We start from the raw sequence: 72,089 nt of genomic DNA on the forward strand, positions 1-72,089 counted from the left end.
TTAAGTTAATTAATATTAAATTCAGGAAACATAGACTGAAGTCTGTAACTGCCTTTATTGTGGTATTAAATTGTACCTAATATACTTTTTAACCAAAAGGAGAGTCTCATTCCTGTATTTACAATGCTGGTTTTTAGCCTATTGATTTGAAAAAATATCTTTGCTTCTCTTTTCAACAGGAAGTATGAGATCACTGACAATGCTTTAGCGTGTAAGTCTTCGTAGAGCACTATTCTTTGTAGCAGTTATACACTGTACATATTGCATAGTGTAAATTATTTATATTTCAGAGGAAAGAGTTAGCTAGGTGATTTACGTACTAGTGGTAAAATCATTGCCCGCAGAACTAGCTCTGCACAGAAAAGAATTGAAGCTCACTTCTGAATATTTATAGATCATTGTAACATTAGGGTAAGAACCCTCATTTTGGAAAAGTAACAGTGAAATTAAAAAAAAATGTTACTTTTGGAGAATTGGCATAAGAAATCCAAGTTTCTAATTCCACCAGCTTGGGATACCATGAGGTCAAAAGCTCCAGTTTCCAGGGCTGGCACTGTGGCGTAGCGGGTAAAACTTCTGCCTACAATGCTGGCATCCCACATGGGTGACGGTTTGAGTCCTGGCTGCTCCATTTCCCATCCAGCTCCCTGCTACAGCCTGGAAAAGCAGTGGAAGATGGCCCAGGTCCTTGGGCCTCTGCTCCCATGTGGGATACCAGGAAGAGGCTCCTGGCTACTGGCTTTGGATCGGTGCAACTCCAGCCATTGCGGCCCATTGGGGAGTGAACCAGCAGATGGAAGACCTTTCTCTCTCTCTGCCTCTCCTTCTCTGTGTAACTTTGACTTTCAACTAAATAAATCTTTAAAAAAAATCTGCAGTTTCCCATGGAGCCAGAGCCAGTTCCTGGTGGTTGGAGGCAGGCAAGCACTGAGTCTGACTTAGGCACGCAACAGTGGTGCCCTTAGCACATACACATAACCCCGTGAAAAAGGTCAATCAGATGTGCATAGTGACTTAGCCTGCAACGCCTGGGATGGCTGACCAACTCAGTTCATCTCTCCTCGTGCAGATCCACAATGTCTCAATTCTTCATCATCCAGTCTTTCGTGCATTAAAAAAAAAAAAATGGCCAATAAAATGTCAGCCAAGAAACACACTGTTCATGCCTTTCAGGTTTCCTTTAAACCTACTGCACTTAGGCCAGAGCAAAATCAATTTTTCATGACTATCTACCCTGGTAGATTGCACCTCAAGCCAGTTCAGGTCCCCAGAGAATTTTTAAAAAGAGATTTATCAAGTAACAAGTAACACCTCAGGAAAAAGAAACAGGGTTTTTAATTGCCTTGTGTGCTCCATAATTGAAGGCAGGCACCTCCTTGAGGCACTGGCTGCCAGGAGGAGTGAGACTCCACTTGGCCCTGCCTAATTAATCCTGTGATACAAACCTTCTGGCTTCAATTTTCACATTTCTGTCTCTTTTTAGAGGTGATAATAAAACTAAAAATTTATGTTGGTTACTGTATGAGGATAACTGTGCCAGCGGAACACAAATAAAACCATATGGGCTAAAGAGACCTTGTCTCCACTTTCCTGGTTTCCCTGTGGGATGAGGCCCAGGGGCGAGCTTTGTGCTAACAAGAAAAGGTAGGGCCAACTCAGCGAGCCGGGTGGAAGTGCAGGTCAACCCCATCTCAGGCGTGTGCTCTGCGAAGATGACTCATTGAAACATATGCCTTTTTTATTGACAAAAAAAAAAAAAAAAAAAGCTCAAAATAGAATCATGCACTTTGGAAGCTCTGTGGCTCGGTGACTACATAGCACACAACTGCACTGGAGCTTTTAATGAGAGACAAATTGGGCAGGTTAGCTTTTAAAGAGGCCGTCGGAGTGACAAGGGCAGGGTCTGTTATCTTAATAGCTTGCAGATCGAGACGTGTGTAATATCTCCTTTGGAACATCATCTGAGACGCCAGCCATGTCCGCATCCTGGGTGGAGCTCTGATGTAGGCTGCATCCCACACGCTGAATTGGCTCCACGGTTGACCCAGGCCAAAATGGTTTTGTTTTAATGGAGAACCTTGATTCGTAGTCTGACAGTATTATTAAGCATCTTGTGGAATAATACTTGTACAAAGAGCAATGTTGGAGATATCCCATCAATTACACATGCTCAGTTCTACAGCAAAACCTCTGTCTACCAAAGCCTATGGATTTGCCCTGTTATAAATTAGGAGACATGGCATTTGTGTTAATTAAAACATATTCTGAGAATACTAAAAGCATGCCATCATAGATAACATTTTGAGCAGGTTTTTTTACATAGTATCTAATAATCTTCCAGCTTGAAATATCAATAGCATGGTATAATCAGAGATCTGAATAAAAAACCCGAAAGGTACATAGTACCACACTATTCATCTATAACGCATACATTTAGAGAAAACAGAAATGGCTAACGACAATTATTTTCTATGTGTTTGAGACTTTCACGAGTTGTACCCCTTTCTTAAACTTTATGCTTTTTAAATCTGTGCTGTTTATTTTGAGTAGCTTCCACTCTTGCTGCTGAATTTTTAAAAATATGGGAGCCATCTGCTGGTCAACAATTAAATTTTTTCTTACAAATAAAATGTTTTTGTGCCTATTACAAAATAAAGTGTGGTTTTATTTTAAAAGTGTAGAAATTTTTCTTCTCCAGAAAGTGTGTCTTTTTAACAATGAGGCGGTCTACTCCCAGAGGCTTGATAGACTCTAGGCTAGATAGACTCTCAACATGAAACTAAGTTACTGTGTTTTCACTGTACACTCCAATCACTCCCTACAAGTACCAACTGGATCTTTTTTCCACACATTCCATGTTTTTCATTCTTTAAATCACACAAGGAGGTGAGGAAAAACGCAAACACGTTCTTAAAAGCTTTATCATGTAGCACATGTGCTTTGATACTTTTGCAAATAAAGCAAGTGATTTTTTTCATAGAATATTCTTCATCAAGGGAAGGTTTTTGGAGCTAGGTTCGGGATTCTAAAAATATACACAGATACGATATAACATTGAAAAAGGAACGATCAAAATGCAAATAGTATAATGGTCCATGTTCTGGCCAGTGATGTGTGAATCATCAAACCCAAACTGACATTAATAGCAATTGTTGAAATTTTACATGCCTTGTCCGTGAAGTTTTAAAATAAACTGTTCGCGCAGCAAACGAGTATACTGGATATGTGTGTGTGCATATGCACACGTGTATATTAGTGTAGTCTGTTGTGAATGTGGCACTATATGGCAATGTCACTCTAATCTCAATCTTGTCATTTGAGTGTTGCTTGTAGTGCCAATGTTGTGAACATTTTGTTGTCATTAAACTCGGATATTTGCTTTTACTGTTGGCTAATATGCAGTGAGTATTTGCTCCATGTCAGGTGCTTGACTAAGAGCTTTTAGAAGTGATTCCATTGAGTCCATGCAAAACATTGCCACTCGGGTACTATTATTGGCCCACGCAACTCATGAGGCATAGGCGGCTCAGAGAACTTATGGAATGTCGATAACAGTGCGTGCCCTTAGCTTGACCTCAGTTCTGACTCCCCCTTCATGACTTTTATCCATCATCCAAATCCAAAATGACAACCAGACACTCTAATGACTTGTAGTCTTACTGCTTTTTCAACAATGTAGCCGTAAGCTCAAAAGTGGCAGGTAAGGCACCAACTTTATATGCCACATCTGTCACTTAGTTGTCAAGTGATGAGGGAAGCAAATGGATAGAAAGAAATCCAATGTCCGTGTGTGTGCTTGCCGCCTGTCTTTGCTCCATCAGACACCCCTTCTTCTTCCTCTTCTGGAACAAGTCCTTATCTTTCCACCCAGGTTCAGCTCTTGCCCTGCTCCAGCTCTGGAGTCCATGGGTGGGATTGCAACCGCAGCACCTGGAGATTAGGCAGGTAGCCCTGGACACAGGGACCTGTCAAGAAAGGAACAGGAGACCCAGGTCAGGGCAAGCAGAAGTATTCCCTGGGACTTTTCACTTTTCGTCTGGAGAGAGGGATGGTGCGAGCTCTTGGCTGCCAAATCTTCTGTGTCAGATCCTTAAGCTGAGATGATACAGGCACAAAGCTGTCCTCTTCCCCAGAGCCCTTTGCCAGAACTGTCCACACACTGCTCAGTGCTTGGGAGAACAGAAGACACTCATGGGAACTGGAGAGGAGCAGAAAGCCCGGAGACTTTGACTTGATCCTGTTGCCTGTTCCGTCCCTACAGCTCAGAGTAGGGCTGCTCCTCCAGAACTTTCTGCTGTGTCTGATCAACCCAAAAGTTCCTCCCAGTAAGTTCATTGCTTGTTCAGCTTGGGTTTTGCTGTTGTTTTGCCTTGAGCTAGTTTGAGTTGGGTTTCTGTCGTTTGCACACAAGAGGCCATTAGATCATACAATCACAAAATACTCGGTTCCTGTATGGCAGAGAACAGAGATAATCAGTGTTAGCCAATAGTGTCTTTCGGGTGTGTTTTAAAATAAACAGTTTCCCTAGGAAAAGAGCCAGTGTGACTGCATATGGCAGGGAAGTGTGACAAAGCACCAGACTGGGTTCAGCAAACACAGGGATAAGCCAGTTTCCAAAAGCTCCACAGTTGTAATCCCCACTGGCGTGCAACTTGTGTTTTTATCTCACCCTTCCATGTGTAAAACTGGACTCGAAATTTGCACACGTAGGAAACACACATGCACACACCCCTTCTTGCTTGTGATATGACTCCATTCAGGCCAGAACTAATTCCTTCTACTATTGTTAATGAAGGTACTAAGATAAAACATAAGGGAGGGCGTATGGTGCAGTGGCTAACTTGTCTGGTTCGAATCCCAGCTACTCTTCTTGTGATAATGCACCCCCTGGGAGGCAGCAGATGCTGGCTCATGTACTTGGATTCCTGCCACTCATAGAATTCGGCTCCTGCCCTACTATAGCTTTTGGGTGCGTTGGAAGGTGGAACCAACACAGGGGCGTGCTCTGTCAATCTCTCTCTCTCTCTCTCTCTCTCTCTCTTCTTCTCTCTTTCTCTCTGCCTCTCAAATTAATTAATTAATTAAACATATGGAAAAGAGGGGGGAAAATGTTTGAATTTTTAGTAGCCTTGTTTGCCTTTCTGGGTATACAGAATGAGCTTTTTGCAATGGCCCTCTCCATCAAAATGACCAGTTGGAAAATGCAAAACTGAAATCTAAGGGCAAGGTCATGGCTGGGGTGTATTAAGTACTCCACTGTGATTTTATTTCTTTCCCAGTGAAGAACCTGAGATACCTGTCTCCCAATACTCCATGGTTTCCTCTGTCTCAGAGTGCAGCCTCCTGACTCATTCAAAAGATGCATGCTGTATTACAAAGTCTCCACTCAGTTCTCTTTGTGTATGCATTCGGACAAAATTGTTACATAAAATATTTAATCTGAGGATTTACTTTAAACTGAGTGAAGCCAAGTTTGAAAGTGACATCCATTATATATGATAAAGAGCATCGCAGTTCCTTAACTTGTGATGTAACTTCCTTAACGTATTGCGACCAGCAGAAAGTCCAGATGCCTGTTTCTCTCTCTCTCTCTACCCACAGGCAGCAATTTAATGAAATGGCATGGAGAGTGGCCTTCACTTGGGGATTTTAGAAGACGTCCTGGTGATTTGAGAGGGCAGCAAGCGTGGGGAAGCATTGGATTAGCTTCTGCACCTTGGCTCCCCATTGTGTCATTTATTTTCTTGAATCATAGCCACATTCATTCGGAAACTTTTGACACAGAAAATAAATACAGGGGCTGGCATTGTGACACAGGTGTTGGAGCTGCCACTTGCAATCCAGGCTTCCCATATCAGGGGGTTGGTTTGAGTCTTGGCTGCTCTGCTTCCCATCCAGCTCCCTGCTAATGCACCTGGGAAGGCAGCAGATGGCTCACATGGATGACCCAGATGGAGTTCCTAACTCCTGACTTTGGGCTGGCCCAGACCTGGCTATTGTGGCCATCTGGGGATTCAACCAGTCAATAGAAGATCTCTTTCTCTGCTCCCCCCTACCGCCGCCATTGGTCTGTCTTTAAATAAATAAATAAATAAATCTGTAAAACAAAAGAAAAACATACAATTTTTTCAATTATTTCATCAAATTCATGTATTCTACTTCTCAAAGATTCAACACAGAACAGTAGTGACTAAAGAAGAGAAGACCAGATTCTGTCTTGATGTTTTTAAAATAGATGCATTAAGAAGAGTAAAATTCTAGGGGTCTCTCTCGCATTAATAATCATGAAAGTTCTTATTCACATAAAGACAGGGAGCAGAATTACATCCACTGGACAGGACTTCCCAGCTAATTTTCCTTGTACTCTCTAAGATTTTCCTTGGAAAACGTCATTGAAGTTTTGTTAAAAGTGAACCCATTTCTTCACCTGCTGTCTGGAAACTGCTTGACTGATTTTCAGCCACATGGGAGGTGGCCAAGTAGCTTCACAGGCTCCATGTTCTGATTTACATCAGAACCTGGTCCACAAATTTGGCTCCATCATTAACTCCACCTGTGCGAATGCCATTGAATAGTTCTGCTGATACTTCACAGATGGGGAACATTGACCTGTCCGTGGTGCCCAGCTTCTTCCCATCACACAAACAGTGGAGGAACAAATCCACATTTGCACCATTTCTTCATTGCTTCTGCACGTGTCAACTGGCATCACATCTTGGCATTCATTGGAGATTTCCAAGTTTTATGCCTCCCGAATGCACTTGCTATCTCTGGCTAATAGGGAAGATGAAAGGTGATAGTGGACGCAAAGCACTCGGCATTCTGTCTCAGGAAAATGCACAGGTCCACTGCACCAACGTGTATTCAATGTCCAATTTCACTCTCTTGAAACGATCATGTTCACTTTAAGGGTGCTCATAAAAAAAATTGCTTGAAGTCATTTAAAAGAGCAGCTCTATGGCTGGGGTTGTGGTACAATAGGTTAAGCTGCCACTTGCCATGCCAGTTCAAGTCACACACTGCTCTGCTTCCCATCCAACTGCTTGCTATTGTACCTGGGAAAGCAGCAGAAGATGACCCAAGTACTTGGCCCCTTAACACCCATGTGTGAGACCCTGATGGAGTTCCAGCCTCCAGGTTCCCATCTTGCCCGGTCTTGGCTGTTGTGGCCATTTGCTAAGTGAAACAGTGAATGGAAGATCTCTCTCTCTCTCTCTCTCTCTCTCTCTCTGCCACTCTGCCTTTTAACTAAATAAAATCTTTTTAAAAAATAAAATAAAATAATGTTTTCTCACATGTTTAAAACTAATGCCACCTACTCCCAAACCTAGTGATTTTTCTTTTAACTTGGAGTAGGTTTCCATTAATTGTGGTTCAGCCTTTCAAAAATGAGTATTCCTAGATTTCTAAGTGGTGGCCTGAAGCTCTCCAAATTTGTTCTTGCCAAAGCAGGTTGAAAAAGGATGCATGAATAATTAGAATAATAGTTTGCTGATCCTTTCATTAGGTCTTCACTCTTTTCCCAGCAAAGCTACAGGAAACCAAAGCCAGAGAACATCTGAACTCTGTCCAAGCTTCAGTTGTATTTTTACATTTTGGGTTAGAATGCATAATATATTAATGCTACACAACTTTTATTGCATTCACTTTAAAATTTATATAAAGTAGATTGCTACATTATGGTAATGTACTAAATTACCTAAAGCAAAGTAATACAATGATTAACTGACTATAAACATTGGTTTATGGTCAGTTTATAAAGTATCACAATGATTAACATTATGCATTTTCATAACAGTAGAAAATTGCAGGATGAAATATCTGTGGATTGACTCAGTGCCATTAGGAATAATAAAACAGTGGTATAACTCAGTCTCAAGTTACATCTTGAGAGTAAACTTTGTTTTAAATCTCCTTTCTAAGTGGTTGAGAAATTCATTAATTTAAAATGCCAAAGCCTTGCCAAACACAACCTAGAGAATGCAAGCATTTATACAAACATACTAAACAAAATCAAACTTGACTAATATGTTTAGAGTATTTTTATCAATATTTTCTTATAGGAGAGCAAGAAAACATCAATTTTATTTATTGTGTTTTCTCAATAAGAAAATAAATAGAAACGATACACTGGAGTTTCAAATCTCACCTCTCAAAAATAGATTTTTTTAAAGATTGATTTTATTTGAAAGGCAGACTTACAGAAAAAGAAAGGGAGAGACAGAGAGAAAGTAAAAGAGAGAGAGAATCTTCCATTCACTGGTTCACTCCCAAGATGACTGCAATGGGCTGGTCTGAGACAGGGTGAAGCCAGGAGCCAAGAACTTCTTCCAGGTCTCTCACATGGGTACAGTGGACCAAGCACTTGGGCCATCTTCTGCTGCTCTCCTAGGCACATCAATGAGCAGAGAGTTGGATGGGAAGTGTAACAGCCAGGACCGGAACTGGAACCCATACAGAATGCTGGTGCTACAGGCAGCAGCTCAACCTGCTACACCACAATGCCAGCCCCATCAAAAATAAATTTGAGGGGCCAACATTTAAGATGCCTTGTATTTAAGATATCCAAACTCCATGTAAGAGTGCCTAGATTCAATACCCAACTCTGCCTCCTGTGTCTAACTTCTTGCTACTGCAAACCCTGGGAAGCAGCCATGATGATTGAAATAGTCAAATTTCTGCCATCCTCATGGGAGACCCAGATTGAGTTTCCACATCTTGGCTTTGGTCCAGCCCAATACTGACCTTGCAGGTATTTGGAGAGTAAATCGACAAATGGGAGCCCTCCTCTACCTCCTTCTCTCTGCTTCTCAGCCTCTCAAATTAATTAATTAAAATATTGTGACATGGATTTCAACTTTAAAATATATGCTCTCAGAGGTAGAGAAGCCTTGTTCTGGTCTACAACACAAGGGAACAGATCGATCCTTTGTGGACAACTCAGAGAAGCAGGAACCTGCAGGAGGAGTCATAGACTCATTGTTTTTGCTGGCAAGGGATCAGAATGTAGGGGAGTCCCTGTGCAAAGGATCGGGACGTCAGTAAGGATGTCTACAGAGAAATCACAGAGCAGACTCGTGCTAGGCAGCACTGCAGTGGGATTGTCTGGACTTTTGAAGTCTTATCTTGCCACACAACTGCTGTCTAATCTCAGGAAATTATCTTCATTTCCTCATCTGTAAAATATCCCTCATTGAATGGATTAAATACAAACTGTACAGTGACTGTGATAATAATCAATAAAACACAAGTAGTCTTATTAACAATGTAATTATAATTGTAATTAGTTGGTTACAACCAGCTGGTTATCACTAAATTCTGATCAGAGGGAATAGTTCCAAAAGAAAAAGGACAATGCTAGGATTGGTAAGGTCAGTTTGGGAAGACTGACTGGTGAAAATCTTAGGATCTTGAGAAATTGTGTTTAAGCCCTGAAGTATACATGTTGATAATTTTGCATTGCATGATCTTAGTCATTCCCCATCAATATTTGCCTTGCTCAGGGACCTCTCTTGGTTGCAAGACACCAGGAATCTTTCCTGAGACTGAACTTTGACCCTAGTTGCTTCTTCTTCAGTGATTAATCCATCAAGTACATCTATCACATAGATGTTCAAGTCCACTTTCTTTCTTTTTTTTTGACAGAGTTAGAGAGTGAGAGAGAGAGACAGAGAGAAAGGTCTTCCTTTTCCATTGGTTCACCCCCCAAATGGCTGCTACGATCAGCACACTGCACAGATCTGAAGCCAGGAGCCAGGTGCCAGGTGCTTCCTCCTGGTCTCCCATGCGAGTGCAGGGCCCAAGCACTTGGGCATCCTCCACTGCCTTCCCAGGCCACAGCAGAGAGCTGGATCCATTTTCCCTAGATTACAGGCAACTTTCATATGGCATTCACATCTTCTGTAATTCTAGCTCCCAATGCACTTGTAGGCTGGCGTTAGAGACTCAACAAAGATGATTTAAATTAACAAATGATGACTGAGGAAAAAAATAAAAGGAGTCTTCAATAAGTTCATGGAAAATGTGTATTATGGAAAAATTATACCTGACTCTCAAAAATGTTTGCAACAAAAGAAAAGTATCAAACTGAATTTTTCTGTGAGCTTTTTGAAGTGCCCTTGTACTTCACATTTTCAAATTAATGCATTTTACTGCTGGTCAATGTGTAATGTTTTCACCACCATTGGTACTCATAAATCCATTAGCTTTCTAACAATCCATGTTAGCTTTCTAACTTTCATTGGCATCCACATATCCATTGACCTGCTCCTTTGAAAAACTTTCCAGCTTTCTGTTATTTAAACAGTTTCATCATGGCTTTTCCATGCTGTTTCTATTATGCAAAATGTAGCCATCAACTGAGCAATACTACACTGTTCAGCATGGATGCTAAAACATGTTCTAAAACATAACAGTCAAACTATTGGTTGTTACCAACAGCAAGAATGTGTCAATGGGCCTCAATGGGTGTGTTACTGACAAAATGTCATCAACTCATTTTGGATACAAAGGAAGAGGAATCTCAATATTCCTTCATAACGATGGGTCTACCGGGACTGGTGTTGCGCTGCCATGGGTTAGCGCTGCTGCTTTCAACACCAGCACCCCATATCAAAGCATCTGTTTCAATCCTGGCAGCTCCACTTCAAATCCAGCTCCCTGCTAATGTGCCTGGGAAGCAGCAGATGATGGCCCAAGGACTTGAGTCCCTGCTACCCATGTAGGAGGTCCAGATGGAATTCCATGCCCCTGGTTTTGGCCTGACCCAGCCATGGTCATTGTGGGTATTTGGAGAATAAACTAACAGATATGAGTCTGTCTGTCTCTCTCTCTCTCTCTCTCTCTCTCCCCCCTTGCCACTGTCTCTGCATTTCAAATAAATGAAAGAAATTTAAAACATTTTTTAAAAGACAGGTTTATTTGGGTCCAAGCAAATGTTGAGGAGTGGACGTTGCCACAGTGGTTAAGTTGCTGCCTGAGACACCTGCATCCCCTATCAGTGTGCCAGCTCCACTTCTGATTCCAACCTCCTGGCAATGCACAACCTAGTGGAACAGCAGGTGGTGGCTCAAGTACTTGAGTCCACCCTCCCCACCCCTTCAGGCTCTTAGCTTTGGCCTGGCCCAGCCGGAGGTCTTGTGAGTGTTTTAGGAGTGAACAAATGATGGGAAACCTCTCTGTGTCTGTCTTCCAAATAAAATGAAAATCTAAAAAAAAAAAAATTGAACTTGAGGATTTTTTTCCCAGAATACACATTTTCCATGCATGTTCTGAAGATCCACTCATGAATGTTCATACATACCCACATATACCATGACTCATACTTGCTAACTGTTATACTTTCTTGAGGTGTTAGGCTACCAGGAACTTTTTCTGAGTCCTTGGTCTCTTACTTGTTCTATTTTAGTACTTTCTATTTTCCTGTACAAAATGTACTACATTGGTAAAAATAAGTTAGTGTCTATTTTTCACTGGATCCAAGCTCTTTAAGAGCAAGGAAACTGTTTCTACTTGTGCTTTTATATCATTAGAATCTAGCACAGTGCCTGACACACACTGGATTCTCAACACTTATGATTCAAAATAACAATGCAGGAATCAGTGGTTTACAATTCCAAATTCTTATCAACTCCTCCTTAGTTTCATATTTTTGTGCAATACCACGTAACATTTAAGCCATTATAATTTTACTACCAAGGTACACAAAAAATACTAAAATCTTTAGGTCTTTTTATTATTATTACTATTACTTACAGTAATAGCAGTCTACAGTATTTGCTGTAGACAGGGCTCTGTCATCAAAGAGTCCTCTGCGGTAGCACATGGGAATGACTCTTGTCAACTGTGCTTTGTTAAGCACCCTCCCTGCATCCTCCCACTCACTGGTTCGTCCCAGCCACTACTCACTACTATCCTACTCTCCTCATGTATGGGATTAAGTTTGTTAGCTTCCACATATGAGAGTGAATAGCCAGTACTTGTCTTTCTGTACTTGATTTGTTTCACTTAACATCATGTCCTCTACTTTCATCCATTTCACCACAAATGACAGGATTTCATTCTTTCTTATGGCTGAATAATATTCTGTTGTGTTCTTACACACATGTCACATTTTCATTATCCATTCCTGTGCTCATGGGCACTTCAATTGATTCCAAATGTGAGCTATTGTGACCAGTACTACAGTAAACATGGAATGAAGGTATTTGTTTGATTAACTGAATTCTTTCTTTTGGATATGTTCTCAGAAGAAGGATAGATAGAACTTCTATTTCTAAGAATCTAAGGTCCAGAATGATTAAGTGATTTATAAAAAAAAAAAAAGTAGCTAAATTCTGGAAGAGCTACAAATCAAATACAAAATACATAACTCTACACCTAAGACAATTGCAACTGCTCTTATAACCACCGCCAATATTTTCTAAAAAATGTATTATTTCTCCAGTAGGCCTTTTAAGATCATACAAAATTTGGGGCCAGTGTTGGGGCGAAGCAGGTAAAGCCGCAGCATGCATCGTTGGCCCTGTATGGGCAACAGTTTGAGACCCAGTTGCTTTACTTCCATTCCAGCTCCCTGTTAGTGTACATGGGAAAGCAGTAGAAGATGTCCCAAGTGCTCTGGCCCCTGCCACACACATGGAAAACCCTGATGAAGTTCCTGGCCCAGCCCTGGTCATTGCAGTCATCTGGAGAGTGAACCAATAGTTAGAAAATCTCTCTCTCTTTAACTCTGAGTTTCAAGTAAATAAATGAATCTTTTTAAAAACAATCATAAAAGTTTCTCTCACAGATTGTATTCTAGAACACATTCTCTAAACCAACTGAAAGCCATTGAAAAGCAAATATAAATTAAAAAATAGTCAAAGGTCATTTAGGTAAAAAAAAAAAAAGAAACAATGAGCCCCTGTGCAATGGTTTTGTTTTGTTTTTGTATTTTTTTTTGTTTTTTTTGTTTTGTTTTGTTTTGTTTTGACAGGCAGAGTTAGAGAGAGACAGAAAGAAAAGTCTTCCTTGTCCATTGGTTCACCCCCTAAATGGCTGCTACAGCCGGCGCACTGAGGCCAGTGCGCTGTGCCCATCTGAAGCCAGGAGCCAGGTGCTTCCTCCTGGTCTCCCATGCGGGTGCAGGGCCGAAGCACTTGGGCCATCCTCCACTGCCTTCCCGGGCCACAGCAGAGAGCTGGACTGGAGGAGGAGCAACCGGGGCAGAATCTAGCGCCCCAACCAGACTAGAATCCGGGGTGCCAGCGCCGTAGGCGGAGGATTAGCCAAGTGAGCCACAGCGCTGGCCCCTGTGCAATGTTAACAGTTATCTTTGTGCCAATTTCGTTGGCTCTATTCACTTTTCTACCTGAGTTTAAAGGAAGAGAAAGACACCTACAGGAAACGTGCTTTCTTGCGACATAGAGGCCACTTAGCATGAAAGACTAGGTCTTGTCCACAGAGCAGCACGTAACCCAATCCCTGCAACTTAAGGATGTTGGTCAATTGGTTAGAATTCCCTGCAAATGTAACAACATTAATTTTCCAATCACTCAATCACACAGTTTCACCAGTGTGCCTTGTCTATCACAAGTAGGCTCAGATTGAGACTCTGGTGGGTGACAAATATTAGTTAAAATGTATGAATGCCCTCAGGGCCTGTGCTGTGGTGCAGCGGGTGAACGCCTTGGCCTGAAGCACCAGCATCCCATAAGGGCGCCAGTTCAAGACCCAGCTGCTCCACTTCCGATCCAGCTCTCTACTATGGCTGGGAAAGCAGTCAAAGATGGCCCAAGTCCTTTGGCCCCTGCACCCATGTGGGAGACCCAGAAGAAGCCCTGGCACTGGATTGGCGCAGCTCTGGCCTTTGTGGCCAATTGGGGAATGAACCATCAGATGGAAGATCTCTCTCTTTCTCTACCTCTCTCCTTTTTGTGTAACACTTTCAAATAAATAAATAAATCTTTTAAAAAATGCATGCCCTCAGCTGTCTTTATATGGGAAAGAAAATCCGATAACAAATCTACAGAACCCCTGATGATTTAAGCCAATGGGGCAATCTCTCAAACATATACCTGCTTGTCTCATTACATTTGTTCTTACAAATGAATCACCATTAACCTTCATATAAAACAAAAACAATGGTTTTAAAACCAACAAATCAAACACCCCTCAAAGTAGCAAGTAGATACTTAGCTTAGATTAGGAGTGTTTTCCGCTTATTACACAACTTCGCCTCCATAAGAATAAAGGATGCTGGCCGGCGCCGCGGCTCACTAGGCTAATCCTCCACCTAGCGGCGCCGGCACACCGGGTTCTAGACCCAGTCGGGGCGCCGGATTCTGTCCCGGTTGCCCCTCTTCCAGGCCAGCCCTCTGCTGTGGCCAGGGAGTGCAGTGGAGGATGGCCCAGGTGCTTGGGCCCTGCACCCCATGGGAGACCAGGAAAAGCACCTGGCTCCTGGCTCCTGCCATCGGATCAGCGCGGTGCGCCGGCCGCAGCGCGCTGGCCACGGCGGCCATTGGAGGGTGAACCAACGGCAAAGGAAGACCTTTCTCTCTGTCTCTCTCTCTCACTGTCCACTCTGCCTGTCAAAAAAAAAAAAAAAAAAAGAATAAAGGATGCTGGTATAAGAAGATTCCATGATACACAAACAGAAAACCCAACCCTTAAGCCACGTTATGATCTAATAGGCAGATTGGCTGTTAAGAAATGTGCAAATGTTCTTCAGAATACATCCATAAGCAGTGGGTTTGAATTGTTGCTTGATCACCAGGTCCGAAGTGATGAAGGGGAAATCTCATCCGCCATCCAGGCAGAGTGTGGAAATCTGTATTAAACAGTCTGATAAGCCCACATGCAGGACATTAAGTCTGTAGAAATACCTTGCACATACACCTGAGATAGCAGAAAACAGAAATCTTCGGCCTTGCATAAATATATTTCCATTTTCAATTTACAAAGAGCAATTACTACTGTAAGGAAGGACATTTCGTGGGGATTGATGGTCACCTGAAGGTAATGATTCCTGCCCACATGTTAGGCCATCAGCTCCCTTCAGAGATGAAACCTAATCAATCTGTCATTACTGAGCTGATTTTTATGGGGACTCAAAAGAAAAACTACCTCGTTTGATGCCAATAAACTCCTAAGGAAACAGGAACACAATCTTATATCATCAGGGCCACCCTGACTGACTTTGCCCAAAAAATTTGCAGAGAGAAATGGAACAGACTGACAATAAAACTAAAGAACATTTCTGTAGCCACATTCGCATTATGTCACTGATTGTATGAACTTTTAAGCAGCCACAAGTTCTCTAACTGCCTGTGATTGTTGTTTGTAACATATGGTAATAATTGCTCTCACCCATTCAATAAACATTATTTGAGAAGATAATTAAACAACAAGCATTGTCTTAGGTGCCAATTCTACTTTGACTAATGTGCAGACACTATCTTTAAGGGAATTTTAGTCTTGTGAGGAAGACAGCCCAGTGGGAAAGGGATTGCAAAGTAGTACAAAGAAATGCAGTGGGTCAGGCTGGTGAGGGACACTCAATCCTGTCCTTAGCATCAAAGAGCAAGGTGACAGAAAAGCTTTCCCAAAATAAATCAGCATATGAAAGAGTGACCTGTACCCCCATGTTCATTGCCGCTCAATGCACAGTAGCCAAGATATGAAATCAACCCAGATGTCCATCAACTGAAGACTGGATAAAGAAATTATGGCATAATATACTATATATAGTTATATATTATGTAAACATATATTTATATATATTACATTATATATGTTTTATATATATATATAAAACACAGAAGTTAAAAAAAAGAAAAAAGAAATCCTGTCATTTGCAACAAAATGGGTGCAACTGGAAGCTATTGCACTTAGTGAAATAAGCCAGTTCCCAAAATACAGATACCATACAGACTCTGATCTGTGGTAACTAATAGAGTACCTAAAGGGTATTCTATACGAGTGAAATTGATCCTCTGAGATCCAATGATTCTGGACAGCCCAGGTCTGGATTGTTGAGGAACAGTGTTTTTATTTTTCTTCATACTATTTTTTGAACTCTTTTCTTAGTGTAAGGTTAATATTATGAGTACAAAGCTAACTGAAAAATAGATCTTTGTAAAAAAAAAAAAAAGAAAAACAAGAATGGTAATAGAAGAGGGAGGAGGAAGAAGGGTGAGAATATGGGGGGGTAGGGGAGGATGGGAAGAATCACTATGTTCCTGAGTTTGTAAAAATGAAATACATGAAGTTTGCATTCCTTAAATACAATTTACAAAACAAGAAAAGCTTTCCCATAGGAAGTGGCCTCACAACAGAAAGTTATCAGGCTAAAATGTGTGTGTCCCAGCCAGTGGCGATGAAATGTGCAAATGCTTGAAGATGAGTAAAGAAAAAGTCACATGTTCCAGCCACTGCAAATTGTGCCATTTGAGCCCAAGAGAAGGCGAATGGGAAAACCACAGACTCATAAGTGTAGATACGATGCTCACTGTGGGATCTGAAGTTTTAGGATAAGACAGGAAGACAATAGATAGGAAGAGAGGAGATGAACTGAAAACATAGATAAGATGTAAAACCATGCAGGTAACTGGAATGGAGAGGGAGGATGTGAAGAACGGGACAGAGGTATCAAACACAGACGGAAAGGATCAGGAAGAGTGTGTTGTAAAATGTCTGGTGCAATTTGTTAGTTTAATCCAGAATTCAGCCTTCATACCATGATATTCTCTTGACTTTGATATGCGTAAACTCTTTATTCCATCCTTAGCCATGTTTTTTAGAATTCTCCCCCAGGGCCTAGGAGCTGAACTATGAAATAGGCAAAACCAGTCAGCCCTTTCCTTTCCTGTCTATAGGGCATGGTTCCAGAGAGACCCAAGAGTCAAATCAAGTCCATCAGAGTTGATACAGCTCATTGACAGGCTTCTGAGCCATTTGGGCAAGGGATGCTTGCGGTGGGTGTTGGGACTGGGAGCCTGAAGCCTGCAATTCTCTTCTAGGGCTTCTAAAAAGAGTCAGCCCAGAGGCATCGACCACAGACAGAGCCCCCACAGCAGCCATGAAGTAAACAGGCTAAGGTCATGCCCCTCCTTACCCACTGCCCACAGGGTACCTTTCTTTTCTACACTCAGATATACCTTGGAAACAGCTGCCATGTTGGCTTCCTTATTTTTTATTATTTTTAAGTACTTTCTTCTGACTATAAGAGAAATACAAAATCATGAGAAAATAGAATACTGGAGTAATTACAACATGAAAAGCATAAATATTAGTATGAATCCACTGCTTACAGACACTAAATGTTAACATTCTAATATAAAATAGTATTTTAAAGTGATATAAAATGTAGTATTTTGACTTCCTTATTTTCATCATTTTAAACAATTTGTTGTGAATTCAGATGAAACTTAAAATCATTAGGAAATTGAAAAGCAAAAAATACTGCAGTCTGAAAAGCGTAAAAACTAATCCTAATTCCACTACTCATACTAAATATTGGAATTCCATTATAAAATAATACTTTAAATTGATACAAGTAATCAAAGGAAAAGCTACTGCTAAGAACAAGAATCAACCACAAGGAAATGTGCTCCAATGTCAGTTTAGGCTGTCTTGAATGGCAAAACTGTCAATGAATTTTATTCTCCTTGGAAGAGTTAACAAGCCACCTCTGCAAGTTCCATAAATGTGAGCAAGTTTGAAGGACATTTTTGGGGTTGGCTCTGCCTGCATCCCACATGAGTGCCAGTTCGAGTCCTGGTTGCTCCACTTCCTATGTAGCTCTCTGCTATGGCCTGGGAAAGCAGTAGAAGATGACCCAAGTCCGTGGGCCCCTGAACCCAGGTGGGAGACCCAAAAGAAGCTCCTGGCTCCTGGATTCAGATCGGCGCAGCTCTGACCATTGCGGCCAACTGGGGAGTGAACCAGTGGATGGAAGACCTCTCTCTCTCTCTCTTCCTGCCTCTTTTCTCTCTGTGTAACTCTTTCAAATAAATAAATAAATCCTTTAAAAAAGAAAAAAGGACATTTTCCTGCTCTGTGGCTCAGCTCTGTTTCTCAGATATTGGGGAGAGCCATGAACAGTGAGTCAGCATCTGAAATTCTCCCTTTCTCTCTAAAGGGGCACGCATTTTATGGCTGAAGTCATAAGAACGTCAAAGAGAAGCTGACGTTGTCAAGATAAAATAAACACACAACATGAAGCCACAGAATATGACATGACAGTTTTTTATGCCATTATTGCATAGGAGGGTTGGATTTGAAAAATCTCTGATGAGTGATGTGCATGACACAGACTGTTTTAAAGTATTGTTTTAAACCAAGGGTGTGTAAACATTTGCTGAAGTTTGGATGGTGACATACAGGATTACACACATGATCTTCACAAAATAACACTGGATTACAAGACTTTAGCTCTGGGAGCCATGAATCTAACACCAACCAGCTGGGGCAAGTTATCTAACTTTGTAAAGTAAGGAATTTCTTTCTTGTACTCAAATTCAGAGGAAATAAAATACTATTTTTTGTGCATCTTAAGATAAACTCTTTTGTTTCAAGCAGTCAATATTTTCAATGACAACAATTCTTTTTTACAAATCACACTCTGTAAAAATAAAAATAAACTTCATAAATAAATACACTAAGCAAGGCCCCAGCTTGCCTTCTAAATAAGAAGTTGTACTGCTAAAGAAGTGACATCTATATTTACGTAGGTAGTTGTTTGGAACTTGATAATAAAATCGCATTTGAGCAATAAATATTCATCAAAATCTTTCTCTTATGGTAACCCACCTTAATATAGATTCAACATGTACCACCCCTAAAACTCCAAGTCAGATTTAAGGTGACTCCCAGGTATTTTAATTCCCTGATATAAATTAATGGCCTCAGCAAATATTCTAATACTATATTTCCCCACACCAGAGTTCTTTGAGGAGCTGATGACTTCTAAGCAGGACTGATATTAAAATCATATTCTGGAGAAACATAATTTTAACCTGCCAAGTGATTCAGATCCTTTCCAAGACGGAACAAGGATTAATTTTATTTAAGGCAATAAAATTTATGGCATAAGCCAAAACTTTGTAGGAGTTGAAATTGACTCTCTAAGTCTTGAATCAGAGATAGTCTAACCATGAAGGATGTGCATTGTCTTCTTTTTCAGGGGAGTCCTGTCCTTACCTACAACCCCAGCGACCAATTCAACCTTGTGCCCTGGTAGAATGGTTATCAAGATACAAAAGGATGCATTGACAGTTTTGTGTTAGTTTCTAATGAACAGGTGACTAACAACAGGAAATTATTATTTGGCATTTATGTTTTGAGGTCAAAACCCCCTAATAACGAATTCACAGTATCCCGTATACTACTGTGGTTTAGTTCATTTCCAAACAAATCAAATGCATGACTTTCAATAGCACAAGCTGAACACCAGACTTGTGAGGTCCGGGGGGATCCTTGGGAAGGCGGCTGGGATTTCTTATGCCGGTCATTTCCAGACCTCAGTCGGGTAGGATGCGGAGAGATGACAGGAGAGGACGTCTTCTCCCTTACTGTGTTATCCTAAGCCTCTCTCTGGAATCTGACTCCTGTTTGAACCTAGAGAGCAATTAAAACGCAGCCATTCCCAACTCCCAGCCCCAGCCAAACACTCTGCAAGTTTCTATTAAAGGAATGCTCATCCGAATCTTCAGCCAAGATTCCAGCCGCTACTTTTCCTTGGGCTGGATAGCCACTCTATTACATAGCTCTCTGAACGAAGCAGAGATGGCCGATGGAGTCCTGGCCTCTCCCTTTCTTCCATGGCAGCCCTTCACGATTATCCACACAGCATTGTGAAAACCAGTGGCTAGAAGGAGCGTCCAGAGTCCCAGTCTTTGGATTCTGGATAACCCAACACTGTCGGGTTCTTTGGGCGACACATGTCCTTCACGGGTTACTTCAGTTTCAAGGACATGAAGGGTGCATTCGGGACCAGAGGACCATGACGCTCACCAGAAGAACTGTCAGAATGTCAGAACAGAATGTCAGAACTGTGGAGAGAATTGTGGCAGTGAGTCTCTAACCCATCAAGAATTCCACAATTTGGGATATCTCCCATGACCTAGAAACACCACGATGACAGGGCCTTTGCTCATTGAGCATGTCAGCAAATTTCCACCTTCGTATAAATTCAGAGCAAGAAGGCCCCCACCAGCGCACCACAGTGCCCCTTGCCCTGTTCACAGCTGGAAGAGCACACAGCTCTGATCCTGTAACTGGACCCCTCCTCTCCCGCCCCAACATGTTTGTCTGGAGCCGCTACTGCCCTCTGGCTGCCAGTGTGAATTAAATCCTTACAGAGACAGACTAGCAGGAGCCACATTTCTGATACTTTCTCAGGCCCTCATTCTGGATCATGAAGTCAATACTCCCTTCCTGCTCTCCTAGCAGTGGAGCCCGCCTCAAGGGTTCACTCCCCTCAACTCGCTCTGTTTCAACCATTCAGGATTTCCAACAAGAGGCAATTATTTTTTTTAATCACATTCCGTAAGAATAAAAATAAACAACCTTCCTAGAAAAATCACAATGAGACAAACTCTCTTACGAGCGTCTCTGGCTTTCACATGTTTTTGCATAATGAAAGGGCTAATATAACATAACAAATCTTAAACTGTTTTCACAAGGAGTGGAAAAAAAGATGTGTAAAAGTATGCTCTGTCTTGCTTCCTTCTGTTCACAATGTATCTAAATAAAACAAATGGTGTTCTTGCTCTTTCTGTCTGTTTCCCAATCTGTTTGGATAGTAGCCACCACTCTGCAGCCAACGATAATATCTGACACTTCCTGCCATCACGCAAGCCACCATCTGTCTATCATTGAAACCTGTACTTTTAAAAGACTACTTGGCTTGATCCTTCATGGAGCCTCAAGTTGAATGCACAGACTGGTTTAGAAGGAATACCAGGAATAATTGACACAAGAAATCCGTATAAAATCACGTTTTCATTAGATCCCATCTGAAAACGTCGAATGAAATATTAAGGCCCCTTTGCAGGCAGAGAAGGCTCGGTTTAGTTTCAATTGTGTTTCATTTCCGAATTGCCTGTGAAAGTTTAGACAGTGTGGAACACCAGGAATAAACCTAAACTAAAACCTAAGCTTTAAATTCAATATTTTCAGTCTTGTAAAATTAAACAGTTAGACATGACTTTGCCGTGTGTATATTTGAGCTATGGAAAAAGAAGGAAAAAAAAATCCATCAATTATTTTCCCAAGGCTTGAGAAAATCATGCCATTTAAAATTGAATCAACTCCTTCTTTAACACCTGAGCGATTATCCAGGAAACAAAAGAAAGGTCTGTGTGTCTTCACTTATAAATGTCACAGGTGAACACAAACAAGGAGTGCTGGCAATGTCAAGTCGCTCTTTGTTTTATTAAACTGTTGGACCTCTGTGTGTGCAGCGGGGAATTAGTGAACAGGACAGACTAAGGAAGAACGTTTTCCTGGGAAATATGTGCTTCTTTGAGAAGAAAGCCAATGCTTTCTTGGGAGAAGACACAGTTACAAGTTTCACATGCAAATTTCATTACTGTACTCCACTGTTGTAATGATGTAGCTTGATTTTCCACTAATGTCTTTCTTTTCCCCACTTATTCCAATATTATCCAAAAGTGTCTTGTGGTTTCTTTAATAATCTCATGAATAGCAGTTTTGTGAATCCATGGAATTTCTTCTGCTGGTCAAAGTGTGTGTGTGTGTGTGTGTGTGTGTGCGCGCGCGCGTTAGAAAGAGAGGGAGAAGGAAAGGGAGAATGAGTGACAGGGAGACAGAAACAGAGATGACATATATGTATATATGAATACATATACATATGTCTAGAGCAGCCCAGTTTGTATCTTGAGCTAGAGGAAAGCTATTTATGGAGTTCTATATAAAAGTCCTTGTGGGAGCTGAAGTTACAACTCTCCAGAACACAGCTCGCTTGAAACAAGATTTATTAAGTGCTTTTTCTATGCCAGGTACAAGGTCAAGCCCCTCCTCCTTGTTATTTCATTCCATCCTGTGTATTGGCACAGTTACTACCCTATTGCTTTCAAGAGGAAATTGAGGCTTAGGGAGGGTCGCCCACTTGCCCAGGATCCCATAGCTAGTAAGCTCTTGACCTTGGATTCAAATCACAATAGTTTTGAAGTCTGTTTTCCTATCCACCTCCACTGCACAGCACCAGTTAGGGAGACTGTATACCCTATGTAGTCTAGAAGCGAAGTCATAAAACTAAGGGCAGTGGTGGGGAAGGTGGAAAAAGTGCATGCCAGGGGGCCAGCGTTGTGGTGTAGCACGTTGAGCTACTGCCTGAAATGACGCCAGCATCTCACATAGACAATGACCGGTTTGAGACCCAGCTGCTCCACTTGATCCACTTTCCTACTAATGCATCTGGGAAAGCAGCAGCAGTTGACCCAAATGCTTGGGTCCCTGAAACCTATGTTGGAGACCCAGAAGAAACTTTGGCTCTTGGCTTTGGCCTGGCCCATCCCTCGCCATTGTGGCTATCTGGAGTGAATGAACCAGTAGATGGAAGATAACTCTCTCTGTGTTTCTCCTTCTCTTTGTAATTCTTCCTTTCAAATAAACAAACAAACCATTTTTTTAAGAGCATATCAGGATGTCTTCACTCACATGAATGACAGCATTCAAAATCATCGTCATGAAAGTCCAAAGACTGTTGCTTCCAGAATGCTAACATTTAAGAAAGGCAAGTGACTCCAAGCCACTTTGTTAGCTCTTGAAAAGACTGTATTGGATGGTGTACATAAAATAAGCCCTCATTGAGTTTTAAGTGCTAGTTCTCCCTGTCCAATCCACACCAGTGTTTTCAGAGGCAGAGTGAAGAACAAATTATCCACTTGAAATAACAGTTAGGAAGGCAGAATGATTCACTCCTAACTCAAAAGCACCAGGAACCTTCAAGCCAACAGATGCTGGCTTGGGGTCAGCAGGTAGAAAATCCACCATGTTATCCAAAGTTCGCCCTCGTTGTTGTGGGAAGAGCTGTAAGCCCTGTGCTGAACTATTTCAGAGTGAAGCCCGTACCTGCATCTCACTGGTGCTTCCACCCACTGAAAACAAGGTAGGAGAGTGAAAATCCACAGCCCTGGGTCGGAACGAGCAGAACCAGCAGTTGGTTCTTTTCCCGTGTGTGTTCCGAGAGGCTCACTTTGACCCAGGAGTGTAATCACATTTGATTGCTTCTCATTTGCCATATACAAGCACATTTATTTCATGTCACACTTCTCTCTGCTGCAGAATTCAGGCTCGTGTTTCTCAGCTTGGAGATGGAGCAGTGCAGTTTTTAGAATAAAAACAATGCGTGAGAAAAAAACGAGAGCAGATTGTTTAAAATAAAAAGTTTATAAATTATTCAGGCCAGCTGTTTGGATTTGGAAAGAACTTTTCCATGGTGATTAAAACCTCTTAATTTGTGTTGTGTTGTTGCGAACGAGTAGGGTGTAAATAAATCAGGACTAGAGTGCTGCTCTCTGCCTGAAGTTAACTGGTCCAGGCTGGGAGGTGCTGTCACCTCCGTCTTCAGAGTTATATGGGAAACCAGGCTTCTAGAATGCTACACACTTTCAACTTAAAAATACCTGAACTGTTTCATGGAAAAATACATTTTATGCTTTTAGAGGATGGGAAAAATTGCAAGCATTACAACATGCATAGCTTACAGTGGGAAAACAGAAATGGAGGGAGGGAGAGAGGGAGGCAGGTAGGGAGCAAACCACATACAGAAATAAGTAGCTGATGATATGTGTGCAATGTGGCCTTCCTTACTCTCTTAAAAGCGATGCTGGGGACTAGGAGAAGAAACCAGGATGATCTTCATCCAACATCTGCGTTGCCGTCACTGTCTAACTCTCATCCAAAGGCTTGTGTTTTACGTAGATTTATTATGTGTTGGTTCTTATTCATGAAGTTTACAAATCGTCTTTAAAGAAATGTGTTAAATATATAGTCCTAAAGTATTCCTTGTAGGGATTATCTTAATAAATTCTCATTCCTACATCTAGTTCTGTAAATTGGATCTTTGTTTAACTCTTTTTTAAAATGTTACATATTATAGATGATCCCTAAACAAATTAAAATATTTTGCCATTGTCAACTGATAGCAGTGATCCGTCTCTCCACTAAATTTTTAGAGAATTAGTGTTTACACTGCCTGTGGTTTGCCTATACTTGTTTTATATCATTTTGAAACTTAAAAAGCAGAATTTTTTAGCCTATTGATGACAACGGTATTAAAAGTTAAACCACAGTCATTATTGTCAATTTTTGCTCGACAGCTTTTTATTTTTGGTCTCATCAAAGTGTTCAAAAGACAGTAAAACCCTTGGTTTTCCACAGAGACAGCCTGGAAGGAGCCCTAAACCTAATATTCTTATTTCGAGGAAGCAACTGACAAAAACATCTGTCGTCTTCCCACCAGTTTCGTTTGCATGGCAGCAAGTTGCACAGAAGCTGTTTCCTGGGTGTGCAGGCTATTTGAACATTGCCTGGAGTGCACGGGTGGGCCAAAGAAAGGAAGAGAGAAAGCATTCATTATTTATTAATAGAACTCAACATAAACAGATACTTGCAGGAATACCTAGAGTACAGGGCAGTTGTGTTGTGGGTTGTATATCTTTCATTAGTTATGCAAATCCACCAAGGCAAATTAAATGAAAAATGCATGTATTAAGTGCAACTGTTTATAACATATGAAAATGTGATCTAGCTTTCATGTAGTACACTTTTAGCTTTCAATTCTTTTTTCATCACAAGTAACTAGTAGAAAAGTAGCTCCCTTATAGCAAAACACTGATGCTGGCGTCCCTACCTTCAGGGGAGGGAAATGTCCACCCCACAAGCCATATAAGATCCCTGAAATCATTTGGTCTGACAAGGCAACTGAAGGTGAGCCTTGAAATTCAACCAATACGTACCAGGCTAATTTTTAAGTTGGCAATTTTGTCTGACTTGCAAATGATGTTATAAATATCCAAATGTACCTTGGCAGAAAAAAAGGTTCCCTACCCCTGTATGTAACACTGTAGAAGGCAAAAAATAAAAAGCCACAAGACACTGAAGGCATTTAGATTGTCATTGCAATTTCACTGAATAATGTAGAATTAATTGACATTCTTAAGAAAAGTATGATATAGACTTTTTAAAAATAAACCAGAACAGTAAGTGACAAGGGAAATACCTAAAATACACTAAATGAAAAGACACAAAATAATTTATACATATGATTTTTTAGATATCAGATGTTTTCCCTGATCTGGGGTAAGCAATGGAGTACCTGAAAATGTTATATATTGGAGTGAAATAGACACTTTGAGATTCGATGATGGTTTACATCCCCTGTTCTGTCTCTACTGTGGGGAAAAGTGTACTGTTCTTTATACTATTTGTTGAATTCTTTACTTAGTATAGGGTTAACCTTATGAGCATAAAGTAAACTGAAAATAAGTCTTTGTACAAATTCAGAGTAGGAATAGAAGAGGGAGGAGGAGGAAAGGGAGTGTGGGTGGGAAGGTAGGGTGGGAAGTATCACCATGGTCCTAAATCTATATATATATGAAATACATGAAATGTGTATACCTTCAATAAAATTTTTTAAAAATATTAACAGATTAATAAATCAAATATTTTCATATTTAATTAAAAAGAAAATAAAATTTGAAAAATAGTCACTAAAGAGGAAGTAAAGACTGGAAGAACAGAAACTAAAATCTTTCAGTGTCAATATGGATGAAAAGTTGAAGGAAAAGTTTTGTATTATTCTTTTTAGCTACCTAAATGTTTTTCAACTTCTACACATATAAAAAACTTTATTATGCAGACATGTATGCTATGATGTGCACATACACATCTATATACATAACTTTCGTATTGAAAAATTTGCTTATATTTTTTAAAGAGACATTAACACACCAAATGTAAGCTGTTGACCAGTTGTCCAAATTAGTCTCCCATGTCATTCTCTTCTTCCGCAATCACTTACACTTAGATAAATTTTGTTTCCCAAGAAGTTTTCTTACTTTTTCTGAACTGTTTTTGGAATGCTGACTCTGGTTTCTACCAAGATCAGCTGGACATACAGCCTCAAGAAGTGCCTACCTTTCTTATGCTTGGTTTTATTCTTAATTCCTTTCATGAATACAATTATGCTGAGAAGGATCCTTTTTTTAATTATCTTTTTTTCTTAGTTGAGAGATTTTTTTTTAATTATTCCAAATTATTCCTAAGGTTAACATTTTGAGGTTTGGGGGCAACATCTTAAGTATATATATGGTAAAGATTCCCACTTTTCTAAATTGAAAGTAGTTTTTTTTTCCTCATTACAAAAGTTTTATATATATATATATATATACACACACACATATATACACACATGGGTATTTAGAAAATGCAGACAACCAAAATAATATTAGATATTCTATAGAACATAAAATATAGGTTTATATATCTGCATGTATTCATATTTTAGTCATTTTTCTCCTGTAAATTCTATTTTTACAAAATAATATGCTCGTGATGGAACATAAATCACAATTACATTTTCCTCTCCATATATCTGCTGGGTTCTCTGAATGTTGAAGATTTGCCCACTATGTTCAATGACTATCCCTTAATGAAACTGATGGCTGATTTCAATGGCTCAAAGGGACACGAGAATCATAGAGCATTGAGTCAATAGCTTTTCTTTGTTATTTTCACTATTTTTCTTACAGGATGTCTCTACTCACACGTCATAGCTACCTGTCAAAGCCCAGTGTAAGTCTTACTTCCGCTAAAACACCTGTCTATTAACTCAGTTTCCCAGGACACATTTTGGCCTCTGCATAAAGTAGGGACACTGATGATGTTGTGCTGACAATTTCAAATTTCACTTTCTGATGTCTCCAATTCATTTCATCCTTTCTCGTCTTCGCATTTGTCAGCTCTGTTCGTTCTTAGCAAGGGAGTCTAATTAATAATTCTATGGATTTTATTTTTTTCTTTCTTTACAACCGATTCAACTGCAAAGTTCATGTCATATGACTTGACAGGATAGTTACCATGTCTTCATTTCATAGTTTAAATCACTCATGCAAAGCATCAGCTTTCTTAGCCTAATAATAGTTTTCTTCCATCGCTGTTATAATGTTCTTATCCAGTGCCATGAATAACTAACAGTAGTAAGATAAATGTTCCAAACACATGAGATTTTTAGCTCATACAAAAAGAAGGGAAATCTTAAAGGAAATCTAGTGATCTTTTAATATTTCTTATAAGCCTTACAGAATTACCAGCTTCATAAACTTTTGAATTTACTTCAAAGCAGTCTTACCAATGATTTTATAAACATAGATAAATGTCTTTTCCATGAAAATATACCAAAAATCCTTCATTAATATTATTAGAGAGAGAGAGAGAGAGAGCGCTTCCATCTGCTGATTTACTCTAAATGCCCACAACACAGGGGCTTTGGCCTGGCTGCAGCTGGGAGCTGGAAACTCAGTCTGGGGTCTCCCATGTGAGTGGCAGGAACCCAATTACTTGATCCATCACTGCTGCCTCCCAGGGTTGACCCTGGCAGGAAATTCGATGTGCATGCAAGCATCTTAACCAGCATCTTAAGGTTAAGCTAAGTGCCTACTGCCCTTGTTATTTTAATCCAAATAATTCAATAACTTTTGACACTACAAAAAATCATTTAATGTGATGATGAAAATGCTAGTTTATATAGAATATGGAATGTTAATTACAGAATATTATTATACTCTACATCACATACCATAATTCTAAGGAATTTTGATAGAGGACCTGGCATAGAGAGTAAAAAATGACAAATAATTTAACTCAAAGATGCCCAAGGATAAAATGTATAAATGTTATACAAAAATATTTGTAATAAACTATTTGATAGTATTTTATAAACTCTTCCTTTAATGTTATGAGTAACCTTAAGCCAAGTTTTAATATTTCAGGGTCTTTAAGCTTCGAGGAGCATTCTTAGCTCAGACACAAATGAGACAGACAACATGGTAAAGTTCAGGGTTTATTTAGAGAAGAAGAGAAATACACAGGAACATGAGGGCTTCATTAAGGGAGGGGGGCCCAAGAAAGGTAAATGGAAAGTTCCATACCAAAATCTCAGGGGGCAGTCCAGGGGCCACATGTGGGAGTCTGTAGGCCAGTGGGGGGAAGCCATGTGAGCAGGAGAAAGGCCAGGGCCAGGAGTGGTGGTGGTGGGGGGGGGGGGAACAAACAGGTGTAAGAGGCCCTCTGGAGAGCAGGGCCAGGCTCAGCATGCTCCATGCCTCCTAATCACTTCCAAAAGGGGAGTGGTTACATAGTCTGATTGGCAGGTGAGTAGGACACAAGTGAGATCAGGTAGGGGTGGGGGCATGGTCTCCAGCTCATGAATCTAATCAGTCTAATCCTATCTCCCTGATTGGGTCCCATATCTCTTTCATTGAATAGATTGGACATCAGCATTTCCAATACCTGTCTATGCAATAAGATTGTGTGTTTCCAGTACACAGACAGTATTAAGGAGATAAAAGATATTTTGATTGCAAGGCTTCAATCAAAATGTTACATCTTGCAAAACACATATCAAGACTGTAAATTTCTACAACGTTGTTTCCTGATTTAATCTACTTAAAACACGGGTAAGTTTTTTCTCCAAATTTTACATCTCCCAGTATTTTCCTTCCTCTAATACTGTTTTATTTTACAAATCAAAAACAATTGCAATGTGGACATATGCATGCAGGCCCTCTCATTTGCAAGAAACTACATTTACCAAAACAAAACGCCAGGAAATGTGAGAGGGAAAAGAGCTGCCACCCAGAGTCTTGTAGCTAAGCAACGGGTGTCTCCTCTTAGGTAACCAAATTACCAATCACCCCTGGGGGACCCAGAGCTCTGCAGGATTTCCAGCGCTTGCCTCTGACTGAAGCCTTTCCCAAGCTTGCTAACCTTAAGCCAACAACACCACCTTTTCAAGTTTATGGGGTACAGATTTCCATCTCCAAATCAGTTGTAGTCAACTCTCCTGGAGGTCCCACTCTCTAACAACCAGCTACAGAATACTCGCTAGACTTGATTAAAAATGTAGGCATCCACTAAAGAGAACATTTGCAATCAATGAGCATTGTTTATGGCTACTGTGACTCAGTATTTGTTCTGAGAGTCAAATGATTTTTTTCTACATGCAAATTTCCCAATGTCAAACATATAGAAGGCTACTTCTACCTAAAGCGACCCAGCTAAACTCTCTTGATTTTTTTTTTTTTAAATCTGGAAAATACCTTTAGAAATGTATGCAATATGCCAGATACCTAGTACTTCTGGGACCTGGCAAACCACCTTTTATTTAGGAACGATGCCATCTTAACAGATGGGTGTTAGTGCAGGCATGCCAGCGAATCAAAATGTACATCACGTTCCACTACAAGGGGGCAGAGCGGCATCCAGAAATGTCCGTCTGTGCCACTGGCTAGAGGAATATTCCATTGGAGCTCCATCTCAGAAACAGATCACTTTAAAACAGTAACTCTTAAAGCCACAAAATAGGTTTTGGGTTTGGGTTTTGTTTTTTGTTTTTTTTGTTGTTGTTGTTGTTTTGTTTTGTTTTGTTTTTTGTTTTTTGTGTTTTTTTTTGTTTTTTTTTTTGAGAGCAAAGATTCACATTCCACTGGGAACAGTCAGATAAGAGCCATAGCAATGAAATTTTAAGTGGCAAAAAATGCTAATTCCTTTTTCAACTGAATGGTTTACCTAAAGAGAAAAATCATTTTGTGGAAGCCAGCATATGACTCCTGTTCAGTAGAACCCCCAGGTCCTTTCTGACTTCACGATTACTTTGGCGTGTATTTTCCCCTCCTTGGAACATGTAGAAGCCCAGTTGAAAATGAGAACCATTTCCCAGGAGTGACCCTGCTGAGCAAAGTTGTAGCACAACCCTGGTGTTGCTGCCATGTGGCTGAACTTGGCGTGAAGGTGTTCACCAATCTTTTTTTTTTTTTTTTTTTTTTTTTGACAGGCAGAGTGGACAGTGAGAGAGAGAGAGACAGAGAGAAAGGTCTTCCTTTTGCCCTTGGTTCACCCTCCAATGGCCGCCGCGGCCGGCGCGCTGCAGCCGGCGCACCGCGCTGATCCGATGGCAGGAGCCAGGAGCCAGGTGCTTTTCCTGGTCTCCCATGGGGTGCAGGGCCCAAGCACCTAGGCCATCCTCCACTGCACTCCCTGGCCACAGCAGAGGGCTGGCCTGGAAGAGGGGCAACCGGGACAGAATCCGGCGCCCCGACCGGGACTAGAACCCGGTGTGCCGGCGCCGCTAGGCGGAGGATTACCCTAGTGAGCCGCGGCGCCGGCCCGTGTTCACCAATCTTAGTACCAAAGGGGCTCTCTTGAGATTCTCTGTCTTTCACTGGAGCCTAAGAGAAATAGTCCCTGAAATAAAGGAAATTCTGAGCCCGTATGTTTTAGGTTCTTTGCCTCCTTTGACTATTCTCTCTCCACAATACCTGGCAAAGCAATGGTCCCTTGAGTTAGTAAGCCACTCTTGTGCAATGGGTTTTCATTCCATTGTACTAATGGGATTCAATATTTCTGGGTCTTGAGTAATAATGGATGTTTGGGAGCTAATCTCAATCTCAAAGAAAGATATTTTTAAAAGTTAGACCTGGAAATAATTTTATCTTAAAATAGTCACTGTTCCTATTTGTATCTGTTCCTCCTGCTAGTTAAGCTACAGCCTGTTACCGGTATATTAAAGCTTGCTGGGCATGAAGAGTAAATATTTTCATTAAATTATTTTAGGTCTTCAACTAGTATATATTTTCTAATGAATGTTGATAAGATGAACATATACTTTTATATTTAAGCACTTATTTTAAAAAGTACTCAAATGTCTTTTAGATACATGGGGGTCACACAAAAATATCAAAGAGTGTTATAATTCTATGTAATTATCATACTTCACATAAACTTAAATGTGACTTTTTAATTTTTTTAGCTTTTGTTGTTCTTATGAATGCTCTTGCTAATGAGGAATCATGTCTCATAAATATAGCAACAAGCTTATGTAAAACAAATTCGTCATTTTGCAGTGACTAATGTAATGTTCTAATTATTGAAGCAGTTATACCTAAATGTGTTTGATGCACATTGTAACCTCTCATTGATCATTTCAAGAATGTTTTAAATTAAGAACAAAGCAATGATTGTTGGTGAGCTAATTCTTCTCCAGTCAACCTTATTTGTAATTAAAGGTATTGCAAGCATTGAAAAGGAAAGTGACATGTTAGATTAGTTGAGTAAATTACATGAAGGTATAATTATCTTCTTTTAAATGTACATATCTCAGATAATTTCTTAGGCAACATGACCAGAAAATTACCTGGTAATTAACAGCTGTGTACCTAGATGTCACTTTTTGCATGATTTTCACAAAATACTACTGCATTTGGTAAACTACTGTGGGAAACTTGCCACACAAAGTCATCTCCCTTGGCCAGGAGAACCCCCTGGATGTTAACTTGCTTTCGTTTGCTCTTCTTGTTGGCAAGTGTGCCAAGTCGACTAGCCTTTCTATTAAAATAAAGACTACCTTAGCCAAACAAGAAATTGGACAGATTCTCAGCTTTGTCTGCAAACATGAAGAGGAAAAATACACTAATGGAAGCAGCATGATTCTTCATTATGGACCCCTCCGGGTCTTGAATATCATCCAAGGAGCTATCTCATTCAATGTTGAAAGTCTTCCAAGGATGCCTTCAAACACACCCTTTCTAAGTAGTGGGCTCCAGTCAAAGATGTTGTCTGTGGAAAACGGAGACAGGGCCTCCTGGAATGATTTCCATTTCTTAAATCTTGTCCAAGCTCTATCCAAGCACTGACAAAAGATTCAATATACTCCTGTCATTTTTTGACAGTTGAAATACCTAAAGAAGAAGCAACCTATGTCCACAATTTTCAAGGACAAATCCCACCCACTATTTAATGGTATAAACTGTCCAGTGGGCTGTGTCCTTGCTTCTAAATATGGATCTGCCATCAGCCCTGAGGAATGGAAGTGTTCCAACGACTTTCTATCAAGAGTCCCCTCATGCTTACATCCACATCCCAGACCTATGCTCCTTTTCACAAATATTTCCAAGTAGAATCCTTAGAGCTATGCAAAATCTTTGCCTATAAGAAGCAAATAGTATTATGCTCTTATTTTAAAACATTATTTCTTTTTCCATTACTCTAACACATTTTAAGTACACAATAAGGAAAATTATACAGTATTTATCCATAGGTAGCAGAACATTATAAAGTTTCATATATTTACATTTCATTGCAAAGCAGAGTGACAGGAGTAGGGAAAGGAAACAGATCTTCCACCTGCTGGTTCACTCCTCAAATGCCTGCAACAACCAGGCCAAAACTAGGAGCCAGGAACTCCATCTGGGTCTCTCATGTGGGTAGCAGGTGCAAAAGAACTTCATAGGTATATTAGCAGATAAATGGAATGGAAGAAGAAGTGGATTCGACCCCAGGCACCATGCCCTTTGAATATATTTACAGCATTTTCTACTTACCATTTTAAATTAAATTTTTCAAATAATAAAAATGAGAATGTAAAAAGAAAGTTATCCATTTTTATGCCCATAGTTGGGCACTGAACTTGAGATAGAGTCTTTAGATACAAGAAGAATATGTTGCAAATGTCCTGAGACCACAGAAATAGAAGCCAGGCTCCAGATGGACCAAAGAATGTGTTGTCCACAATGCCAGAACATGATGCTAAAGTAAGAAGAACATCTATCACTGCTGTGTCAAGGTCACTTCCATAACCACCATGTACCTTTTGGTTCCATTGTGCTTTGTTTCTGGCAGCAGTTCATTCTTTGGGTACTCAGTGGTCTTTGAACTTGAACAAGTTGCTTTTGGCTTCATCCCTTCATAGGCAAACACATCCAGGTAATGCATTTTGACCCTGGGTTCTCAGAGCATCCAGGTATGCACAGATGAAATTAATGAAATTTCCATGAGGTGATGTTTGGAAGATGAGACTACTCATTTGACCAAAAAAAAAAAAAAAAAAAAGGCAAATCCAGTATCTTAGACAAAAAAGAAAGGAAGGAAGGAAGGATGAAAGGAGGGAGGGAGGGAGGGAGGAAGGAAGGAAAGACTAGCCATTGGCTGAATAAAGTTATCTTAAAGTACCTCTGTGGGGGCTGGCACTGTGGCATAGCAGGTAAAGCCACTGTCTGCAGTGCTGGCATCCCATATGGACGCCAGTTTGAGTCCTGGCTGCTCCACATCAGATCCAGCTCTCTGCTATGGCCTAGAAAAGCAGTGGAAGATGGCCCAAGTCCTTGGGCCCCTGCACCCACGTGGAAGACCCAAAAGAAGCTCCTGGCTCCTGGCTTCGGATCAGCACAGCTCCAGCCGTTGTGGCCAATTGGGGAATGAACCAGTAGATGGGAGACCTTTCTCTCTCTCTCTCTCTCTCTCTTTTTTTTTTTTTTTTTTTTTTTTTTTTTTTTGACAGGCAGAGTGGACAGTGAGAGAGAGAGACAGAGAGAGAAAGGTCTTCCTTTGCCGCTGGTTCACCCTCCAATGGCCGCCGCTGCAGCCGGCGCACCGCGCTGATCCTGGCAGGAGCCAGGAGCCAGGTGCTTTTCCTGGTCTCCCATGGGGTGCAGGGCCCAAGCACCTGGGCCATCCTCCACTGCACTCCCTGGCCATAGCAGAGAGCTGGCCTGGAAGAGGGGCAACCGGGACAGAATCCGGCGCCCCAACCGGGACTAGAACCCGGTGTGCCGGCGCCGCAAGGTGGAGGATTAGCCTATTGAGCCACGGCGCCGGCACTCTCTCTGTCTTTCTCTGCCTCTCCTTCTCTAACTCTTACTTTCAAATAAATAAACCTTTTTTTAAAAAAAAGCACCTCTGTGAATACCTATAGAAATTGTTGATTGAAAGCATTATTAAATTATGCTGAGTCAAGGTCAAATATCTTCTTTCCTTTAGCATACCTTAATTTGCATTCCTAGTAGATAATCTCAGTCACATAGAGCTATCTGTTCCTCTTTGAGGATGATCCAGAGTAAAAGCTACAGACATTTAAAAAACTGTGACCACGCCCCCCCCCCCAAAAAAAAAGCCAGAATCTCATTTTGCATCATGGTCACGTGGATGGGCTTGCTGACACTGACATATTTTGTATGATTGTAACCCAGCTGACACTTCTGTGCAAAAATATTTTCCCTCTTAATATGCCAAAAGCATCTTACAAATTATTCATTTTGCAAAATGATGCTTTTAAATGATTACATAAAATTCCTTCATGAAGCTAATATGCCACCGGAAGTCTGTGATCCCTTTTTCATATCTGTTACATTTAGCTTGCTTCTAATCACTCACTTTTAAACATAACACATTTGGGAATAATTGTTCATCTTACGCATTTAAAAAAAACCCTTGGGAATAACTTCACATTTGTAGAAAAATGAAACAGACAGTACAGATAGTCCCGTTTACTGGTAACTCCAGCTTCCGGTTCTGTATGCGTTGTGCCCTGTTCCATTTCCGTGACCCATTTATCAGAACTAAGGAACCAACTTGCCATTAACTAAACCCTGATTGATTCAGATTTCACCTATTTCTCTACATAGAATTTATTTTTAATGTTGGCACATAATGATGGGAGGAGGAAGTAGCTAGAATACATCTATAAAATCAATAGACCAAAAAATGGCATCTAAAGGTTGTTTTGTTGGTTTTACGTTAACAAGATATCTGTTTATTTCCAACCTACAATCTAATACTAAAAATAGGTAGTATTAATGAATACTCAAAGTGCAAACATATGTGTTCTTGTCCAAGTCAAATTTCTAAAATTTTATCTGGGAAGAATATATTTTAATAACATGCTAAATAAAACTTTCTGGTGTATGCTTGTGCAGGTGGTGAGTCTTTATCAAATTCTAATTATTTGCTCACCTCTCTCCCAGGTGGTACAAAAGAAAAGTAAGAGCTACCTATAACAGTTGGTTTCCCCCTCAGAAGCTTAAAAATCTGGAATTATTCATCAAACATTTGTAAGTGCACATAGGGAATATGCAAGATTGTGACAATGGAGAGAAAAAGAAGAAATGCAGTAAGAAATAATAATGATTTAAAAGATGTTGACAAACTATCTTACAGATAAAGGAAGATTTTACCAGAATTTCTGGCATTCCCTTGAAGTTATAATAACAATTACTAATAATGACCAGTGCTATCAACTGCTTGCTAAGTGCCAAGAACTACCAAATGTGTTTGATAAAAACAAAAAATAATATTGACTACCATTTATCTGAACCAGGCATGCTTTTAAGCATTTTACCTGTATTTATTCATCTAAACCTCACAACAACACTGCAAAAAGAGATCCACTATTAACTCCACTAACAGTTGAAGAAACCGAGTCACAGAACACTCCAGAATGTGTCTTGGGTTGTTGGAGCAGTAGTCAGAGGAGTCAGCATTCACACCCAGGCCATCTCATCCAGGGCCTGGGCGCATGGCTACCCTCTGTCTACTAGAGAGGAGAAACTGGGAGGAGAAGGTTTCCAGTGGTTGGAAACCCAGGGAGACAGAAGAGAAAGAAGTTAACCATCTGCTGTGTAATGATTCTGGTGATTCTGGTAAACAACAGTGAAGGAAGTTAATTAGCTGAGAGGCTGACATTGTGGCACAGTGGGTTGTCCCTCTGCCAGTAATGCCAGCATCCCACATTGGAGTGTAAGTTCAAGTCCCAGCTATTCAGCTTCTGATCCACCTTCTTGCTAATGTGCCTAGGAAAGCAGTGGCGGATAGTCCAGGTACTGGGTCCCCTACCACCCACATGGGAGACCCTAATGGAGTTCCAAGCTCCTGGCTTCAGTCTGGTCCAGCCCTGGCAGTTGGGGAGTGAAGCAGAGGTTGGAAAATCTGTTTCTCTCTCTGCCTCTCCCTCTTTTTGTAACTCTGCCTCTCAAATAAATAAAATAAGTAATTTTTTAAAAAAGCAGTGAATTATCTGAAATGAAGAAAATGCCTAGATAATAAGTTTTGAAAACCATGTAGAATAAACTTGACAGACAAAAGTATCTGTTTATGTCAAATTTTTATAATCATAAAGAGAAGTAGAATGCTTCACTGATAACACAGCCTTGGGTTTAGAATTAGAGTCTCATTCTATTTCCTGCAAACCTGCTCTTGATTTAAGCTGTTTTTATTAACAAGCAAAAAAAAAAAAAAAAAAAAAAAAAACCACACACCATTTTCACTCATGCTCAAATAATAAATAGCAATGGTTAGACATTGATTTAGCCAACCTTACGTCTGGCCTCAAGTGTTCATGAAATCTTTCCTTACATTTTTATTGTGTTTTTTAGTCATTTTGGAAAAGCTCAAAGTATCGGTGTCTCATATTCCATTTATTTGCTTGTAATCTAATGAGTTGTTTGGCCCTCCCCAGGGGCATTTCTTACCATGGACTCTTTCAGCACCTAACTCAGGGTTTGCTAGTCATTGCTGTGGATCCAAAAGACAAGTAGTTAAAGGCACGATTCTGTCACCTGCTTTGGTTCAGCATAACCTTTCTCCACCCAGAGAACTGTACTGTTTAGCAATGTTCTCTCAAGATCTAAAAAACAAGGCTAACTTTGGTACCAGCCTCTATTGTCAAGACACTCTGTTTTCTTTTTTCCTTTTTGTTTTTGGTTTATATTTCGATTTTCTGGAAGTGGGTGTTGGGACCAGCAGTTAAAATGTCAATCAGGATGTCCTCATCCCATCCCAATGTACCTGGGTTGGAGTCTCAGCTCTGGCTGCTTATTCCAGCTTCTCGCTAATGCAGACACTGGGAGGCAGAGGCAATGGCTTAAGTATGTGGAGTCCTGCCACTCACATGAAGACCTGGATTGATGTCCCCAACTCCTAATGTTCAGCCCCAAACATGGAAGCCATTTTGAAATGAACCAACCAGTGGAAGCTCTCATTCTCTCTCCCTGTCTCTTTCAATAATTCTCTCTCTCTCATTTAATTTTTTTTAAATTTCTGGCCTGGCTGTTTAGGTTTATGATAGTAATCACATATTTGTCAAAGATTTGTTCATTATGTTGCTTTCTAATGATTTTAATTTGTTTAATGTTTTTGTCTACTATGTATGATTAAGAAGCTGAATATAGGACTTTTTATGATACTTAATATTCATATTTGGCCCAACTTTTATTCCTTTGTCTCCACAAATTCAAAGCATTAAAACACATGGTTTATAATGCAATATAGACATCACCAAAGTGTCTATTTATTGAGCAAATAATATACATTTTACAGATGCTAATACAATCCTCATAATAACCCTTTTAGGTAACTAGAATTTTTATTCCATCTACACCTTGGCCTATAAACTAAGGCAGGGGGATAAAACACTCATAAATTGCCAAAGATTACATCTGTATCACCTTGTGGTGCCAGGACTCATCACAGATATTTTGATTTCAAAACTCATATAGTTAAACATATTATTGTTTTGCTGAATGTAAAAAAAGAAGGAAATTATTTGCTACCATGTTGATTATTGAAACAATTTACAAAAATATAATATACAAACAATAAATATTGTGCACATTTAGAGAGTTCAAAGATGCTTTAAATTCACAGGACAGATTGAGAGTAGCTTTGATTTAGAAATAGTAAGCAGATGTTACATTTTTCCAATTGCCCAGTTGTTGGTTTGTCTAATCTAGCCTCCCTGTGAAGTCCCTTTCATAGGTACCACTGTGAAATATGTTATTTACAAGCCTGAGTGGATCTATAATGCTCTCTGTGTTTACTTACAAATGATAAAGAAATTTCATTCCATAATTACAATCTCCTCTGTTAATATTTCACCTTTCGTGTTCTTTATAGGGCACATTTATTGCTTGAGTATTTCTGAAGGTAGTTAGAAGAGAATCTATTGCGCATCAGTTAAAGTGTCTTTCCATGTGCATGTTGCTTCAGAAGTATCGAATGCTCCATGTGCTGATGTGCAACACACCTGACATTTCTTGATAGCTCATATTGTTCAGGTAACTGCAATTCTGTACATAATCTATTTTTGTTGATAGACTCTGAGATTAAAATAAAATGCAATCTTTTACTACTTACATCATGGTTAAATGTTAAATGAATTAACGAGTATATGCCTTGTGTTTCTCTTAATGGAATCAGCCAACCATTTACAAATGACATGCAAAGACAATCACTGGTTCTAATGTTTACACTGAGTGATAAAACATCCTCTGTTATTGAAATAAAATGCAAGGAAAATGTATCCTATCTCCAGCTTTGTGTTGGTTACTCAATGACCAAATCGAAAATTTATAATAGCTCAGCCTTACAAAACAGGCGTTGTGATGGAGTTGTGTTTTGTTTCTTAATCTCCAAGAAATCTAGATAGAGATAGCAGGCTACTACAAAACATTTAATAATAAAAGATAGCTGTTGGAGTTGAACATAGTAGAACATGGTGCTCGGTTGACTCTTTTATTAGGTCAAAACTTCCACCAAGTAGCTCACTTAAAGGTCTTTAGGATGTTCTTGCTAGAACAAGGAGGTGATTTTAATAAACCCTTGAAATCAAATATTTGGCTTTGACAAGACAGTTATTAAGAACTATTAGCAATTGGGCAAGTTATTTAATACTTTAAATCTTTGAGCTTTTAAATCACAGTTTGCTCATCCATACAATGATGATAAAATAGAAAGGTGATGTGAGAATTTGATGAAATCATGTTAAATATTTAGCCAAATGTTGGTTCCTGGAAATTAGCAAATACTCCACAGCCTGAGAATTTCCAAGTGTCTCCTATGCTCCAGATTAGCAGGAGGGGCGCTGGAATGAAGACCTTGAGCCTCCGCTACCGCTGCCTGAGCCCAGATTCTTTCTCCAGCCCTAACTGGCTGTGGGACCTAAGGACTGCACGGCGCTCTGAAGAATGCTCAATAAAGATCAGCGCTCGACAGCTCCAGGACTTCTCTGGATTGCTCAGCTTCAACAAGCCTGTCCCACCTGCTACCTTCCTTTTCTCCTTACCTTCTCCCCCACTTTTTCTTTTCTCTCCTTTTTCAACAAAGTAACAAAAATATACAGGCTGATACCTAGGAAATAGCCCTATCCCCTCTGAAATACCCCACCCAAGCAGTTGTGTCTCATCAACAGAAGTTGTGCAATTTTAATCTCTTCCAATTAGTTCTTTCCTAAAGAGCCAGATGTTTTATTTGGCAACACAATAGGATAGATCAACTGAAAACAATAAATTAAATCCAGGCATAGCTGTGGGAACATCATGGGGCTTTCAGTTAACAAGGTTAACAATTGGAGAACCAATGGCAAGCTTGTAAAGAAATGCATAGCTACTGATCTACTGACCGCCACTCAGCAATCCATTCTCCACCACAAACCTCTCCCGGGCCAGTGCTGTGGCCCACTGGTTAAGTGGACTCTGGTGACCGCAGCCCATGTTGGAGTACCAGTTCCAGTCTCAGCTACTCTCTTCCAACCCAGCTTCCTGCTAACAGACCTGGGAAGGCAGCAGATGATAACCCAAGAGCTCAGGCCCCTGCCAACCATGTGGGAGACAGGGATAGAGATCTTTGATCTTGAAGGTGGCCTGGCCCAGCCTTGGCTCTTGTAGACATTTAGGGAGTGAACCAGCAGATGGAAGATATCTCTCTTGCACACGCTCTCTCGCTCTCTGGTGCTGCCTTTCCAATAAATAAATTTCAAAACACAAATGTTTCCAAATCTATCCACTTCAAAAATAAATAAATCTTAAAAAGAAATCTTTCCAAATATATCCACTTCAGCTTCTGATTTCATATTCAAAGCCAGTATTCTTACAGAGAACCTAGAAAGAAAGAAAGAAAGAAAGAAAGAAAGAAAGAAAGAAAGAAAGAAAAGAAAAGAAAAGAAAAGAAAGAAAGAAAGAAAGAAAGAAAGAAAGAAAGAAAGAAAGAAAGAAAGAAAGAAAGAAAGAAAGAGAAAGAGAGAGAGAGGGAGGGAGGGAGGGAGGAAGGAAGGAAGAAAGACAAGGTGCAACATCTGTCTGCTTAGGGAAGTTAAACGGTGCTTGTACCATGTCTGTTACACAGTACCTAACAGTTACTGACTGCAGCCCTCACATTACATTTGTCATTTGCTTAGACTGCCAACTGATCTACACTTAACTTATATTGGTTTGTAACAGATAATGCTCATCAGTTTTAAACTAACACAGAAAAATAAAGACACTCTGGTTAAAGAAACAAAAAAAAATCCCTATTAGCCAATTACCAGGGAAGGGTTAATCCACAATGTCATGTATAAGCAGTATTTATGTAGAACAAGGCAAGTATGGTGACTTACAGATTTTTCAATTATTTGCTTTCTTTCTTCACACTTAATAGGGAAAAGTATAAGTTTTTGATTCTGCTTGTATAAATGCAAGCCTCATGCACATTTCTTAATTTTGTGATTTTTGGGAAAATAGATAAGTGCTCTATGTGTGAGATTCCTCATCTATAGAAAGAAAATGGTGGCCGGCGCCGCGGCTCAATAGGTTAATCCTCTACCTTGCAGCACCGGCACACCAGGTTCTAATCCCAGTCAGGGTGCCGGATTCTTTCCTGGTTGCCCCTCTTCCAGGCCAGCTCTCTGCTGTGGCCTGGGAAGGCAGTGGAGGATGGCCCAAGTGCTTGGGCCCTCCATCCCATGGGAGACCAGGAGAAGCACCTGGCTCCTGCCTTCGGATCAGCGCGGTGCGCCAGCCACAGCGCGCCAGCCGTGGCGGCCATTGGAGGGTGAACCAATGGCAAAAGGAAGACCTTTCTCTCTGTCTCTCTCTCTCACTGTCCACTCTGCCTGTCAAAAAAAAAAAAAAAAAAAAAAGACTTCTCTTCCTCTGAACACCTTTGTTAATAGTGACATCTCTTTAAAAAAAAAGAAAGAAAATAGTAATTATAGCAATCATAAAAGATATTTATATTATTTCATGCATGTCAGAGAATATCTTGTTTGGTATAAGAATTATAGCTCTGCTGAGAGTAGAATTTGAAATCAGTATTCTGTCCCTTTAACATATTATACAGGTGTATATTTTGCTGTTCAGAACTGAGAGTGAGAAATCTCTTTGTGGAGAGAATTAAATGAGATAATACATGTGAAATTCTTCACACAGACACTGAGATACAGTAAGTGCTCCATAGATGTTAGCAATTAACACCCTCAGCAACCGTGTGCACTGCTCACACCACAGAGATGTCCCTGGACTGTGGAGGTAAGAGAAGGGCAACATACAGACCTCCCAGTGCCTATCAACAGCTTACTTATTGGGATCATCTTAACCAAAACACAGATCTGAGATCTGTAGCCTAAGGTCTTGAGTCAAATGTGTAGATCAGAAAGATCCCTCTGGCAGTATCTGAAGAACATGCTGAAATAAGCCCAGATATGAGGTGATGACAAGGCCCAAAGGAGAGATGGGAGGGTTCTAAATGCAGGCAGTGGCCACAGCTACAGAAGAATGGCAGAAACATGTGATGCATCGAAGGCCCAGCCATTGTACCTATCACTGATGCAATGTGGGTGGCGCCAAAGCAATCCAGTCACATCAAGTTGCATTTAAAACTTTCTACAGAAAGGATCTGAAGAGTTAAAATTGTATATGTATGGGTGTCAAAAGTTAAGCTTAAGCTTACAGGTTTAAAAACCTTCCTGGTGCAGCTGTGAAAATAAGACAGAGTAAAGTAGCACCTTGACAGTAGGGACTCCATTTTGGAGCACTTGAGACTGCATTCTGGGAAAGCAACCCCCCCACCGTGAGACTCTGGTCTGAAACTATGATCTCAAATAGTCGGACAATAGCAGTGCACTACACCACCCTTGGCAACGCACAAAAACCCCCTAGCATGATTGCTCAAGCTTAAAAGTAGAAAGGTTGCACCTGGGTTACCTGGGCTAATAATGAAGATGTGATTTGTCTATGTCTTAAAATCATAATTGCTGATTGTAAGATTTTAGCAACCGCTTAGCAACCGTGTATTCTCTCCCTCCTCCCGATTTTGCGGTTTTTGCCTTTATAAACCCTATGCTGTAGTTCCTCACTGCTCCTCTGTCCTTGTCAGAGGGCCCCAACATGTTGGATCAATAAATTTAACCCTTTGCTGGTTGCATGAGAGAAAAAGTCTCTTGGAGTCGTTCCTCGGGCGGTGGGCTTTTTTTGGACCCTAACAGATCCATCTCATTTTTCTCTAGTACTTCCTTCATACAACGTTCATCTCAATGCTCATTTTTAAAGAATTATATGTTGCACTATAGAATACCGAATGCTATGTTGGTAAAACATGGTTATCTTCATTAGTACCTTGGACTAAACTATCCATATGTTAGCCAATACATTTATGTTAATTGCTAATTTTCACGTCTCACAACAAAGGTGCAAATTGTGACATCATTTGACCTTCAGGGCACACGCAATACCAATGATGCTTTTTCTTCTTACTAAGTTGTGCAATTGCTAAAATTAATTATACCCTAGGGATATCATATTATGCATGAATCGTCACCCGAATGAATGATAATGCTTGAGAGAGAGTGAAACAATGGAGATTTAGGTGTGTTCTCAGGGAATGTTGCCAGCTACATGAAACTAATTAAGGCTATCAAACAAGGCCATCACTAGGATTTGCAACTTACGCTTTTGAATTTTCTTTCAATAAATAGGGAGAAATCCTTTTCAGAGTAGTTTTCCTTGACTTTACAAAACTAGGATTTAGCATTCAGCAAGTCAGAAATTATGGTAATTCTGCTGTGCCTCATTCTAACATATGAACAAAAGAAAACCAACGTGGTTTGTTTTCATTTTTCCTGTCTCAGCACTCAAAAGACCTAGGAAAGTCCGGTACATGTTTCGTCTTTTAAGACTGCAGCTATGAAAGTGTAATTTAAAAAATTATTTCAAGGGTTATGCAAGGACAGTTTATGGAGAAGAGAGCTTTACAAATAACCTAGTCACTATTTTATCTAATTGAAAAGGAATTTGGCTAGTTAAAAATAAAACTTTCATAGTGGCCTTGTTCAGAAATAAGATGAACATGATGACTCACGTTTATGTCATAGGCAGGAGTGGGTATTGATGCACAGCCGGTGAAGCCACCACTTGAGACTCCCACACCCCATGTAGGAGTGCTGCTTCAAGTCCTGGCACCGCCGCTTCCATCCAAGTTCCTGCAATGCATCCTGGGAGGCAGCAGGTGATTTGACTGAAGTGCTTTAAGGACCTAGATGGGGCTTCTGGCTTCCTGGCTTCCACTTGGCCCAGCCCATGTCGGGGGGTCAATCAGTAGATGTAAAGTCATCTTTCTTTTGCATGCTCTTTCTGTCACTCTTTCAAATAGATGAAAATAAATAGACTTTGAAAATATCTTTTTATGTATGCAAAATGAAGTTAGCTTTTATTCTGCATGATAATCTTCAATTAATGTCTTAAGTCTTTTGGATAAAACTCTTAGAAATGTGTTTCTTACATACCATATCATATATACACACATATATTTATTTTTATTACATATATATATACAGATACACATATTGTTCTTTAAAGGATGTTTTATTTATTTATTTGAAAGTCAGAGTTATTGGCCGGTGCCACGGCTCACTTGGCTAATCCTCCGCCTGCGGCACCGGCACCCCGGGTTCTAGTTCCAGATGGGGCACCGGATTCTGTCCCGTTGCTCCTCTTCCAGTCCAGCTCTCTACTGTGGCCGGGGAAGGCAGTGGAGGATGGCCCAAGTGCTTGGGCCCTGCACCCGCATGGGAGACCAAGAAAAAGCACCTGGCTTCTGGCTGCAGATCGGCGCAGCGCGCCGGCAGTGGCAGCCATTTGGGGGGTGAACCAACGGAAGGAAGACCTTTCTCTCTCTCTCTCTCTCTCTCTCTCTCTCTCACTGTCTAACTCTGCCTGTCAAAAAAAAAAAAAAAAAAGTCAGAGTTACGCAGAAAAGAGAAGGAGATATGACTTCCATCCGCTGTTTCACTCCCAAATTGGCCACAACAGCCGGAGCTGTGCTGATCCGAAGCCAGGAACCAGGAGTGTTCTCCAGGTCTCCCACGCAGGTGCAGGGTTCCAAGGACTTGGGCCATCTTCCACTGCTTTCTCAGGCCATAACAGAGATTTGGATCGGAAGCAGAGCAGCCGGGACTCGAACCAGCGCCCATATGGGATGCCAGCACTACAGATGATGGCTTTACCTGCTACACCACAGCACAGGCCCTGATACACATATTATTTTATATATGTGTTTGTGTGTCTAAAGTTTTCACCAAAGGCCATTACAAATTTGTTGAATATTGGAGAATAAAAGTTAGCATTTCTTATACTTAATGGCCACAGACACACATGTACTTAGACACTGCACCGATTTATCTGGCATGCATTTATATTATTATAAATATTTTTCCAAATTCTATGTGGAATTGATAATCATATTTATCTTTAGGATTAGATCTCAAGGCCAAGGAGACCAGATAAAGTTTGAACTTCGTTTCTTTCATTTTACAATTGCATTTCGATTTTTCCTAAATTAATTTCACACCGCTTAATACAGGTCCCCATGACTTTCCAATTTACCACTGATACCTCCTTAGTAGAGCCTTTGGTCTTTTCTCAGCACAACCTCCTTAAAATATGATGAAGGGAACAAAGTGGGGTAAGAGGGAAGGGATAAAGATAAGTGGAAGTTGGAAAAGGACCAGAAAGGAGACAGCCCATGTGGGAAGCCATGAACACCCACATTATAGCCAAGGATGCTGCTGGTAGCTGTGGATCTCTTGCCTGAACCTCCTTATAAATGACTGTGTCTTTGACCTTGCCACCCAGCTCATTGCAGAAATCATCTGTACCCCTCCTGTCCAGACCAGCTGACCTACAGACTCCTGAGACAGAGCACTCATCCATTGTAAGTAAGCTGCTGGGTGTGTGAGTGGCTGTGCAAGCAGCCTGAGAGATGACCTGTTGCATGGCTCCACTGAGATTATGATGCTGAGTCAGCATCTAGATTTTTCTTTTGCTGACCAACATGGCTAGCACCACAACTAAGCCAGCAAAGTCTCACAGCTCTGTGGCTGAGAACTGCTGTTGAGGGAGCAGGTGATCACACTCTAAAGTTAAAGTGCTGGGAGAAGGTTTTCATTTCAATGGTTCAACATGTTCTGTGGACGGGCTTCAACGGCTGTCTGGGAAGAAAGGCAAGCCGTGCTGCAACTTGACCTTGAGCGCTCAGTATACACCTTTGCAGGAAAATTTTGCAGACTTTTCAAATTTTGTGCATCTAGTCAACAAATATTTACTAAACAGCAGTCACCGGTGTCCACCAGCAGGCTCTACTCTTGTTGTTAGCTATCAACATCAATGATCTTTATAGGGAGCAGCTGAGTCACCCATTCAGCCCAGTGCTTTCGTACTTACAGTCTCTTCACCCTGAAGAAGTCCTGAAGCTATAAAGTCAGAGAACAGCAGCACTGAGGTAGACATTTAGAAAGCTCTAAATCCATTGGCCCCTCAGTGTTTACTTAGGTAGACAAAAATTCACTGCTTCCTCCTTTTTTTAAAAAAATATTCAGTCCTTCGGGTCTGATGTTCGATTTACATAGCCTTTACTACTGAGTGATTTTGCAGAAAGGAATAGATAGAACAGGAACAGCAGTCCCAGTACCAACCCATTTTAAATCGGATTCCCTACACACTAAAGAACCATCTGAGCATTGTAAATGAGCTCTAATAGTTTTGCAAACCAGGAACAATACAATAGTAGTTGTTTCTAAAATCAGGACTAATGAATGAATTATGTTTTTCTCTGTTTTCTACTCTCTATAGCAAATAGTGAACTCTCAGACAGACTTTTTTCAGGGAAATAACTATGTAGTGTACAGTAAAATCATAGGTAAAAATGAAAGCCTCTTAAATAAGCACACCTGTTTCATGGTAGATTCCACATCTGGATTTACCTAGGGTATGTCTTTATTGAACAGCCTTTATGAAAAGATGCCACTTTGTATGACTACATCCCATACCAGAGTCCCTGGGCTCAAGTTCTGACTCTGCTTCCAGTTCCAGTCCTGATAAAATACACTCTGGGAGGCATCAGGGGGTGGCTCAAATACTTGAGTCCCTGCCACCTACATGGGAGACCTGGATTGAGTTCAGAGCTCCTGGCTTCACTAAGTCCACCAGATAACCTTATGATATGGGACTAGCTTTACATTTTCCAAATGAAGAAAGAGGCACAGGAAGCTAAGCAAATTTCTACAAGATGAATATATGGCAGGACCAGACTTGAAACCTTGTAGTGATCCAGCACTGCAAATCTGACTGCAAGTACGAAAGCACTGGGCTGAATGGGTGACTCGGCTGCTCCTTATAAAGATCATTGATGTTGATAGCTAACAACATGAGTTTGCCACACATGAATCTCACAGCCATCTCTGTAAGGCAGGTGCCGGTGCAGATCAGGTTCCTTGGGAAGTAGATGCTGAGACAGAGGTGAACAGGAAGGTGGTTCATCAAGAAGTTTCCAGGATAGGCATCTGGAGGGGAGGGAAGTTAGAAGGAGAGGGAAAAGCTGGGTTGTAGCATAGTAGAAAAAATTGCAACAAAAATCTTGGCCATTCCCAGTGCATTCTGGAACTGAACAGCCCCACAGAGTTGGACAACTGATAGTCATTAGATGTGAGCTGCCCCTTGGAGGGGCTGAGGCCTCCCGCATGGACAGAGGGCAATCTTCAGCAGGAGACCCTGATGTGAGTCAGTGACCAACATTCCCAGCAGCTGGGGGAATAAGTCCTTCAGTCCTGGAGTGTACACAGATACTAGACAGTGCGCCCAGCATTTAGGAATGAAAAATATGAGGAATAAAGAATAAACTACATGCTGCCAATAAAATCAATAGTCAATGGATTAATCAGGATTATACAAAGAAAAATAACAAGTAGGATGTGTAGATGGGTGCATAGTTGATAGATAACAGATGGACAGATAGAAAGAGGGATTTCCAAGATGGCTGAATAAGGAAAAGATGTGCTCATTCTGACCTCAAGAAATTACCAGAAGATCAAGGGAAAGATGGAGAGAAATTTTTAGTGGGAAGTTAACAAAAGAAGAGAGACTCCAGGGGGCAGTGGGAGCTGCCAGCAACTGCCATAGCTGGTGGCTGGTGGAGAAGCCATCTTCTCAGATTGAGGTGAGAGGAACTTGCTACAGCCCATGCTCCACTGGTGATGTGGTCTGAGGAAGAACCTCACGGTCCCCACTGACTTTGAGTCTGGCCTGAAGTGCTGGGGGTGGGGAGGCAGGGGGCTCCTGGAACCCCATGAAGGGAGAGCACACTGCTTTCCTCCCCTACCCCACCAAAGCATGAAGCTACCATCAGGGAGGAAGCGCCATGTTGATAGGGCAAGAGGAGGCAGCTGTGGCCTGCGTGCCCCTGGTGGATTTTGTCAAAGAGCTAAGTCTGTGGTCCCCACTGACTTTGAGTTCCTCCAGGAGAGTTGGAAGGGGGCAGGGCATCCACTTAATTCCATGAAGGGGGGCACATTTCTCCCCTCCCCTCACCCTGTCTAAGTACCAGACTCAGCTTTCCAAGGCAGAGCATTGACTGACACCTGCCAGGCAGGCAGCTGGCTCTGGGAGAAAGGTGACTTCCTCCATGGATTGGGAGGCTCACGGGGCAGAGGGTGGATCTCCTGCTCCCTGTGATTCTGGTATCTCTGCATCCTGTGATCGCAGGAATATTGTGACTATGAGATAGGGCCTGGGGTGTGGATGGGCCTTGGCCAATCACTGATTCCAGCTTCCGAGGCTTACAGTCCCCAGAGTGCTAGGGTGGGTCATTACTAAGGGATCCGTGCTCACAATGAGGAGTGCATAGATCCTTTGTGCAGTTCATCTGCCTGAGTGGGTGCGTGTGCAGGTTCCATGGGCAACCAACTAACCCTGGGCAGTTGGTTCTCCTTGGCAGAGAGGGGGTCGGGCTGTGAACATGCCAATCAGTGCAATCATACCCTCCCCCTGCTGACAATAGAGAAGGTCTACCAAACTCCAATCTGGTGTCACTCATTACTCTTACCCTACACTTGAGAAATGTCCAGGACTCCCTGGCCCAGCCCAGCACACCCCTCTGGACATCTGCTGAAGGTGCAGGCATTCCACTAAGCTATAGAGGTGCATCTCAGAGAACAACGTCTTCAGAGGAAAAAAAGCAAGTGTCACAACAGAACCCAAAAATAAATGTAGAAATACCAACAGGAAGGTAACATGACTCTTAAAAAGTAAAGCAACAACACTTTGATACTAGAAGGTAAAGATGAAGAGATTGATATGCCTGAAAAGGAATTCAAGAGAATGATTGTAAGATTACTCAAAAACACAGAGAAGCAAATACACAAACTAAAGAAATTCACACAAGACATGGATGAGAAAGTCAGGGAAACAGAGATATTGACAGGGCTGGCGCTGTGGCGTAGCAGGTAAAGCTGCTGCCTGCAGTGCCGGCATCCCGTATGGGAAACGGTTCAAGTCCCAGCTGCTCCACTTCAGATCCAGCTCTCTGCTATGGCCTGGGAAAGCAGTGGGAGATGGCCCAAGTCCTTGGGACCCTGCACCCTTGAGGGATACCTAGAGGAAGCTCCTGGCTCCTGGCTGCGGATTGGCCCAGCTCTGACCATTGCAGCCATTTGGGGAGTAAACCAGTGGATGGAAAACTTTCTTTCTACCTTTGCCTCTCTGTTAACTCTGCCTTTCAAATAAATAAATAAATAAAAATAATAAATATTTACAAGATATCACACTGAAATATTGAATATGAAGAATTCAATATATCAAATAAAAAGTACAGTGGAAAGCTTTAAAATAAACTCAGTAAGGCAAAAGAAAGAAAATCCTAGCTAAAGACAAATTTGGAAATATCTCATTCAGACAAAAAAGAAGAAAGGGAAAAAACCAAAAACATAGTTTGAGGTTTATGAGATACTATCAAATGACCAAACATGCGTCTGTTAGGAATCCCTGAAGGTGAAAAGAGAATGGATTAGAAGAAACACACCTTACCAATAAAGATATACACAGACAAAAGAGAAATTGTGGAAAAAGATATCCCATGCTTATAAAAAAAAAAAACAATAGTAGCCATCCTAATGTCAGACAAAATAGACATTAACATAAAAACTGTTAAAAGAGACAAAGACGGGCATTATGTAGTTATTAAGGGATCATTTCAAAAGTAAGATGTAACTGTAGTAAATGTATATTCATCTAATGTAAGGGCACATGACCATTTAAAGCAAATGTTAGAGGATATACTGCAGTATAATAATAATGGGGGACTTCAACACCACATTTTCATCAAATGACAGATCAACTAGACAAAATAATCAACAAAGAACTAATATATACTATTGACCAAATGAATCTAATTGATTATCTACAGAACATTTTATCCCACAGCTTCAGAATACACATTCCATCAGTTCATGGAACTTTCTCTATGCTAGATTGTATGCTAGGCCATAAAAAGGTACAATGTATCTTTTGTGACCACAATGGAATGAAGTTGGAAATTAACAACTTAAGAAACCTAGACAATTTGCAAGCACATGGAGACTGTACAACATGCTCCTGTTTGAACAATGAGTCATAGAAGAAATCAAGAGGGAACTAAAAAATTGCAAGAAATGAATGAAAATGACAACACAGAAGGGGAAGATGAAGAGACTGATATGCCTGAAAAGGAGTTCAAGAGAATGATTGTAAGATTACTCAAAAACACAGAGAAGCAAATACACAAACTAAAGAAACATATTAAAACTTACAGGATACAGCAAAAAGCTGTATTAAGAGGACATTTTATAGCAATCAGTGAATACATCAAGAAATTGGAAATGTATGAAATTAAGCATCTAATAATGCATATCTCAAGGATCTAGAAAAACAAAAACAAACCAAAATCAAAATTAGTGGGAGGAAAGAGAAACAATAGAGAAGAAATAAAAAGATTGTAATAATAAAATACAAAATACCAGTGAAATGAAGAGCTGGGTGGTTTTTTTTTTTTTTTTGGAAAAATAAACAAAATTAATAAATCATTGGCCCAACTAACCAAAAGAAAGGTAGAGACCCAATTAATAAAATCAGAGATGAAAAAGAGAATGTTACCACAGAAATAAAAGAATCATCAGAAATTATTACAAAAAGCTATATACAAACAAATTGGAAAATCTAGAAGAATCAGATAAATTTCTGGACACAAACAATTTACCAAAAAGCCACAAAGACACAGAAGACCTATATAACACATAACCATGATGGAGATGGAATCAGTCATAAAGACCCTACAAGCAAAGAAAATCCAGGACTAGATGGCTTCACTGATGGATTCTAGCAATGTTTTAAAGGTTTGCTTCATTTGTTTAAAAGTCAGAGTTATAGAGAGAAAGAGAGAGAAACAGAGAGACAGGTCTTCCAACTGCTGGTTCACCCAGCAGACAGCTGCATTGGCTGGGGCTGGGCCAGGCCTAAGCCAGGAGCTAGGAGATTTTTCCAGATCTCCCACATAAGTGCAGGGCCCCAAAAATTTGGCCGTCTTTTGCTGCTTTTCCCAGGCCATTAGTCAGGAACTGGATCCAAAGTGGAGCAGCCAGGACCAGATCTGGCTGCCATATGAGATGCCAACATTGCAGGCAGTGGTTTAACCCACTACACCACAACCAAAATTTTAAAAAACTTTTCTCAAGTCTCAAATTATTCAAAATAATCAAAAGAGAGAAAGTTTTTCTGAATTCCTTATATGAGGCCAGCATCACCCTAATTCCAAAAGCAGAAAAAAGATACAACAATAAAAGAAAACAATAGACCAATATCCGTGGTGAACATAGATGCCAAAATCTTCAACAGAATACAAGCTAATTGAATTGAACAGCACATCAAAAAGTTCATCCACTCAAAATAAGCAGGATTTGCACCTGGAATTCAGGGATGATTTAACACATGCAAATCAGTTAACATGATACATCAGATTAACAAGCTGAAGTATGAAAACCATATGATTATCTCAATACATGCAGAGAAAGCATTTTATAAATACTTCATTCTTTAATGATGGAAAAAAAACCTAAGCAAAATGGGTATAGAAGAGGCATACCTCAACAAAAATCAAGACAATATATGAAAAAGTCATAGCCAAGATCATGCTGAATGGGGAAAAGCTAGAATTGTGTATTGATTTTATATCCTGCAACTTAGGCCAAACTTTCTTATGAGTTTTAATAATCACAAAGTGGAGTATCTTTGTTCCCCTATTTATACCATCATGTCATCTGCAAACATAGGTAATTTGAATTCTAAATTCCTGAACCAGATGAGGATCCCCACTCTCACCACTTCTAAAATGTATAGTTCTGGACATTTTAATCAGAGCCACTAGGCAAGAAAAAGAAATCAAAGGGATACAAAAGAGAAAGAAGGACAGGGTCGACGCTGTGGCACAGTGGGTTAAAGCCCTGGCCTGAAGCACTAGCATCTCATATGGGCACAGGTTCTAGTCCCAGCTGCTCCTCTTCCAATCCAGCTCTCTGCTATGGCCTGGGATAGCAGTGGAGGATGGCCCAAGGCCTTGGGTCCCTGCACCCTCGTGGGAGACCCAGAGAAGCTCCTGGCTCCTGGTTTTGGATCAACACAGCTCCAGTTGTTGTGGCCATCTGGGGAGTGAACCAAGGGATGGAAGACCTCTCTCTCTCTGTCTGTACCTCTCTCTGTAACTCTGTCTTCCAAATAAATAAAATAAATCTTTAAAAAAAAAAGAGAGAAAGAAGGAAGTCAAATTACCTTTTTTTTTTTTTTTTTTTTTTTTTGACAGGCAGAGTGGACAGTGAGAGAGACAGAGAGAAAGGTCTTCCTTTGCCGTTGGTTCACCCTCCAATGGCCGGCGCGGCCGGCGCACCACGCCCATCCAAAGGCAGGAGCCAGGTGCTTCTCCTGGTGTCCCATGGGGTGCAAGGCCCAAGCACTTGGGCCATCCTCCACTGCCTTCCCAGGCCACAGCAGAGAGCTGGCCTGGAAGAGGGGCAACCAGGACAGAATCCGGTGCCCTGACCAGGACTAGAACCTGGTGTGCCGGCGCCACAAGGCGGAGGATTAGCCTACTGAGCTGTGGTGCCGGCCTTCAAATTACCTATGTTTGCAGATGACATGATGGTATAAATAGGGGAACAAAGATACTCCACTTTGTGATTATTAAAACTCATAAGAAAGTTTGGCCTAAGTTGCAGGATGCAAAATCAATAGCACTTGTTTACACAAAAAATTCTGTGAGTGAAAGAGAAGTTGTAAAATCAACCCATTAATAATAGCTATGAAAAAATTTAAATGCCTTGGAATAGGTTTAGCAAAGGACTTGAAAGTTTTGTACAATGAAAATTATAAGACATTAAAAAAGGATATAGAAGACACAAAAAAGGGGAAAATCTTCCATGTTCATAGATTAGAAGAATTAATATCATCAAAATGTCCATAATATCAAAAGCAATTTACAGATTCAATATGATTCAAACCAAAAGGACATTCCTCTCAGATCTAGAATGGCTCTCATACAGAAATCAACAAATAATAAATGCTGGTGGCAGGGGGAGGTACCCTAACCCACTGTTAGTGGAAATGTAAACTGGTGCAGTCATTGTGGCATTGTAGAAGACAATATGGAGCTACTTCAGAAAGCTGAAAATACATATATCATACACCCTAGCAATCCCACTCCTGGGAATTTCCCCAAGAGAAATGAAATCAGCATATGAAAGTGGTATTTGTATCTCCATGTTAACTGCAGCTCAATTAACAATAGCTAAGATATGGAATCTTTCATTTGCTGGGGTGAGGTGGAACCTCGTTGTGGTTATGATTTCCATTTCCCTGATAGCTAGTGATCCTGAGCATTTTTTCATGTGTCTGTTCGCCGTTTGAATTTCCTCTTTTGAAAAATGCCTGTTCAAGTCCTTTGACCATTTCTTACCTGGATTATTTATTTTGTTTTTGTTGAGTTCCTTGAGTTATTTATAGATTCTCAATATTAATCCTTTATCAGTTTCATATTTCGCAGATACTTTCTCCCATTCTGTCAGTTGCCTCTTCACTTTGCAGAGAGTTTCTTTTTAGTGCAGAAGCTCCTCAGCTTGATGTAATACCATTTGTCAATTTTGGCTTCTTCTGCCTATGCGTCTAGGTCTTTTCCAAGAAGTCTTTGCCTATGCTAATGTCTTACAGAGTTTCCCCAATGTTCTCCTCTGGTAATTTGATGGTATTGGGTCATAGATTTAGATAGATACTTGATCAATTTTCAGGTGGTTTTTGCATAAAGTGTAAGGTAGGGGTCTTTTTTTCATACTTCTGTATTCAGAGATCCAATTTTCCTAGCAACATTTGTTGAATAGACACTCCTTTCTCCAGGAATTGATGTTAGCTCCTTTGTCAAAGATCAGTTCACTGTGGATGCATGCATTGATTTCTGGTCTACATGTCTTTTTTGTATCAGTATCAGGCTGTTTTGATAATAACTGCCCTGTAGTATTTCTTGAAATCTGGTGTTGTGGTGCCTCCAGCTTTGTCTTTGTGGTATAAGATTGCTTTAGCTATTCATGGTCTCTTTGTTTCCAAATGAATTTTGGCATCATATTTACTAGATCTGAGAAGAATATCGTTGGTATTTTGATTGGGATCACACTGAATCTGTAAACTGCTTGCAATAGTATGGGCATTTTGATGATAATTTTCCCAATCCATGAACATGAAAGACATTTCCATTTTCTTGTGCCTTCTTCTATTTCTTTCTTTAACATTTTCTAATTTTTATTGTAGAGATCTTTCACCTCCTTGGTTACATGTATTCCAAAGTATTTAATTTTTTCTGTAGCTATTATGAATGGGATTGATCTTAGAAGTTCTTTTGCAGCCATGGCAATGTCTGTATACAAAAGCTATGGGTTATTTTTGTTAATTTTATATCCTGCTACTTTACCAAACTGTTCTCTGAGTTCGATAGTCTCTTAGTAGAGTCTTTTTGTTTCCCTATATATAAAATCATGTTATCTGCAAATAGGGATAGTTTGACTTCCACCTTCCAAATTTGTATTTCTTCGATTTCTTTGTTTTGCCTAATGGCTCTGGCTAAAACTCCCAGGACTATATTGAAAAGCAATGGTGAGAATGGGCATCATTTTCTGGTTCTGGGGTCTTACTGCAAATTCTTCCAACTTTTCCCTATTCATTAAGATGCTGGCCGTGGGTTTGTCATAAATTGCCTTGATTGTGTTGAGGAATGTCCTTTCCATACCAAATTTGCTTAAGGTTTTCATCATGAAAGGATGCTGTATTTTATCAAATGCTTTCTCTGCATCTATTGAGATAATTATATGGTTTTTATTCTTCAATTTTTAATGTGATGTATCGTGTAGATTTGGAAATGGGAAGCCATCCCAGCATACAGGGATAAATCTCATTTGGTCTAGATGAATGATCTTTCTGATGTGTTGATGGACTCAAATAGCTAGTATTTTGTTGAAGATTTTTGCAACTATGTTCATCAGAGATATCAGTCTATAGTTCTGTAGTCTGTTGTATCTTTTTCTGATTTATGAATTGAGGTGATGCTGGCCTCATAGAAGGAGTTTGGGAGAATCCCTTCGCCTTATCAATTGTTTTGAATAGCTTGAGAATAATTTAAATCAATTCTTCTTTAAAATTCTGACAGAATTTAACAGTGAAGCCATCTGGTCCTGGGCTTTTCTTTGTTGGGATGGTAGGCACTTTTCAAAGATGAAATACAAATGGCCAACAGACACATGAAAAAAATGCTCAGGATCACCATCCATTAGCAAAATGCAAATGAAAACCATAATGAGGCTTCTCCTTATCCCAGTTAGAATGGCTATCATCCAAAAGTCAAAAAATAACAAATGCTGGTGAGGATGTGGGAAAAAAGGTACCCTAGTACACTGCTGGTTGGAATGTAAACTAGTTCAGCCATATGGAAGACAGTTTAGAGATTCTTCAGAAATCTGAAAATAGCTCTACCATGTGACCCAACCATATCTTCTTGAGAATTTACCCAAAGGTAATGAAATCAGTATATGAAAGCATTACCTATATCCCCAGTTTATTGCAGCTCAATTCACAGTTGCTAAGATTTGGAGCCAACCAGATGCCCATCAAGTGATAACTAGATAAAGAAAATGTGGTATATATAAATGATGGAATATGATTCAGCCATAAAAAATAATGAAATCCTGTCTTGCAACAAAATGGACTCATCATGCTTAGTGAAATATGCCAGTCCCAAAAAGACAACTATCATTATGCTTTTCCAGATTTGTGATAACTAATATTACAGAGTACAAAACATGTAAATGTATAGGAGTGAAATTGTTGAGATTCGGTTATTATTTATAGCCCTTTTCTGTACTCCTGAGAAATAGGGGTCATTCAACTTTATACTTGCTGAATTCTTTATTTAGTAGAGTATTAAGCTTGTGATAATAAAGTGAATTAAAAGCATATCATCACAAAAAAAATTTTAACTGGAACATGCTCTAATCTTTCTTTTTTTCTGGTTAAAAATATAGCAATCTAGTGCAGTGTGGTAAAGAAATCTGCTCTAAAGGGAGCAGAGAAACAAAGCAAGGCAGAGTCCGTGAGAAGGGCTGGGCCCGAGGGGCCTGCACAGGAGGGCTCTAGGGCTCCCCACAGGTGGGAGCGGACACGGCCCTGCACAAGGACGAGGGCAGTGGGCACCCAGGCGTGTCCCACAGCTGTTCTCTGGTGGCAGAGACACAGTGGACCTGTTTCTGAGGGACAGAACGCGCTAGCGTCGTACACTGGGGAGGTGTATATGCAACAGCGTCTCAAGGCCGTCCTGGGCCAGACGCTCTCTGAGCAGCAAGGGCACAATGCATATCTGTCGGGGAGGTCGAGGTAGGCACAGAACAAACAAGTGACAACCCGTGGAGGTCAGTAACCAGGCATCGGAGACACGTCCGGCACATGGAGCCCAGGGCCCACACGTGAAGCCACACCGGCCAAAGCGGAGTGGGCTCAGTGCTCCGCAGCCCCTCGGAGGCCGCTGGACCGTCCAGGCCGGGGTCTGGCTCTCGGGGAGCCGGCTCCTGGTTGTGGTGCTCGTGGCCGTGGCGGCCCGATGCATCAGATGAAGTTGATGAACAGGATACCGACAGGATGCTGAGCAAGATCACATGGCCACCAAGCCATGCGGAGCCAGAGCTGGACTTTAGCTCGCCCCGTTCTCGTCGGACTCAGCGCCACAGGCAAGGACTTCTAGGGCGGGGAGAGGGTCAGGTCTCAGCGCAGCAGCTGGGGGCTCAGCCCGGGGCGCGGGGTAGGGGAGCAGCCGCAGGCTCCCAGTTTCTGCACCGTGGGCTCCATGGCGGAGGCCGGCCTCAAGCTCTCTTTGTTCTGGGACTTGGGCCGCAGCCTCTGCACCGCAAAGCCCCAGGCCCGCAGCGTCTTCTCTGGGGGTGGGCGTGCATCCTCAGCAGCGGCCTCATCTCCAGCTTGTAGTTCCTCAGCTGTGCCTCATCCGCTCCAGCAGCTTGCCGCCCCCCCCCCTCGCTGTGGGGCGTCCACGAGAACGTGGGGCCTACCGCTCCCGGGGTTTGGGGCTCCTGGGATGCCTGTGGCCCAAGCCCCAAGCACGAAGGTCCTCGGCAGGCTGGCGCACGCCCCGGAGGCTCCCCCGGCCTCCTCCTTGCCCCAGCCTTGCAGGTGCACCTGGATGTCCCCTCCTGGCTCCTCGTCCACCGACACCTGCCGGGAGAAGTGGGCCACCTTGTTCCTCGGGAGTGGGAGGTCCTGGAAGCCGCCATCTCCGCCTTCCTGCTTGGCGATGGTGGCCGGCCCGCTCGGCCACCTCCCACGGCCCGGTCCACCTTCTCCTGGATCTTGCTGGCCTGCAGCGGGATGAGGTTCTTGGGCTTGCAGCTCACCAGGAGGTTGTGCTTGTACCTGCCCTCCTCCTTGGTGCCGTCAGGGGAGGTCAGGCAGCCGTAGCCGGGGTGCCGCCGGTGGCTGGCCCACTCGCCCTTGACCTGGAGCCCGTCCGGGTGCTGGCTCACGCAGAAGCCGGAGCGCTGGTCGCTCTTCCACTCGCCCGCGTAGGTCCCGGTGGTCGATGTCGGCCTCTGCCTGGCCCAGGCTGATGGTGGTGGAGTGCACGTCGCCGGCTGTGGAGCTCACCGTGCTCATGCCCGCCTCGCTGCTGCTGGCTGGCCCGGCTGCTCTTGGAATCCGACATACGCAGCTGCAGCCCGCTCAGCAGCGAGCGGCGGACGCACGCCGTGGCCTTGGCGCATGCCGCGGACGCACTGGCCCTGGCAGGTGCCTGACGTCCTAGCGTTGAGGAACCATCTGTGCTAGGACCCATGGCAGGTGCTGCGGTTTCACAGCTCACGTCTTGCAGGATTCTTCCCCGCTGCCCATGGAAACTCCGAGAAGGGGAAGCGGACTCTGGCTCTGGCCTCTACATCCCCCTGTGGGGCCCTCACGCGCGCACCCAGGATGCAGAGGGACAGTGGCAGGAGGGCTCACGCTGAACAAAGGCACCCAGTCGGCAGCTTGGGCTCCCTCGCCTGTGTCCTGGGGCAAGGGAGCGGCCTGCTGCCTCTCCCCAGCTGTGCGGCTCAGGTGTGCAGGACCTGGGCGGCCTGCAGGCTTCTCGGTCCTGGCCTCTTGTGCGCATCCGGCCAGGCCTTGCTGAGCACAAGTCCTGGACTCCTCCTTGGCTCCCCGATTCCTCCCACCACCACCTCCCTCTGGTTCTCACTGCGGGCGAGGCAGGGGGAGGTCAGGACGAGGCAGCCCCAGTCCCGCCTTTCCCGGACCCACACCGCCTGCCCCTGTCCATCACAAAAATTTAAAAAACTATTAGAGCCGGCGCCGTGGCTCACTAGGCTAATCCTCCACCTTGCGGCGCCGGCACACCGGGTTCTAGTCCCGGTTGGGGCGCCGGATTCTGTCCCGGTTGCCCCTCTTCCAGGCCAGCTCTCTGCTATGGCCAGGGAGTGCAGTGGAGGATGGCCCAGGTGCTTGGGCCCTGCACCCCATGGGAGACCAGGAAAAAAGCACCTGGCTCCTGGCTCCTGCCAGGATCAGCGCGGTGCGCCGGCTGCAGCGGCGGCCATTGGAGGGTGAACCAACGGCAAAGGAAGACCTTTCTCTCTCTGTCTCTCTCTCTCACTGTCCACTCTGCCTGTCAAAAAAAAAAAAAAAAAAAACCTATTAGAGAGTGAAGAGGAGGAGGAGGAGGAGGAGAGTGGAGGCAGGGAAAGAGGGTGGGAAATATTGTTATGTTTTTTAAATTGTGTATGTGAAGTACATGGGATGCCGGCGCTGTGGCGCATCGGGTTAACGCCCTGGCCTGAAGCGCCTGCATCCCATATAGGCGCCGGTTCTAGTCCTGGCTGTTCCTCTTCCTATCCTGCTTTCTGCTATGGCCTGGGAAAGCAGTGAAGATGGCCCAAGTCCTTGGGCCTCTGCACCCGCGTGGGAGACCCGGAAGAAGCTCCTGGCTCTGGCCATCTGGGGAGAGAACCAGCGGATGGAAGACCTCTCTCTCTCTCTCTCTCTGCCTCTCCTCTCTCTGTAACTCTGACTTTAGAATAAATAAATAAATCTTAAAAAAATACATAGGATCTGTTCTTTTTGTATAAATAAATAAATGTGTTTTAAAACGGAAGATAGTAGTGATAAATAGATATATAGAAAGATAGATAAATAGATAGATAGATAGATAGATACTTGTTATAAAGAACTGGCTCACACAACCATGGAAGATGAGAAGTGAAGAGAGGAGAGGAGCCAGTGAGAGATTCATTCTGAGTGTGACTGCCTAAAATGCCACAGGACCAACCACATCAGTGCCAGTCTGAGTCCTGGAGGGAAGGCAGGCAAAGACCAATGTTCAAGTTCCAGAACAGGTGGAGAGAAAGAATTCTCTCTTAGTCAGCTCTTGGGTTCTTTTCAGGTCTTCAACAGATTGAATGAGGTCTTCCCACACTGGGAAGGACAGTCTGATTGACTCAGCCTACTGATTCAACTGTTAATCTCATCCAGAAATACTCTCGAAGCCACACAGAGAATAATGTTTGACCATATGTCTGGGCACTGCCTGGTCCAATCAAGTTCCCAGATAAAATTAACCATCACAGCATGTGATATAGGTGAGACATTATTCTAAATCCTTTGAGCTCCAGTGCATATCCTAGCCAGCATACTTTGCTTACTCAAGGTATGAAAAGACTTCCTGAGGACCAAAGAAGATGTTAGCTGGAGTGTGATGAGAACAAGCATGTTGGTACAGCTGTAAGTGCAACTGCCTACTTCAATTGAAGATGTCGGACTCTCCCCAGATATGCCATAATAAGAACAAATGGAGTGTAAATTTGATTTTACTTACACTGATTCTGGCTACATTTTGAAAATAATATCATGTATATGTTTTTTAAAGAATGTCATGAAATTACTTTATAAAAGTTTACTTGTCAAAAGCATGAAAGATTAAAAATAGATATTCAGCTGAGGCATTTGTAGTATAAGAATAGAGCTCCTATACCAGCAATCTCCAACTCTCTGGTAAATCAAGCTTTCTTCAGCCAGAACTCACATACGTGTAATTAACTCCGCTCAAGAAGGGCAAGGGGATAGAATTCTGTGTGCAAACATAGTTGTGAAAATTGGTATGCTGACATATTTCATATATTTACTCTGGCTAAAATAATTGAATAGTTAATTTCACAATCATGAATAACTCCCCCAAAAAACATCTCAGTGTTTTTGGCTAGTTTAACAGCAATTGAATGAACTATTAGATGTCTTTTCCCAAAAATTACAGAACTTGTTTTATAATGCCTTGAAAGGCTCTAATTTCCTATGTATCAAAGAGTGGATCATCTTTCCACTCCCTGTTTTACTCATGCAAGCTACCTGAGATGATCTGAGCAGGATACCGGACAGGACGGCAGGGGAATGTACCCAGAAGTGTCAGAAGGAGCTGCATGAGGGAGGAAGGAAGGAGGCAGGGGAAGAGAGAGGAAGAGGTGGCGGGGGGATGTTTGAGACTTAACTGTAGAAGAGTCAATAACCATGAGGTCATTAAAAATGGAAAAGATTGGCAACACTCGGTAACCCACTGCTCTCTGATTTGTTTAGTCCTGCCATCTGACACAGCCTGCTTTCCCTGTGACTTGACTTTCATCTGGTCTTCAAACATAAGGAAGAGAAACTGTCAAATGTCTTTCCAAATTCAAGCTATACTATTTCTACAAAAGAGCATTCCCAGATTTCTTCTTCTACAAACATTGCCTAAAAAGGAAATGAGTTGGGTCTAGCATTAGATGCTAGTAATTTTATCCTATAATCACTGCATTCCTTTCTTAGATTCATGAAGCAACTGTTTATTAATCTATTTAAGAAGTCGACCAGGGGTTGACATCATACTCACACATCAATCCTATCATTCAAAATTTTTTTGCTCTTTGATATTTGTAGGATGTTCATTTTTGACATCATATTTTCAATGGTGCCCCAACAGCAAATGATCATAGAAGTTATATTTACATAAAGTTTTGACTGTGTTTGGATATGAAGATTTTTCTCCTTAGTGAAAGAAACACTAGCAATAAAAACAGAACTCACATCACAGAAGTGGCAGCAAACAGTAGCTGATTCCATGTCATATGGTTAATTGCTGCTGCTCTCCTTCCATCACCTATGGATTCCATGGTCTTTCTAAATACAAGAAATAGAAATCTATTTCTTACACTAATGTGAGTGACTTCAGAACATACCCTGTATGTATGTACAATGACACTAACATCCAAGAGTGCCTTGCAACAAACTAGAGGAACAAACTTTTGCATCTGCTAGACCTAATTCTTTATAAAAATTTATTTTATTTTTACTTGAAAGGCAGAGTGACAGAGAAAGGCAGAGACAGAGAGAAAGAGAACTTCCATAGTTGGTTGACTCCCTAAATAGCCATGACAGTCAGGACTGGATCAGGCCAATGGCAGGAGTTAGGAACTTCATCCAGGTCTCCCACGTGGGTGCAGGATCAAAGCACTTGGACTATCTTCTGCTGCTTTCCCCAAGTTCATTAACAGGAGGCTGAATCAGGAGTGGAGCAGCCAGGACTCTAACTGGTATTCCTATCTGGGATCCAGCATTGCAGACAGCAGCTTAACCCACTGTGCCACAATGTCATCCCAAGACCAAATTTTTCATTAATCAGATATTTATTTTTCTTTTAGAAAATCCCTTTGAACTGTGCAAAGCTCCATGACACTTCCTAAAATAAGTATTCTCAGACATTTTGCTTACAGAATATTTATGTCAAAATTCTGGGCGGGGGCTGAGCAGATACCCCTGGGGAGATCCACATCACATAGTGGAGTGTATGGGTGTGAATGCAGATTCAACTCCCCATTCTAGCTTCCTGCTGTTGTGCACTCTGGGAGGTAGCAGATGATGGTTCAAATGCTTGGGTCCTTGCCACCCATATGAGGGACTTGGATTGAGTTCCAGGCTCCTGGCTTCAGCCTGGCCCAGTCCAGCTGTTACAAATATTTGGGGAGTAACCCAGTGCACGTAAGAGCTCACTCTGTCTCAGTCTCTGTCTCTGCTTTTCACAACACAACAAAACTTCTAAGGATGCCCACTAAAAATTTTGATTTACAAGCCTTACAAAATGGCATACGCAAATATTCAGTTTTACAAAAGTTCTTCTGTAGTGTACAATACCAACGAGACACTGATTTAGAGTCCAGTCTCTCCTACTCGTCTTCCCTAACTTTAGGAAAAATCTTCCAATGCATCATTTTGGATCTCTAAGGCAATGAGGCAGAGTGCCACTGTGAGGAACAGGAATCCACAGGTGAAGCAGAAGCACCATTATGTCTACGGTGGCACCCTCATTAAAATTCAAACCTTTTAATGCAGAAAAAGAAGAAGAAGCAAAGATGGCTAGTTTGGGGTTAATTTCCATCTCATTATTGCAAATTGAAAAAGCTAAGAAGTCAGAGGAAGGCAGATAATGAGCCTGAAGATAATGAGATAATGTATTTCTAGGCATCTTTCATACATATTTGTTTCTTAAGATGCTGAACTCAGGATACGGAGTGGAAGGTCCTAGGAATATGGTGGCCTGAGCTTATATCCTGGCCACCTTCCCCTCCCCTCATCTCTTTGTTAAAGAGACTTAAAAAAGAAGTGAATCTCAGGGTAAATAATCCAGAGAAAAGAACAGTTAGGCATCTCACTGTTGATAATGAACCAATAGGGGTCAGAGTTGAGGCTACAGAAAGGTTTGGTGGCATACACTGGTAGAGTCTCTGTAATGAGATGGAGAAGGAACCTGTACACCTTGCTTTCCTCTGGGAGCAGCTTGGTTAGTTGCTAAATGAAATCTAGAAGGTACACTTGTGAGTTGAACCATTTGTGGTCCATTGGCTTATAGGTCAAACTTGGAAGACTAGTATGTAGAATATATAAAGAGCATTTACAAATTAATAACAAAAAGTTAAATTGATAAGTAGAAAATGTAGTCAAAGATTATGAAAAAGTAATACAGAAATACTCATTTGACAGAACTTATGCAAATGTCTATAAAGTGACACATACAAGTATTTCAGAATTACAGAAAAAGTGGAAATGATCAATTTTTAAAACTAATCATTTATTCATGTTGTTGAATAGTGAATTTAAAAGAATGAAATAGGTACTTGTGAATCATGTGTTCTGCTTCCAATCCAGCTCTCTGCCAATGCACCTGGTAAAACAGTGGAAATGGCCCAAGTACTTGGGTCTTTGTCACCAAAATGGGGGGCCTGGAAGAAGCTCCTGGCTCCTGGCTTAGGCCTGGCCCATCCCTAGCCATTGTGGCTATTTGGAGTGAACCAGTGCATGGATTATAAGTACAGGGTGATACTATGTACATAGATCCTATAAATCATACATAAGATACATTTTGTTTATATATTCATATACGGACATTCTAAACTTGCCTAAGAATAACAAACAAGCAAGGGCCAGAATGTGTGGTGCAGTGGATTAAGCAACTGCCTGCCACACCCACACCCCACATAAGCACAGATCCCAGTCCCATTTGTTCCATTTCCAATCCGTTCCCTGCTAATGTGCCTGGGAAAGCAAAGAAAAACAGCCTGAGTCCTTGAGCTCCTGCCACCCACGTAGATGACAGGGATGGAGTTCCGGGCTCCTGGCCTTGGCCTGGTCCAGCCCCAGATGTTGTGGCCATTTGGGGAATGAACCAGTGGATGGGAGATCTCTCTTCCCCCCTCTCTGTCTTTCTCTCTCTCTCTCTCTGTAACTTCCTTTCAAATAAATAAACCATTAAAATATTTTAAGAGGAAAAACAACAAATTGAGGATAATATTTATTTCTACAAGGGGGAAAGAAAATGTGACCACTTACGGTCACAGCTGAATCTCTAATATTTTATTCCTAAAACCATCTTAAAACAAGGAAGAAAATAGGACAAAATTATGTGTTCACATGTTCATTTTATCATTTTTCTATAATTTGTACTATTATTCAATGTAAGAAAGATATGAAACATTTGAGCTTAGGTGAGCGACAACTCAAGTTTTCAGTTTTGAGAAAAATCACCAAATGGCAGTTAAAAAGAACACATCTAGATATAGTTTATGAAATAGCTGTAAAGATTAAGACAAAATTATATAGATTTTCAGGCATAAAGAATCAACGAAACAAAGATCAGCAGACTGGAAGCAGATTTCTCCCCCTCAATTCTGGACAGCAAAATATATACTTGTATAATCTGTTAAAGAGACAGAATACTGATTTCAAATTTTACTATCAGCAGAGATATGATTCTTACACCAAACAAGATATTCTATGACATGCAAGAAATAATATAAGTATCTTTTATGATTGTCCATTTACCCTTTGCTGCAAATACTAGACAAGTTTCTACCAAATGATGATTTATTTTTTAAATTTATTTATATATATATATATATATATTTTTGACAGGCAGAATTAGACAGTGAGAGAGACAGACAGAGAGAAAGGTCTTCCTTTCATTGGTTCACCCCCCAAATGGCTGCCACGGCTGGAGCTATGTGGATCTGAAGCCAGGAGCCAAGTTCTTCCTCCTGGTCTCCCATGTGGGTGCAGGGCCCTAGCGCTTGGGCCATCTTCCACTGCCTTCCTGGGCCACAGCAGAGAGCTGGCCTGGAAGAGGAGCAACCGGGACAGAATCCAAGGTGCCGGTGCCACAGGTGGAGGATTAGCCTAGTGAGCCATGGCGCCGGCCCCAAATGATGATTTAATAAGAACAGAGTTAATGAAGTAAAGCAAAACCAAATACAAAAAAGGAGAGGAATGCATACATAAATTTGAACCTCTACACATATATAATTCAAATATATTTTACATCTATTTGAACCTATGTTGTTAGGAATTATAATGTAAGTATTAAATAACTATTCTCAAAACATTGTAGTTCAAAAATAAAAATGCCAAACTAATTGAAGCCAGGGACTGAGGTAGTAAATGCATTCTAAAGGTCTTCCTCAGTAAAGATTGTGAAAACACAATAAAATGGCTTTGCAGGCTTAACCCAGATATCTACAGTCACTCTGATGGTAGATACATATTTATATATTCATGTACAACGGAAGTCACAAAATGAGGGATATAATAGCATTTCTAACTTAAACAGGGAGGAAAAGAGGAAGAGAAAGAAACTCAACCAAGTCAGCACAGTTGAGACATAGAAAAAAGTTGGAAAAAGAAAGAAAAATTCACCCAATAATTTAATAAAAATAAGGTAAGAATATTTTAAATATAGTTAATCACAATGAACATGAAGGATTTCATTTACTTATTGAAAGACAAAAACTATTAGGGTAAAATAAGGAACTTGAACAGCATGCTTCGTTCAAGTGACACATGGCAAAGGAATGAGCAATCAAACAGAAATTAGTAGAGTAACAATGTGCACATCAGACAGAGGGCCACTGAAGGTGGGAGGCAGGGGAAACTGATCATATCTGACAGGAACTCAACACTTTCTATTTAGGTTGACTACATAAAGTTATCACTCTTAGTCAGGAGTAATCAAATGTTGGCAATTTCAACAATGTTAACAGAGAACTATTAACAGTCTTTCCGTGGTAAGTCAAACACATAACTGCTTGATTATTCTAGAAAAGCAAATATCATGCAATTTTGGGAATTTTTAACATTATTGGAAAAAAGAAAATCTTTTAAAAACCCTTAAGATAATGTTAACAGATGTCAAAATACATTTGCTGAAATTCATCAACTATTTCCAACAAACCTATGAAAGACAGGAAAAAAATTACAAAAATCTTTTGAATATCAAATGTTTACTAAAATACGAAATGATAAGAAGGTCAGGGAAGTCAGTAATAATATGATAATTTGTTCTACTTTAATAAAATAAGGAAGATTATTTTTAAAGAGACATATTTACATGAAATGGAGAAAAACAATATTTTACTTTCTAAATACATGATTGGCTTTGGCAAAGAAAAATCTGGAAAATTCTGCTGAAAATCTTTAGACTTAATAAGATAAATTGTCTCCGCAGGGAGGAACTCAATAACTTTTCTTTGTCATTTCATTGGGAAGTTAAAAATAAAAAGAGAAAGAAACCACCCTATCGGTTAACTATCAACTAGTCAGAAAGTTCATCAAAATAATTCTTCCGCTGCTTGAGGTACCCGCATCCCATGTTGTTATGCCTGGGTTGGAGTTGACTCCGCTTCTGCTTCTAGCTTCCTGCTAATGTGCACCCTGGGAGGCAACAATGATAGCTTATACACTTGGACCTCGGCCATCCAAATGGGAGACCCGGATTGGGTTTTCAGTTCCCAGCTTCCAACTGACTCAGAACCAGCTGTTATGAGCATCTGGGGAGTGAGCCAGCAGATGGCAGCTCTCTGTCAGTGTCTCTCTCTCTTTCTCTTGTCCTTAAAATAAGATGAAAACAAATAAATAAATTATTTTTTTAAAAAAACAATCTTTTCATTAAGCAAGGCCAAGATATTTGTTTACTACAGCAAGGGAAATCAGCAGATGAACAGACTGGTAGTGGAATCTTGGGAGGAGGGAATTTGTAACACTTGGGGGATCTGGTTTAAGGTCACATGGTCTTCCCACCCCGCTGGGTTCCTGACTGGGAACTAATTCCTTACATGGAATTCACGGCTGCTATAAAGTGAGTACCTTGAAGCAACTATCAAAAAGTAAAGCCAAATGAAAAACTTAATTTTTCTGTCTATCTAGATGAAGACCAAGTTGAGTAGAATTTGTTTGAATAAATTAAATTGGAAATTCCCACAAGGAACAATATTTTCATTGTTGTTATCCCTACTCCAGAACATCCTGGAAAAATAATGTTCTGTTGATGCAGCTGATCAAATGGCAGATCATCTTAATATAGAGTATTTTTCTTAATCCTGTCAATCTGTGGCCCTCAAAGCTTTTACCTAGCAGGGCCATATATTCCAGGTGAAGTGAAGTTTTAAGCACTGAAAAAACCCAATTTAAAAATAAAGAAAATTTAGGAAAATATTAGTGTAACCTTCAGGTTAGGGTAACTTTTTACCTATATGGAAGCCTACAAAATGTGGTATACAAGAGTCTGAGATGGGAAAACCTGGGGAGATAGTTATTTGCTATTTTCTAGTAATTACATAAATTTAATGCAATTCTAATAAAAATTTTAGAGAATTCTTTGGGTCTAGGATCCTAAAATCAGATTTTACAACTTTATGGGAAAGTTTGAAAGATTTTTGTTAATTAGGGACAACTATACAATATGATAAAATTCATCAAAAATCTTTAATCCAGGCTATAAGGAACAGCCTAAGAATGAATAGCTAAATTGGTAAACAAACCAGAGCCCAGAAATAGAATTAAGAGTATTTGGGAAGTTAATACATTCTAGAAGTGGCATTTTAATTGGATATGAAAAAGATCTTTCATTTGCTATATGTTCCTTCCCGTAGTTGTCAACCCAAAATAAACCTTGTAAAGGTCACTTCTTCACAATATATACTAAGGTAAAGTCCAGATGAAGTAAAGCTTTAAGCACTGAAAAAACTCAGTGCTTCCTTGAAAAATGGAGAAAATTTAGGAAAATATTAGTGTAACCTTCAGATGAGGATAACTTCTACTGAGCAAACAACCAAAGCTGAAAGCCATAAAAATTATATATTTGTCTACTTTAGAACTTATATGCAAAAAATGCACAGTTATCAAAGTCAAGAGAAGAGATAGACTGGGAGAAAATTGTTGTAACAGTATGAAAGCCAAAAAAAAACTATATTTGTTAGAAGATAAGGACAGACAAGATAAGCCACCCAACAGAAGAAATTAAAAACTGTATGGGCAAGTATTTCATGTAACAGAATAAAATCCACTTAATGGACAATAACATCAAGGATGCCTGCTGTTGCTAATTGTCAAGAAAATGCAATAACATAATTTTGCATGCATCCAATTTTCTTTAAAAAAAGATTTTATTTATTTATTTGAGAGGCAGAGTTATAGGCAGGGAGAGGGAGAAACAGAGAGAAAGGTCTTCCATCCTCTGGTTCACTCCCCAAATGGCCGCAATAGCCGGAGCTGGGCCAATCAGGAGCCAGGAGCCAGGATCTTCTTCCAGGTCTCCCACATGGATTTAAGGGACCAAGAATTAGGCCATCTCCCACTGCTTTCCTGGGCTTTAGCAGAGCGTTGGATCAGAAGTAGAGCAGCCAGGACTAGAACTGGTGCCCATTAGGGATGCAGGTACCTCAAACAGAGGATTAACCTACTGTGCCACAGTACCAGCCCCCAATTTTCTTAAAGAAGAAAACACCCAAAAGGCTATGAGTGGAAATAAGCACTCACATTCTGTAGGTACGATTAAAGTTTATTAAAACAAAAAAGATCCATACATGGAACCAGAAATACCTTCTTTAGGGTTTTTCACACAGGTATAAATACACTAATCTATAAGGGATTCTAGCTATATTTATAGAGATCATTGTAGTTTAATTTACATCACATAGTTTACATAGTTACAGCATAGTTTCTATGCTATATTTTTTTTATTTCTTTTTTTTTTTTTTTTTTTTTGACAGGCAGAGTGGACAGTGAGAGAGAGAGACAGAGAGAAAGGTCTTCCTTTGCCGTTGGTTCACCCTCCAATGGCCGCCGCGGCCAGCGTGCTGCGGCCAGCACACCACGCTGATCCGATGGCAGGAGCCAGGTACCTATCCTGGTCTCCCATGGGGTGCAGGGCCCAAGGACTTGGGCCATCCTCCACTGCACTTCCCTGGCCACAGCAGAGAGCTGTCTATGCTGCATTTTAAAAAATAGGGAAACAAGCTGGAGAATCATCAAATACTCAATAGTTACAATTGTTTTACATTTTTCCATAAAAGTTTATAATTTTTCATTAAGATAAATAATTAAAATAAAAACAGTTATATACACAAATCTATTACTTTGCTTTTGTTTGTTTTATTTTTTATTTTTGTCTTAACTTTTAATTAGTTTTTAACAGATTCAATGTGTTTTGTAGATATTACTCTTTTTTCTTTCCAACATAGAGTACTTTTACCATACAAGTGCCAGTGGACTCTTGCTATACATGAACACATTCTGGCTTACAATATTTTTTTTTTTAAGATTTATTTATTTATTTAAAAGGCAGAGTTAGAGAGAGACACAGGCACAGAGAGAGAGGTCTTCCATTTGCTGGTTCACTCCCCAAGTGGCCACAACAGCCAGAGCTGAGCTGATCCGAAGTCAGGAGCCAGGAGTTTCTTCCGGGCCTCCCACACTAGTGTAGGGGCCCAAGAAATTGGGTCATCTTCCACTGCTTTCCCAGTCAGGCCACAGCAGAGAGCTGGACAGGAAATGGAGAAGCCGGGACTGGAACTTCTGTCCATATGGGATGCCTACATTGCAGGCAGTGGCTTTGCCTCCTACACCACAGCCCCCCTCCCCCCCGTAGATATAATTCTATAATTCTATAATTGAACACAATGATATTCCTTTCCTCTCTCCCTCCCACCTTCCTTTTTTTTTTTTTTTTTTTTAGTTTTTAAGATAACATATATTAGGTTTACATTACAGTAAAAAGACTTAATACTTGGCCAGATAAGAAGCTTAACAAGTAAAAAGCAAAAGGACCCTAGTTTAGTGGGCATAAAGGCAATGGCTATAAACAATAATTGAATGGAAAAATGACCATTTGACTCATATACAGTAAATTTTAAAATAATCACAGATCATTAAAACCATAGTAGTATAACATTCCTAACCATTGGTTTTATAAATGTATAAAAATCTTACAAAACTTATAGCAATACTGATACAGACATTTCTGTTTTCTTTCTTCTTTTTTTGTTTGTTCTTTTAAATTTTAGCTCCCACACATAAGGGAGAACATGTGGTATTTGTTTCTGAGTCTGCCTTATTTCACTCCACGTGGTATCCTCCAGTTGTGTCCATTTTACTGCAAATGGTAGCATTTCTTATATATATTATATATATACTATATGTATAATTTCATATATACATGTATATATATATATATGAATGTCATTGCATTGTGCATACATCCCACACTTGTTATCCATTCATCTGATGAAGGACACCTTCTTAGCTCCAAATTCTGGCTTTGTGAACAGTGCTGGTATAAACATGGTGGTGCAGGTATCTCTCTGATACATTGTGTTCAAGTCTTTTGGGTATACACCCAGTAGTGGGATTGCTGGATCAGATGGCAAGGCTATTTCTACTTTTTTTTTTTTTTTTTTTTTTTTTTTTTTTTTGACAGGCAGAGTGGACAGTGAGAGAGAGAGACAGAGAGAAAGGTCTTCCTTTGCCATTGGTTCACCCTCCAATGGCCGCCGCGGCCAGCGCGCTGCGGCCGGTGCACCGTGCTGATCCGATGGCAGGAGCCAGGAGCCAGGTGCTTTTCCTGGTCTCCCATGGGGTGCAGGGCCCAAGCACTTGGGCCATCCTCCACTGCACTCCCTGGCCACAGCAGAGGGCTGGCCTGGAAGAGGGGCAACCGGGACAGAATCCGGTGCCCTGACCAGGACTAGAACCCGGTGTGCCGGCGCCGCTAGGCGGAGGATTAGCCTAGTGAGCCGCGGCGCCGGCCCGTACTTTTTTTTTTTTTAAGAAATCTCCACACTGTTTTCCACAGCGGTTACACTACTTTACATTCCCATAAACAGTGTATGAGTGTTCCCCCTTCCCCACATTCTCGCCAACAACTGTTATTCTGTGTGTTTTGGATTTTAGTAATTCTGGCAGGGGTGAGGCAATATCTCATTGCGGTTTTTATTTGCATTTCCCTGGTGGCTAGAGGTGTTGAGCATTTTCACAATATTTGTTGGCCATTTGTATTGCTTTGCTTTTTTTTAATCTGGAGAATTAAAATAATTTTTTCACCTTGCATGATGTCATTCTTCCCCTAAATTACACAATTTCTAAACTACAGAAGTATTACAACACATTCACCAATATTAAACAAAGAATGGATAGCCCTTTTAAAATTTAAATTCAAGACATTCAAAATGTACATTATTTTTTCACCAAAGTGTCTCTTTTTCCAACCATTCCATCTACATGAATCTTCTTAGTCAAAATCTGGAAATTCACCTTCATTCTTCACTCTATATGCAATTTCTTTCTGAACCATACTACATTCCATTTGAAAAATATGTTGCATTTACCTCTTCCATCTCATTCTCAGTCATTATTATTATCAAAGCATGTTTCTGGTTACATTCAGATAATTCACACAGTTTACACCCAAATCTCCTGATAGCTCTTCTCCATCTTGGAACCTCCTCTCCCCAAGTTATTTTTCAAACCATAGCCCTTCCTTCCTTCCAAGGTGCTTAATTGCTTAATACATTGCTTAATACAAATCCCAACTGCTCATTTTACCTGGCTTGTAAGTTCTTCTGTGGTGTACACACATCCTCACTGGAAACTCTCGGTTTTTACAATAGTGACTCTGCACTCCCATCTAGAATAACATCAACATTAACCTTGGGCGATGACACCATGACAACCTCAGGCATGCCAGTGGTCTAGAAAACTGATAAAATAATAGACTGTGACTTCCATTTAGAGCAGAAGTTGGGCACAGTTGGTAAGAAAAGAGGAAGAAAAATCTCTCCTCTCTGGTTCCCCACAAACATGCCCTGATGACTACCGAATTCACCCTTGACACAGGTTAAGCCACCACCTGCAACACCAGCAGGCCTAATCAGACAGCTTGCTAGAGACCCTACTGTTCTACTTCCAATCCCTTTCCCTACCAATGCACTTGAGAAAGCATCAGAAGATGATTCAACTACGTGGGCCCCATCCATCCATGTGAAAGAGCCAGACAGAGTTCTTGGCTCTGGCTTTGGCTTGACACAGACCTGGCTGTTGCATCCATTTGGGAAGTGAACCAGCAGATGTAAGATTGATCTCTCTCTCTCTCTCTCTCTCTAATAAGTAAATAAATATTCACACACACACAAAAGGAACTAAATTTAATAACCGTCCAGAGTGAATCCAGATATTATCAAAGTACTCTTCTAAGAACACAAAGTGTTTGTCCTGTCATCATGTTAGAATTCAGGGTGTTTTTCTTCCCCAGCATGGGCCCAGTTCCACACACAGCTGAGTACCCAGAGTGACTGTACAACCCCACTGTTCATCTCGCCTTAGGCACAATTCCCTTTTATTGCACACTCCTTATCCCCCACAGGGAAGGCCTCTTTGTTCTGGATGACCTGTAGAAATAAAAGTTACCCAGGGGACTTGCCTCAACTTTCACCCTTGCTTTCAGCCTCTCCCAAATAAATGAGAATGCATTTTCTCACCATGGAAAATTTT

General features: G+C 41.0%; 1 long non-coding RNA gene and 1 pseudogene across 1 annotated transcript; both read right to left on the reverse strand.

Moving 5' to 3' along the window:
* Nucleotides 1–1,534: 1,534 nt before the first annotated feature.
* Nucleotides 1,535–43,411, reverse strand: LOC149121706 (uncharacterized). Its single transcript, XR_016222417.1, has 2 exons — nt 43,174–43,411; nt 1,535–4,448 (listed from the first exon to the last, which is right to left on the reverse strand). It is a non-coding gene; the product is annotated as an uncharacterized LOC149121706 (long non-coding RNA).
* Nucleotides 43,412–56,005: 12,594 nt separating this feature from the next.
* On the reverse strand, nt 56,006–57,540 carry LOC103352225 (junctophilin-3 pseudogene; annotated as a pseudogene).
* Between the last annotated feature and the right edge of the window lie 14,549 nt (nt 57,541–72,089).

Source organism: Oryctolagus cuniculus, chromosome 16 (assembly GCF_051225735.1).
Source record: "Oryctolagus cuniculus isolate XC-2025 breed Fujian yellow rabbit chromosome 16, ASM5122573v1, whole genome shotgun sequence".
NCBI classification, from domain to species: domain Eukaryota; kingdom Metazoa; phylum Chordata; class Mammalia; order Lagomorpha; family Leporidae; genus Oryctolagus; species Oryctolagus cuniculus.